The sequence below is a fragment of the Oncorhynchus mykiss genome, chromosome 13 (assembly GCF_057628025.1).
Source record: "Oncorhynchus mykiss isolate SJ-2025 chromosome 13, ASM5762802v1, whole genome shotgun sequence".
Lineage (NCBI taxonomy): Eukaryota > Metazoa > Chordata > Actinopteri > Salmoniformes > Salmonidae > Oncorhynchus > Oncorhynchus mykiss.
The window spans coordinates 79785978-79858066 of NC_143034.1; the positions used below are offsets into that span (position 1 = coordinate 79785978).

General features: G+C 41.6%; 1 protein-coding gene and 1 long non-coding RNA gene across 2 annotated transcripts; one reads left to right on the forward strand and one right to left on the reverse strand.

Moving 5' to 3' along the window:
- Nucleotides 1-14674: 14674 nt before the first annotated feature.
- Nucleotides 14675-14974, forward strand: LOC149979031 (uncharacterized). The gene is made up of 2 exons (XR_016486145.1): nt 14675-14807; nt 14843-14974. It is a non-coding gene; the product is annotated as an uncharacterized LOC149979031 (long non-coding RNA).
- Nucleotides 14975-19741: 4767 nt separating this feature from the next.
- LOC110511505 (uncharacterized) lies at nt 19742-48731 on the reverse strand. Its single transcript, XM_090194378.1, is given in 11 exon segments — nt 19742-20314; nt 21636-21820; nt 29329-29502; nt 30435-30608; nt 32840-32904; nt 38209-38404; nt 38692-40486; nt 40865-41093; nt 41223-41307; nt 41637-41753; nt 47906-48731. Coding segments are annotated over 11 exon segments (4338 nt in total). The 5' UTR covers nt 48691-48731; the 3' UTR covers nt 19742-19781.
- Between the last annotated feature and the right edge of the window lie 23358 nt (nt 48732-72089).

Below are 72089 nucleotides of genomic sequence, written 5' to 3' on the forward strand. Positions count from 1 at the left end.
CAAGGTTTATAACCAACATTGTTAAACTAAATGTTGTAATTGAGAAAGAATTGTAATGTTTTATTGTCACATGCAGTGAAAAGTGTTGTTTTACAGGGTCAACCATAGTAGTACGGTTCCCCTAGAGCAAAATAGGGTTAAGTGCCTTGCTTAACGGCACATAGACAGATTTTCACCTTGACGGCTTGGGTATTCGAACCAGTGACCTTTCGGTTACTGGCCCAACACTCTAATCGCAAGCAATCTGACCACACTATACCGGTTCATATTTGTCTCCACCAGTTTGATTATTAGAATGTGATAATAAACGAAGCAATGGTGTGCTTTAGGACCATGTGGACACCTCCTAGTGGTGGGGTTGTTAGGAGTGTTTATCAGACCATGTGGACACCCCCTAGTGGTCTGGTTGTTAGGAGTGTTTATCAGACCATGTGGACACCCCCTAGTGGTCTGGTTGTTAGGAGTGTTAATCAGACCATGTGGACACCCCCTAGTGGTCTGGTTGTTAGGAGTGTTTATCAGACCAAGTGGACACCCCCTAGTGGTCTGGTTGTTAGGAGTGTTTATCAGACCATGTGGACACCCCCTAGTGGTCTGGTTGTTAGGAGTTTTTCTCAGACCATGTGGACACCCTTCTAGTGGTCTGGTTGTTAGGAGTGTTTATCAGAACATGTGGACACCTCCTAGTGGTCTGGTTGTTAGGAGTGCTTATCAGACCATGTGGACACCTCCTAGTGGTCTGGTTGTTAGGAGTGTTTATCAGACCATATGGACACCTCCTAGTGGTCTGGTTGTTAGGAGTGTTTATCAGACCATATGGACACCTCCTAGTGGTCTGGTTGTTAGGAGTGTTTATCAGACCATATGGACACCTCCTAGTGGTCTGGTTGTTAGGAGTGTTTATCAGACCATATGGACACCTCCTAGTGGTGTGGTTGTTAGGAGTGTTAATCAGACCATGTGGACACCTCCTAGTGGTGGGTTGTTAGGAGTGTTTATCAGAACATGTGGACACCTCCTAGTGGTCTGGTTGTTAGGAGTGTTTATCAGACCATGTAGACACCTCCTAGTGGTGGGGTTGTTAGGAGTGTTTATCAGACCATGTGGACACCTCCTAGTGGTGGGTTGTTAGGAGTGTTTATCAGACCATGTGGACACCTCCTAGTGGTCTGGTTGTTAGGAGTGTTTATCAGACCATGTGGACACCTCCTAGTGGTCTGGTTGTTAGGAGTGTTTATCAGACCATGTGGACACCTCCTAGTGGTGGGTTGTTAGGAGTGTTTATCAGAACATGTGGACACCTCCTAGTGGTCTGGTTGTTAGGAGTGTTTATCAGACCATGTGGACACCTCCTAGTGGTCTGGTTGTTAGGAGTGTTTATCAGACCATGTGGACACCTCCTAGTGGTGGGGTTGTTAGGAGTGTTTATCAGAACATGTGGACACCTCCTAGTGGTCTGGTTGTTAGGAGTGTTTATCAGACCATGTGGACACCTCCTAGTGGTGGGGTTGTTAGGAGTGTTCATCAGACCATGTGGACACCTCCTAGTGGTCTGGTTGTTAGGAGTGTTTATCAGAACATGTGGACACCTCCTAGTGGTCTGGTTGTTAGGAGTGTTAATCAGACCATGTGGACACCTCCTAGTGGTCTGGTTGTTAGGAGTGTTTATCAGACCATGTGGACACCTCCTAGTGGTGGGGTTGTTAGGAGTGTTTATCAGAACATGTGGACACCTCCTAGTGGTCTGGTTGTTAGGAGTGTTTATCAGACCATGTGGACACCTCCTAGTGGTGTGGTTGTTAGGAGTGTTTATTAGACCATGTGGACACCTCCTAGTGGTCTGGTTGTTAGGAGTGTTTATTAGACCATGTGGACACCTCCTAGTTGTGGGGTTGTTAGGAGTGTTAATCAGACCATGTGGACACCTCCTAGTGGTGGGGTTGTTAGGAGTGTTTATCAGACCATGTGGACACCTCCTAGTGGTGGGGTTGTTAGGAGTGTTTATCAGACCATATGGACACCTCCTAGTGGTGGGGTTGTTAGGAGTGTTTATCAGACCATGTTGACACCTCCTAGTGGTGGGTTGTTAGGAGTGTTTATCAGACCATGTGGACACCTCCTAGTGGTGGGGTTGTTAGGAGTGTTCATCAGACCATGTGGACACCTCCTAGTGGTGGGGTTGTTAGGAGTGTTTATCAGACCATGTGGACATCTCCTAGTGGTGGGGTTGTTAATAGAACTACCCATCCCGGATCCGGGACAATTGTCATGAACTTACACTAATTAGCATAACGCAATGGACAAAAAATCTTTGAAAATATTCATATTCATGAAATCACAAGTGAAATATTTTGAAACACAGCTTAGCCTTTTGTTAATCACCCTGTCATCTCAGATTTTGAAATGCTTTACAGCCAAAGCAAGACAAGCATTTGTGTAAGTTTATCGATAGCCTAGCATAGCATTATGCAAAGCTCATGTTGGTCACGAAAATCAGAAAAGCAATCAAATTAACAAGAAGGTATTTAAATGGTAATAACCAGACTTTTTTCCAACAGATATTATTGGCAAATGTATTCCAGTAAGTTGTGACATAAGGAATGGATACAATCTCCCTTTGAAATAAAGCAGGTCTGTTGTTCTGAGGGAGCAAGGAGAGAAACAGTTTCCCCATTGGAGAGTCAACTGGATTAAGCGAAGGTAGGTCAACAAGGTGAGGTCTGGTTACACATCTAAATAACATGAGAGTTCCAGATGGAACAGCATCAGAGACTATGGAGAACTCTCTAGGTGTTACAGGGATATTGTAACAAGATAAAAAAAATCCTCATAATTGAGTAACAATCCTTCTGCATTAAAAAGTTGACTTACCAGCAGGATATGATTATTAAACCAGTTCTTCAAAAATGAAGACTTGTTTCTATACAAAATATCCTTATTGTTCCAAATGAAATACCAATGCGGGATTTTTTATATATATATATATATATATATATTAATGAGCACGCTAAGAATACTGTTGTAGGAATCTTATCGGTGTTATAGTTACAAAGTAACACAAAATTGAAGTCACCAAAACGAGAGAAGATATAATGAGGGATGAAATTCCTCAATGAAGTTGGATTCTTTAAGAAATGTTTTTCCCAATTTATCTTTAAAGTATTATTAATAGCAAAATCAACAAAATGTTCAGGACGACAGATGTCCTTATATAATGTGTGTGATTTTCCCAGATGAAGTTGAAAAGCATCTGGTCAACCTCTTTCCCTATTTTGTGGTCAAGATGTAGGGACTGGGCTGCAAACAACTTCTGTATGACTGACGCCTTTAGTGATTTAGTCTAATGCTTTAATATATAACATTCTGCCCTCCGAATTCATATCTAAGGGGCATTTGTCATTAGTGCAAATCTGTTCTGTGAGAATATCTAATAATAATAACTGTGTAAATCAGGATGCATTATGAAAGGACAATAAGAGACGGTGGTAATATGTTTCCTTTTAGAGACTATAATACATGACAACCAGGTCATTTTAGTTTCTCTTAGAATCACAACCTCAGTGGAACAACAGTTTGTCATTTCCCACAGGTACAGTTCTCCTGAACAAACAAGTGCAGGACAGAGGAATAGCAATCCTTACCTTGTTCTAAATTCAATCACCTTCTTCATCCTCATCATTCAGTTCATTGAAATACAGTTTTGAAGTTGCGCACAATTATCAGTTTCTGTTTGGTTTATGCAGCCCATTCATTCACTGTCAGCTACATCAGCCCATTCATTCACTGTCAGCTACATCAGCCCATTCATTCACTGTCAGCTACATCAGCCCATTCATTCATTCACTGTCAGCTACATCAGCCCATTCATTCATTCACTGTCAGCTACATCAGCCCATTCATTCATTCACTGTCAGCTACATCAGCCCATTCATTCATTCACTGTCAGCTACATCAGCCCATTCATTCATTCACTGTCAGCTACATCAGCCCATTCATTCATTCACTGTCAGCTACATCAGCCCATTCATTCACTGTCAGCTACATCAGCCCATTCATTCACTGTCAGCTACATCAGCCCATTCATTCATTCACTGTCAGCTACATCAGCCCATTCATTCACTGTCAGCTACATCAGCCCATTCATTCACTGTCAGCTACATCAGCATTCATTCACTGTCAGCTATATTAGACAAATTAGCGCCTTGGAACCCAGGAGCATAGTCAGTGCTCTAACTCCCCCTTGTGGTGGTGTGGAGCAATGCAATAAGCAGTCAAGCAGAGTAATGTACTAAACTACAAATTACCTCTAAATCCTGCAGCATAATCTCAAAACTAAGTAGATCTATAAGTAGATCTGGAAATAGATCTGGAAATAGATCTGGAAGTAGATCTGGAAGTAGATCTGGAAGTAGATCTGGAAATAACTTCATCTTTAGAAAGCAACACTCAACCTTTCAAGGATAAATTCCTCTGTAACCATTGGTTTCAACTTCTTTTCGTTTATTTTCTTCAATAATAAGTACACACATTGAATGAGCCTATTTTCAGTTGATCCTTAGATATGGTAATCCCAAGGTATGTTACATTTTCCTTAAGTGGAATATTGCAGATAGAGGGATTCACACAGTCTGTAACATATGTCTATCACACACATACAATGTAATCAGACCTGGAGTCAGACTGGGAGGGAGAGCATTATTTACAATGTCATCAGACCTGTTGTCAAACTGGGAGGGAGAGCATTATTTACAATGTAATCAGACCTGGAGTCAACCTGGGAGGGAGAGCATTATTTACAATGTAATCAGACCTGGAGTCAGATTGGGAGGGAGAACATTATTTACAATGTAATCAGACCTGGAGTCAAACTGGGAGGGAGAGCATTATTTACAATGTAATCAGACCTGGAGTCAACCTGGGAGGGAGAGCATTATTTACAATGTAATCAGACCTGGAGTCAGACTGGGAGGGAGAGCATTATTTACAATGTAATCAGACCTGGAGTCAGACTGGGAGGGAGAGCATTATTTACAATGTAATCAGACCTGGAGTCAAACTGAGAGGGAGAGCATTATTTACAATGTAATCAGACCTGGAGTCAGACTGAGAGGGAGAGCATTATTTACAATGTAATCAGACCTGGAGTCAGACTGAGAGGGAGAGCATTATTTACAATGTAATCAGACCTGGAGTCAAACTGGGAGGGAGAGCATTATTTACAATGTAATCAGACCTGGAGTCAGACTGGGAGGGAGAGCATTATTTACAATGTAATCAGACCTGGAGTCAAACTGGGAGGGAGAGCATTATTTACAATGTAATCAGACCTGGAGTCAGACTGGGAGGGAGAGCATTATTTACAATGTAATCAGACCTGGAGTCAAACTGGGAGGGAGAGCAGTATTTACAATGTAATCAGACCTGGAGTCAGACTGGGAGGGAGAGCATTATTTACAATGTAATCAGACCTGGAGTCAGACTGGGAGGGAGAGCATTATTTACAATGTAATCAGACCTGGAATCAGACTGGGAGGGAGAGCATTATTTACAATGTAATCAGACCTGGAGTCAACCTGGGAGGGAGAGCATTATTTACAATGTAATCAGACCTGGAGTCAACCTGGGAGGGAGAGCATTATTTACAATGTAATCAGACCTGGAGTCAAACTGGGAGGGAGAGCATTATTTACAATGTAATCAGACCTGGAATCAGACTGGGAGGGAGAGCATTATTTACAATGTAATCAGACCTGGAGTCAGACTGGGAGGGAGAACATTATTTACAATGCATTCAGAAAAGACCAACAGAAAAGGGACTAACTGTTCTGGAAACAGTTGTGTAAAACTCAGCAGATATACCATCAGTCCCAGGAGACTTATTATTTTTAAGTTGTTCAATAGAATAAATGATGTGTTCAACTATAACAGGGTCATGACACTGTTCCCTGTCAGCCTCACCAACTGATTTCACATCCCCCAGACAATCAAAACAAAGAGTTGAGGACACCTCACGATACTGTAGAAGATGAGGACACCTCACGATACTGTAGAAGATGAGGACACCTCACAATACTGTAGAAGATGAGGACACCTCACAATAGTGTAGAAGATGCGGACACCTCACGATACTGTAGAAGATGAGGACACCTCACAATACTGTAGAAGATGAGGACACCTCACAATACTGTAGAAGATGAGGACACCTCACGATACTGTAGAAGATGAGGACACCTCACGATACTGTAGAAGATGAGGACACCTCACAATAGTGTAGAAGATGAGGACACCTCACAATACTGTAGAAGATGAGGACACCTCACAATACTGTAGAAGATGAGGACACCTCACAATACTGTAGAAGATGAGGACACCTCACAATACTGTAGAAGATGAGGACACCTCACAATACTGTAGAAGATGAGGACACCTCACAATACTGTAGAAGATGAGGACACCTCACAATACTGTAGAAGATGAGGACACCTCACAGTACTGTAGAAGATGAGGACACCTCACAATACTATAGAAGATGAGGACACCTCACAATACTGTAGAAGATGAGGACACCTCACGATACTGTAGAAGATGAGGACACCTCACGATACTGTAGAAGATGAGGACACCTCACAATACTGTAGAAGATGAGGACACCTCACAATAGTGTAGAAGATGCGGACACCTCACGATACTGTAGAAGATGAGGACACCTCACAATACTGTAGAAGATGAGGACACCTCACAATACTGTAGAAGATGAGGACACCTCACGATACTGTAGAAGATGAGGACACCTCACGATACTGTAGAAGATGAGGACACCTCACAATAGTGTAGAAGATGCGGACACCTCACGATACTGTAGAAGATGAGGACACCTCACAATACTGTAGAAGATGAGGACACCTCACAATACTGTAGAAGATGAGGACACCTCACAATACTGTAGAAGATGAGGACACCTCACAATACTGTAGAAGATGAGGACACCTCACAATACTGTAGAAGATGAGGACACCTCACAATACTGTAGAAGATGAGGACACCTCACAGTACTGTAGAAGATGAGGACACCTCACAATACTGTAGAAGATGAGGACACCTCACAATACTGTAGAAGATGAGGACACCTCACGATACTGTAGAAGATGAGGACACCTCACAATACTGTAGAAGATGAGGACACCTCACGATACTGTAGAAGATGAGGACACCTCACAATAGTGTAGAAGATGCGGACACCTCACGATACTGTAGAAGATGAGGACACCTCACAATACTGTAGAAGATGAGGACACCTCACAATACTGTAGAAGATGAGGACACCTCACAATACTGTAGAAGATGAGGACACCTCACAATACTGTAGAAGATGAGGACACCTCACAATACTGTAGAAGATGAGGACACCTCACAATACTGTAGAAGATGCAACTGAAGATGGAGATTAATGTGGGTTCATCTGTGATGAGACCAGTCATATTTTTTGCTGAATTGTATTATTTTTAGAGTGGTATTTTCTAACCTGTTTATCTCCATCTGGACCAACTCATGTTTTAATTTAGAGCTATTAAGCTTCCAATAGGATGCTCTGCCAGGGCCATTATCAGAGATAAACAGTGTAATGTCAGTATAAACAGCTCTATGGTCAGTAAGGGCCATTATCAGAGATAAACAGTGTAATGCCAGTATAAACAGCTCTATGATCAGTAAGGGCCATTATCAGAGATAAACAGTGTAATGTCAGTATAAACAGCTCTATGATCAGTAAGGGCCATTATCAGAGATAAACAGTGTAATGTCAATATAAACATATACAAATTGAAATCCCCACCTACTATAAGTAAAGCATTAAGGAACTTGGTTAGCCTACTATAAGTAAAGCATTAGGGAACTTGGTTAGCCTACTATAAGTAAAGCATTAGGGAACTTGGTTAGCCTACTATAAGTAAAGCATTAGGGAACTTGGTTAGCCTACTATAAGTAAAGCATTAGGGAACTTGGTTAGCCTACTATAAGTAAAGCATTAGGGAACTTGGTTATCCTACTATAAGTAAAGCATTAGGGAACTTGGTTAGCCTACTATAAGTAAAGCATTAGGGAACTTGGTTAGCCTACTATAAGTAAAGCATTAGGGAACTTGGTTAGCCTACTATAAGTAAAGCATTAGGGAACTTGGTTAGCCTACTATAAGTAAAGCATTAGGGAACTTGGTTAGCCTACTATAAGTAAAGCATTAGGGAACTTGGTTAGCCTACTATAAGTAAAGCATTAGGGAACTTGGTTAGCCTACTATAAGTAAAGCATTAGGGAACTTGGTTAGCCTACTATAAGTAAAGCATTAGGGAACTTGGTTAGCCTACTATAAGTAAAGCATTAGGGAACTTGGTTAGCCTACTATAAGTAAAGCATTAGGGAACTTGGTTAGCCTACTATAAGTAAAGCATTAGGGAACTTGGTTAGCCTACTATAAGTAAAGCATTAGGGAACTTGGTTAGCCTACTATAAGTAAAGCATTAGGGAACTTGGTTAGCCTACTATAAGTAAAGCATTAGGGAACTTGGTTAGCCTACCATAAGTAAAGCATTAGGGAACTTGGTTAGCCTACTATAAGTAAAGCATTAGGGAACTTGGTTAGCCTACTATAAGTAAAGCATTAGGGAACTTGGTTAGCCTACTATAAGTAAAGCATTAGGGAACTTGGTTAGCCTACCATAAGTAAAGCATTAGGGAACTTGGTTAGCCTACTATAAGTAAAGCATTAGGGAACTTGGTTAGCCTACTATAAGTAAAGCATTAGGGAACTTGGTTAGCCTACCATAAGTAAAGCATTAGGGAACTTGGTTAGCCTACTATAAGTAAAGCATTAGGGAACTTGGTTAGCCTACTATAAGTAAAGCATTAGGGAACTTGGTTAGCCTACTATAAGTAAAGCATTAGGGAACTTGGTTAGCCTACTATAAGTAAAGCATTAGGGAACTTGGTTAGCCTACTATAAGTAAAGCATTAGGGAACTTGGTTAGCCTACTATAAGTAAAGCATTAGGGAACTTGGTTAGCCTACCATAAGTAAAGCATTAGGGAACTTGGTTAGCCTACTATAAGTAAAGCATTAGGGAACTTGGTTAGCCTACTATAAGTAAAGCATTAGGGAACTTGGTTAGCCTACCATAAGTAAAGCATTAGGGAACTTGGTTAGCCTACTATAAGTAAAGCATTAGGGAACTTGGTTAGCCTACTATAAGTAAAGCATTAGGGAACTTGGTTAGCCTACTATAAGTAAAGCATTAGGGAACTTGGTTAGCCTACTATAAGTAAAGCATTAGGGAACTTGGTTAGCCTACTATAAGTAAAGCATTAGGGAACTTGGTTAGCCTACTATAAGTAAAGCATTAGGGAACTTGGTTAGCCTACTATAAGTAAAGCATTAGGGAACTTGGTTAGCCTACTATAAGTAAAGCATTAGGGAACTTGGTTAGCATACTATAAGTAAAGCATTAGGGAACTTGGTTAGCCTACTATAAGTAAAGCATTAGGGAACTTGGTTAGCCTACTATAAGTAAAGCATTAGGGAACATGGTTAGCCTACTATAAGTAAAGCATTAGGGAACTTGGTTAGCCTACTATAAGTAAAGCATTAGGGAACTTGGTTAGCCTACTATAAGTAAAGCATTAGGGAACTTGGTTAGCCTACTATAAGTAAAGCATTAGGGAACTTGGTTATCCTACTATAAGTAAAGCATTAGGGAACTTGGTTAGCCTACTATAAGTAAAGCATTAGGGAACTTGGTTAGCCTACTATAAGTAAAGCATTAGGGAACTTGGTTAGCCTACTATAAGTAAAGCATTAGGGAACTTGTTTAGCCTACTATAAGTAAAGCATTAGGGAACTTGATTAGCCTACTATAAGTAAAGCATTAGGGAACTTGATTAGCCTACTATAAGTAAAGCATTAGGGAACTTGGTTAGCCTACTATAAGTGAAGCATTAGGGAACTTGGTTAGCCAATGGAGAAGACGCTTTTCCAAAGATTCAAGTCACTGATCATTTTCAAGTTTGGAATTGAACCAATAAATGTTGGTAATAATGATGAGGTCGTTACAGTTGATGACAAGACACAGAAAGTGACCAATAGGGTCCCAGTCTGAGTGTAAAATACTTCCATTGAACTGATTCATTAGAGTGGGGACTCCAGCAGAGAGGTCAGAACCAGGAGACACAAATCATTTCCCCACTGAGATCTGTAGAAGTTGACATCAATCTGTTTTAAGCTGTTTGGCAAATATAAAAATAAGGCCTTGTGCTTTACATGATTTCTTAACCCCCCGGCATTGAGTGAAACTATAGACAACGACAAACTGGAATGCAGAACAGAAAGTACTATGAGATAAACAACATTTACAAACTCCAGTAAAACTGATAAGAAACCAGAGCTGCACAACATATAGATTTAAATGATTGTTATGCTGACACTATTCTCACTCAAAGATAACGGTCAGACCTCCATATAGATTTAAATGATTGTTATAATGACACTATTCTCACTCAAAGATTACTGTCAGACCTAGAATCAAAGATCTCACTGCCTTTACTGCAGGTAAAAAGAGCAAAAAGTCAGAGAAAAAAAACAAAAATATCCATTACTCTAGAAGTCCTGTGCAGTTAGATAGAACAAACCTTCTCCAATCAGATATCACTAAAGTTCCATCACAGAACCCGGGAGTGAGATCTGCTCACATCAGAGGGAGATATCTAGGTAGTCTATGTTGACCATCAGTCAGTCTATGGCAGTAGTCAAGGAGGAAGGCTGATTTCAGATCCATGGATGAAAGCCCTCTGATGAAGTAAGCCCTGTAACGTAGAGACGCTGGGAGTCTGGAAGCAAGTGGTGAGTTTTACAATAAACGGAATATGGACCAATACAGGAAACAAGAGTCAATACTGCCTGGGGAACAAGAGTAACCTACAGACATGAAACATAGTCAATACTGCCTGGGGAACAAGAGTAACCTACAGACATGAAACATAGTCAATACTGCCTGGGGAACAAGAGTAACCTACAGACATGGAACATAGTTAATACTGCCTGGGGAACAAGAGTAACCTTCAGACATGAAACATAGTCAATACTGCCTGGGGAACAAGAGTAACCTACGGACATGAAACATAGTCAATACTGCCTGGGGAACAAGAGTAACCTACAGACATGAAACATAGTCAATACTGCCTGGGTAATGAACCTAAGGGAGTGCCAGATAAAGGGGAGGTAATCAGTGAGGTAATGGGGTCCAGGTGTGCCTCATGATGAAGCGCAGGTGTGTCTAATGATGGATGCCAGGTGCGTCTAATGATTGATGCCAGGTGCGTCTTATGATTGATGCCAGGTGCGTCTAATGATTGATGCCAGGTGCGTCTAATGATTGATGCCAGGTGCATCTAATGATTGATGCCAGGTGTGTGTAATGATGGATGCCAGGTGCATCTAATGATGGATGCCAGGTGTGTCTAATGATGGATGCCAGGTGCGTCTAATGATGGGACCACCCCAACCCACCCTCCATCCCCTCCTGGACCACCCCAACCCCTCCTGGGACCACCCCAACCCACCCTCCAACCCCTCCTGGGACCACCCCAACCCACCCTCCAACCCCTCCTGGGACCACCCCAACCCACCCTCCAACCCCTCCTGGGACCACCCAACCCTCCAACCCCTCCTGGGACCACCCCAACCCACCCTCCAACCCCTCCTGGGACCACCCCAACCCACCCTTAAACCCCTCCTGGGACCAACCCACCCTCCAACCCCTCCTGGGACCACCCAAACCCACCCTCCAACCCCTCCTGGGACCACCCCAACCCACCCTCCAACCCCTCCTGGGACCACCTCACCCCCCAACCCCTCCTGGGACCACCCCAACCCACCCTCCAACCCTTCTGGGACCCCCCCCAACCCACCCAACCTGATCTCCATGAAATTAATACTAAATGAAGTTGTGATAAAATCAGTAAGTCCACATTTGTACAAAAATTATAATGAAGGTCAATCTGTTGAATAAAAACCACACTTTATGGTTTCAGCTGCAGAGAACCAGCTGTCAATTGTTATTTGGCCCCAAAGATCCCAGCAGTGGATGGTTGATAATAAATTATATGTATAAAGGTGCTGATCCAATGAGGTGTGGTGGTAGACCCATGAATCCTAACAGTGTATAAAGTGCTGATCCAATGAGGTGAGGTTGTAGACCTATGGATCCTAACAGTGTATAAAGTGCTGATCCAATGAGGTTGTAGACCCATGGATCCGAACAGTGTATAATGTGCTGATCCAATGAGGTGTGGTTGTAGACCTATGGATCCTAACAGTGTATAAAGTGCTGATCCAATGAGGTGTGGTGGTAGACCCATGGATCCTAACAGTGTATAAAGTGCTGATCCAATGAGGTGTGTTGGTAGACCCATGGATCCTAACAGTGTATAAAGTGCTGATCCAATGAGGTTGTAGACCCATGGATCCGAACAGTGTATAATGTGCTGATCCAATGAGGTGTGGTGGTAGACCCATGGATCCTAACAGTGTATAAAGTGCTGATCCAATGAGGTTGTAGACATCTTAGATCCAACATCTTTTTAGCTGCTGTCAAACCTGACAACATTAAAGGTATTTTCTGTAATGATAGTGGTGAATGATCATTAAGTGATAACAGTTTGGGTGAACAAGGTAAGATGACATCCATTACAGCAGATAAGACAGAGGGAACCTCTTTCCAAAACATGTCATGAAAAGCATGAAAAGATGAATGTCATGAAAAACATGGAAAGCGTGCTCAGAGTAAACTGCCTGCTACTCAGGACCAGATGCTAGGATATGCATATTAGTAGATTTCGATAGAAAACACTATGACGTTTCTAAAACGTTTTGAATGATGTCTGTGAGTATAACAGAACTCATATGGCAGGCAGAAACCTGAGACAAAATCCACCAGGAAGTGGGAAATCTGAGGTTTGTAGTTTTTCAAGTCATTGCCTACGAATATACAGTGTCTGTGGGGTCATATTGCACTTCCTAAGGCTTCCACTAGATGTCAACAGTCTTTAGGACCTTGTTTGATGCTTCTTCTGTGAAGAATGTGGGAAGTAGAGCTCTTTGAGTCAGGTGTATGGCTGATGACGCGCTGATGATGCGCGTTCACGTGAGAGTGACCTGCTTTCCATTGCATTTCTGAAGACAAAGGAATTCTCCGGTTGGAACATTATTGAAGATTTATGATAAAAACATCCTAAAGATTGATTCTATACATCGTTTGACATGTTTCTGCGAACTGTAATATGACTTTTCTTCTGAACTTTCGCCTGGACCTGCCCGCGTGTCGTGAGTTTGGATTTGTGAACTGAACGCGCTAACAAAGGAGGTATTTGTACATAAATGATGGACTACATCGAACAAAACAAATATTTCTTGCGGAACTGGGATTCCTGGGAGTGCATTCTGATGAAGATCATCAAAGGTAAGTGAATATTTATAACGCTATTTCTGACTTCTGTTGACTCCAACATGGCGGATATCTGTATGGCTCTTGATTTGTTGTCTGAGCGCCGTACTCAGATTATTGTATGGTTTGCTTTTTCCGTAAGTTTAAAACAAAAATCTGACACAGCGGTTGCATTAAAGAGAAGTATATCTCTAATTCTGTGCATAACACTTGTATCTTATATTAACGTTTATGATGAATATTTCTGTAAATTGATGTGGCTCTCTGAAAAATCACTGAATGTTTTGGAAGCAAAACATTACTGAGCGTAAAGCGCCAATGTAAACTGAGATTTTTGGATAAAAATATGCACCTTATCGAACAAAACATACATGTATTGTGTAACATGAAGTCCTATGAGTGTCATCTGATGAAGATCATCAAAGGTTAGTGATTCATTTGATCTCTATTTCTGCTTTTTGTGACTCCTCTCTTTGGCTGGAAAAATGGCTGTGTTTTTTTGTGAGTAGGTGCAGACCTAACATAATCGTTTGGTGTGCTTTCGTCGTAAAGCCTTTTTGAAATCGGACACTGTGGTGGGATTAACAGCAAGTTTAGCTTTAAAATGGCGTATAATACTTGTATGTTTGAGGAATTTTAATTATGAGATTTCTGTTGTTTGAATTTGGCGCCCTGCAATTTCACTGGATGTTGGTCAGGTGGGACGTTAGAGAGATAATCAAGTTGTTTTCCAGACCTGGCATCCGTCTCGGGTCCTTTTCATGACGATGTTAAATCTCTCTCTTAGCTAGCTCAACTCTGCACTTGCCTCTGCTAGTAATACACTGTGCTAACATTAGCCTAGACCACAGAAAACCACAGAAAATAACAGTTTTAAACAGTTGTAAAAACCAACTTCTTCCAGACAGAATAGTTCCTGTAGATTCAGACTCATCGCCAATCTTTTGTAATGTTTTGTTGGTTTCATAACCACGTCTGTATAACAATTCAATAATGATGAGACTGGCGACAGGAATCAGTTCAACCATTTATCTGGAACGTGATCATCTCTACACATACAAACCCCCATGATGCTCTGCGGCACAACCCCAATACACAACAAATACATCATACATAAGTAAATGGACAGTAAACAAAACTCAGAGGACTTTAAATGTTCAGTTGTAGAAAGTAGAGCCATGGGACAGGGTCAGAAATGTCAGTATGTTTGATACCTGGTTACAGAGGTGACATAACAAGCATAAGGTCCATTATAACACAGTGAAGTAGGGCCATGGGACAGGGTCAGAAAGGTCAGTATGTTTGATACCTGGTTACAGAGGTGACATAACAAGCATAAGGTCCATTATTACACAGTGAAGTAGAGGTGGGAGCTAAAAGCAGACATGGACAGTGAGACGGTGTGAGGAGGTCAGGGGTCAAACACTAGATCAGGACAGGTAGAAATGGCAGGGCTGGAAATAGACAGAGACACATTCTGATCATGGCTCAGTCCTGACCTGAGACACCCAATCAGAAGATGTCATAACAAAGTCCTGACCTGAGACACCCAATCAGAAGATGTCATAACAAAGTCCTGACCTGAGACACCCAATCAGAAGATGTCATAACAAAGTCCTGACCTGAGACACCCAATCAGAAGATGTCATAACAAAGTCCTGACCTGAGACACCCAATCAGAAGATGTCATAACAAAGTCCTGGCCAGTATGCTATATGGGATTTCCTTTCATCAAAACCCAGAACATTTAAATGAGGTCATCTGTCAATAAAAAGTTACTTTAGAGCTTTAGTTGTTGTGTCCAGTGTGTGTGTCACTGACAGAGGGACACTGAATCATCATCATCCCAAACCCAAAACCCTGGATAGAGGGGCTCAGTGAATGTGGAGGTGAATGTGATCAGGTGGGTCAGTGTGTCAGAGGAGGCTCTATAGAAGGACAGAGTTCACGCTGGCCAGTCCAGATACACTCCTACTCTGTGGGGGCTGGAGGGGCAGATGTCTATGGTAGTGGGTTTATTATTGTGACAGGCAGAGTAACTGTTGTCAGAGCAGAACAGACCTCAAATCTCTCTGGGTGATCAGGATACGGCTGCTTCTCTCTCCTACATGTCACCTTTCTGTTCTCCTCAGACAGAGAGAGGTGGCTGTTTACTGTGTTTAGGTTCAGGGTGAGATCACAGACATCTGATGGATGAGAACAGAGAGAGCAGAGAACAGAAAGAGCGAGCAGAGAGAACTCTGTTGCTATAGTGACCCTGCATTACAACACTCTTGCTATAGTGACCCTGCATCACAACACTATGTTGCTATAGTGACCCTGCATCACAACAATATGTTACTATAGTGACCCTGCATCACAACACTCTGTTGCTATAGTGACCCTGCATTACAACACTCTGTTGCTATAGTGACCCTACAACACAACACTCTGTTGCTATAGTAAACCTGCATCACAACACTCTGTTACTATAGTAACCCTGCATCACAACACTCTGTTGCTATAGTAACCCTGCATTACAACACTCTGTTGCTATAGTGACCCTGCATTACAACACTCTGTTGCTATAGTAACCCTGCATTACAACACTCTGTTGTACTAATTGTACAATTTGTTTAATTCTATTCCACATATTTAATTGTTTTGTATTTCATTTCATATTTGTTTCATGTTTCAACCAGTCGCAGGTTAACATCAACCTGACAGAGGAAACGTTAAATCAATAAACAAACTGTTTTCACAATTAACAGCCTTTTCTTGTTTCAACCAGTCGCAGGTTAACATCAACCTGACAGAGGAAACGTTAAATCAAATCCCTCCGAAGATGGTGCCTCTTCCTGTTCGGGCGGCGCTCGGCGGTCGTCTACTAGCTGATCCCCTTTTCTGTTTCATTTAGTTTAGTTGCACCTGTTTGTTGTTTGGGTTTTGGGCTGTTTAAACCCCGTCGGCCCGCTGGCTTTTCTGTTCATGTGGATTATTGTGGATTCCGTTTTTCCGGACAGTTCCGTCCTGTTTGTTGGGTTGCGCCCTTGTGTTTGGCCGTTACTCTGTTCTTGGAATAAAGATCCACGTTTTGAACTACCCTGCTCTCTGCCCCTGACTCCTCCACCCAGAAGATCCATGTTTTGAACCCTGCTCTCTGCCCCTGACTCCTCCACCCAGAAGATCCATGTTTTGAATCCTGCTCTCTGCCTGACTCCTCCACCCAGAAGATCCACGTTTTGAACCCTGCTCTCTGCGCCTGACTCCTCCACCCAGAAGATCCACGTTTTGAACCCTGCTCTCTGCGCCTGACTCCTCCACCCAGAAGATCCACGTTTTGAACCCTGCTCTCTGCCCCTGACTCCTCCACCCAGAAGATCCACGTTTTGAACCCTGCTCTCTGCGCCTGACTCCTCCACCCAGAAGCCTTTACAATTACAAAATTGTTTTCACAATTAACAGGCTTTTTCTTGTTTCAAGTCTGTTTTATTATGAAAAGTACAATATATCCTTGTATACTTGTACAACTATGGAGCGCATGTCCATATATAACTGTATATAATTGTACAAATGATCACATTGGTATTTTACCGGTGTTATTGTAATAAGTCCTGGGTCAAGGTCCTCACAATTTTAGGAAGACGTGTGTGTGTGTGTGTGTGTGTGTGTGTTTGAGTGTGTGTCCAGTGTGTGTGTGTGAGTATGTGTCCTGTGTGTGTGTCCAGTGTGTGTTTGTCCAGTGTGTCTGTGTCCAGTGTGTGTGTCCAGTGTGTGTGTGTGTGTGTGTGTCCAGTGTGTGTGTCCAGTGTGTGTGTGTGTGTGTGTCCAGTGTGCGTGTGTGTCCAGTGTGCGTGTGTGTGTGTCCAGTGTGTGTGTCCAGTGTGTGTGTGTGTGTGTGTCCAGTGTGTGTGTGTCCTGTATGGAACCATCATATGTCTGTTCTTGACCTCTCCTCTGTGAGTTCAGGGTATTTGAGATGGGAGTATCTAGAAGGGTACCTCTCCTCTGTGAGTTCAGGGTATTTGAGATGGGAGAAAATTGATCTGGATCTTTCAAGTTAAAAGGCACTTTGTAACCTTTCTGTGGTTTGTCATGTCGACTAGGGGACCTTTGCTATAAAATATCTCAGTTGCTATTTTATTGTATTCATTTATACTTGTATATGATATTATTTATACACTGAACTGATCTGAGGATCAAAGAGATGAAGCTCATATTATTAAAAGATGTAGTTTAAGTAATTAACTCTGACTGGTGTAAACTCTCATCATTTGGTTTATCCAGTGTGTCCAGCAGGTGTGTGTGTCTCCAGCAGGTGTGTGTGTGTCCAGTGTGAGTGTGTGTGTGTCCAGTGTGAGTGTGTGTGTGTCCATCAGGTGTGTGTGTCCAGCAGGTATGTGTGTGTGTCCAGTGTGAGTGTGTGTGTCCAGTGTGTGTCTGAGTCCAGTGTGTGTGTGTGTCCAGCAGGTGTGTGTGTGTGACCAGTGTGAGTGTGTGTGTGTCCAGTGTGTGTGTGTGTGTGTGTGTGTCCATCAGGTGTGTGTGTCCAGCAGGTGTGTGTGTGTGTCCAGTGTGAGTGTGTGTGTGTCCATCAGGTGTGTGTGTCCAGCAGGTGTGTGTGTGTGTCCAGTGTGAGTGTGTGTGTGTCCATCAGGTGTATGTGTCCAGCAGGTGTGTGTGTGTGTCCAGCAGGTGTGTGTGTGTGTGTGTCCAGTGTGAGTGTGTGTGTCCAGTATGTGTCTGAGTCCAGTGTGTGTGTGTGTGTGTGTGTGTCCATCAGGTGTTTGTGTCCAGCAGGTGTGTGTGACCAGTGTGAGTGTGTGTGTGTCCAGTGTGTCCAGCAGGTGTGTGTGTCCAGTGTGTGTGTCCAGCAGGTGTGAGTGTGTGTGTGTCCATCAGGTGTGTGTCCAGCAGGTGTGTGTGTGTGTCCAGTGTGAGTGTGTGTGTCCATCAGGTGTGTGTGTCCATCAGGTGTGTGTGTGTGTCCAGTGTGAGTGTGTGTGTCCATCAGGTGTGTGTGTCCAGCAGGTGTGTGTGTGTGTCCATCAGGTGTGTGTGTGTGTCCATCAGGTGTGTGTGTGTGTGTGTGTCCAGTGTGTGTCTGAGTCCAGTGTGTGTGTGTGTGTGTGTCCATCAGGGGTGTGTGTCCAGCAGGTGTGTGTGTGTGTGACCAGTGTGAGTGTGTGTGTGTCCAGTGTGTGTCTGAGTCCAGTGTGTGTGTCCATCAGGTGTGTGTGTCCAGTGTGAGTGTGTGTGTGTGTGTCCAGTGTGTCCAGCAGGTGTGTGTGTGTGTCCAGTGTGAGTGTGTGTGTGTCCATCAGGTGTGTGTGTCCAGCAGGTGTGAGTGTGTGTGTCCAGTGTGAGTGTGTGTGTCCATCAGGTGTGTGTGTCCAGCAGGTGTGTGTGTGTGTCCATCAGGTGTGTGTCCAGCAGGTGTGTGTGTGTGTCCAGTGTGAGTGTGTGTGTCCATCAGGTGTGTGTGTCCAGCAGGTGTGTGTGTGTGTCCATCAGGTGTGCGTGTCCAGCAGGTGTGTGTGTCCAGCAGGTGTGTGTGTCCAGTGTGAGTGTGTGTGTGTCCAGTGTGTGTCTGAGTCCAGTGTGTGTGTGTGTGTGTCCATCAGGGGTGTGTGTCCAGCAGGTGTGTGTGTGTGACCAGTGTGAGTGTGTGTGTGTCCAGTGTGTGTCTGAGTCCAGTGTGTGTGTGTGTGTGTGTGTCTCCATCAGGTGTGTGTGTCCAGCAGGTGTTTGAGTCCAGTGTGAGTGTGTGTGTGTGTCCAGCAGGTGTGTGTGTGTTTGTCTAGTGTGTGTGTGTTTGTCCAGTGTGTGTGTGTGTTTGTCCAGTGTGTGTGTGTGTGTGTCCAGTGTGTGTGTATGTATGTATGTATGTATGTATGTATGTATGTATGTGTGTGTGTCCAGCAGGTGTGTGTGTTTGTCCAGTGTCTGTGTGTGTGTTTGTCCAGTGTGTGTGTGTGTGTTTGACCAGTGTCTGTGTGTTTGTCCAGTGTGTGTGTGTGTGTGTGTGTGTGATTGTCCAGTGTGTGTGATTGTCCAGTGTGTGTGTGTGTGTGTGTCCAGTGTGTGTGTGTGTGTGTCCAGTGTGTGTGTGTGTGTGTGTGTGTGTGTGTGTGTGTGTGTGTGTGTGTCCAGTGTGTGTGTGTGTGTGAGTCCTGTGTGTGTGTGTGTGAGTCCTGTGTGTGTGTGTGTGAGTCCTGTGTGTGTGTGTCCAGTGTGTAATGTTGTGTGTGTATGTGTGTCCAGTGTGTGTGTGTGTGTCCAGTGTGTGTGTGTGTGTCCAGTGTGTGTGTGTGTATCACTGACAGAGGGACACTGAGTCGCCATCACCCCAAACCCCAAACCCTGGATAGAGGGGCTCAGTGAATGTGGAGGTGAATGTGATCAGGTGGGTCAGTGTGTCAGAGGAGGCTCTATAGAAGGACAGAGTGCCGGCTGGCCAGTCCAGATACACTCCTACTCTGTGGGATCTGGAGGGAGGGATGTCTATAGTAGTGGGATTATTATTGTGCCTGGCAGAGTAACTGTCGTCAGAGCAGATCAGACTCCAGGACTTGTCATTCCATCCAAGCCAACAGTCCTTAACCCCTCCTCTCCTGTTGATTCCTTTATATGTCACTCCTATAACAGCCCCTCTCCCACTCCACTCTACCTCCCAGTAACAGCGCCCAGTCAGACCCTCTCTACACAGCACCTGTCCACAGTCCTCAAATCTCTCTGGGTGATCAGGATACGGCTGCTTCTCTCTCCTACATGTCACCTTTCTGTTCCCCTCAGACAGAGAGAGGTTTCTGTTTACTGTGTTTGGGTCCAGTGTGAGATCACAGACATCTGATGGATGAAACCAGACACAATATTAGAAATCATCATCATTCACATTAGAATGTTAACTCACTTTTCACTAATTCATTTAATGTAGATGTTTCTAGGTATCAAAAGGAGAAGTTAAGGTAACTTGAGACTTGTTGAATGATCATATGTTATACTGTATGGTAATATAAAAACACACTTATTCCCATTAATCACACACACACACACACATTGTCAAAGCAACTAAACTTTGGTGTCCCTGATTTCTGCTTCTGTAGAACTACAGCTGATATTTAATATGACCAAGTCAGTAATGATGGTGGTCTTTGACTTTGACTTAACTTGAATTAAGACTTATTCTTAGTCATATTCTTCACAGCAGTCAACACTCACGTTTTCTAAGCCCAGGTTTCATTCTGTTCTCTCCACCATGTTCCACACTGTAGCAGTAAGCAGAAGAACAGACAGTCATTGAGGGATACACCTGAACTCACACACACACACACACACGTATATAGCATTTATCAAGCGAATGTTTGTCTGTGTGTGTGTGTGTGTGTGTGTGTGTGTTTGAGAGAGTCCAGTGTGTGTGTGTGTGTGTCCTGTGTGTGTGTCCAGTTTGTCTGTGTGTGTGTATGTGTGTGTCCAGTGTGTGTGTCCAGTGTGTGTGTGTGTGTATGTGTGTGTCAGTGTGTGTGTGTCCAGTGTGTGTGTTTGTCCATTGTGTTTCTGTGTGTGTGTCCAGTGTGTGTGTGTGTGTGTGTGTGTGTGTCAGTGTGTGTGTGTCAGTGTGTGTGTGTGTCAGTGTGTGTGTGTCAGTGTGTGTGTGTCAGTGTGTGTCCAGTGTGTGTGTGTGTGTGTGAGTGTTTGTGTGTGTGTGTGAGTGTTTGTGTGTGTCCTGTGTCCTGTGTTTGTCCAGTGTGTGTCCAGTGTGTGTGTGTGTGTGTGTGTGTGTGAGTCCAGCGTGTGTGTGTCCTGTGTGTGTTTGTACAGTGTGTGTGTGTGAGTGTCCTGTGTGTGTGTGTGTGTGTGTCCTGTGTGTGTGTGTTTCCAATTTGTCTGTGTGTGTCCAGTGTGTGTTTGTCCAGTGTGTGTGTGAGTGTTTGTGTGTGTGTGAGTGTTTGTGTGTGTCCTGTGTTTGTCCAGTGTGTGTCCTGTGTGTGTGTGTCATTGAGAGATTTACACTGGACACACACACTGCACATACATTGGATCCACACACTGAACTCACACACACACACACACACTGAACTCACACACACAACTTTGTCCAAGTCGTGGTAAGAATGTTTTTAACTAGCCTGATAAGTCAAACATGTCTGATATGACCATTGACATAAACCCTCTACATACTTGAGTTTCTCCAGTCTGCAGTGCGGATCCTCCAGTCCAGCAGAGAGCAGTCTGACTCCTGAGTCTCCTGGGTGATTGCAGCTCAGGTCCAGCTCTCTCAGGTGTGAGGGGTTTGACTTCAGAGCTGAGACCAGAGAAGCACAGCCTTCCTCTGTGACTAGACAGCCTGACAGCCTGCAAAGAGTCAAATCAATTTAAAACCACACTGATATTCTTTGGTGGTGAAAATAGTGGCAGTATATTTTTTCAACATATTCAGATAAATCAGTGTCCTGAAACCTGCCATATCTATTCATAAAATAGTGTATCATCATAAAAAAATGACAAATGATCAAAGTATTGACTGTAGATGTCCTGACCTTAGTTAACTTTGTTTTCTTAATTATTTTAGTTAGGTCAGGGTGTAACGAGGGCTTGTTTAGTTTATATACATCAGGGTGTGACGAGGGCTTGTTAGTTTATATACATCAAGGTGTGACGAGGGCTTGTTTAGTTTATATACATCAGGGTGTGATGAGGGCTTGTTTAGTTTATATACATCAGGGTGTGATGAGGGCTTGTTAGTTTATATACATCAGGGTGTAACGAGGGCTTGTTTAGTTTATATACATCAGGGTGTGACGAGGGCTTGTTAGTTTATATACATCAGGGTGTGACGAGGGCTTGTTTAGTTTATATACATCAGGGTGTGACGAGGGCTTGTTTAGTTTATATACATCAGGGTGTGATGAGGGCTTGTTTAGTTTATATACATCAGGGTGTGACGAGGGCTTGTTAGTTTATATACATCAGGGTGTGACGAGGGCTTGTTTAGTTTATATACATCAGGGTGTGATGAGGGCTTGTTAGTTTATATACATCAGGGTGTGACGAGGGCTTGTTTAGTTTATATACATCAGGGTGTGACGAGGGCTTGTTAGTTTATATACATCAGGGTGTGATGAGGGCTTGTTAGTTTATATACATCAGGGTGTGATGAGGGCTTGTTAGTTTATATACATCAGGGTGTGACGAGGGCTTGTTAGTTTATATACATCAGGGTGTGATGAGGGCTTGTTAGTTTATATACATCAGGGTGTGATGAGGGCTTGTTAGTTTATATACATCAGGGTGTGATGAGGGCTTGTTAGTTTATATACATCAGGGTGTGACGAGGGCTTGTTAGTTTATATACATCAGGGTGTGACGAGGGCTTGTTAGTTTATATACATCAGGGTGTGATGAGGGCTTGTTAGTTTATATACATCTATGGGGTGTGATGAGGGCTTGTTTAGTTTATATACATCAGGGTGTGACGAGGGCTTGTTAGTTTATATACATCAGGGTGTGATGAGGGCTTGTTAGTTTATATACATCTATGGGGTGTGATGAGGGCTTGTTTAGTTTATATACATCAGGGTGTGACGAGAGCTTGTTAGTTTATATACATCAAGGTGTGACGAGGGCTTGTTTAGTTTATATACATCAAGGTGTGATGAGGGCTTGTTTAGTTTATATACATCTATGGGGTGTGATGAGGGCTTGTTTAGTTTATATACATCAGGGTGTGATGAGGGCTTGTTTAGTTTATATACATCAGGGTGTGACGAGGGCTTGTTTAGTTTATATACATCAGGGTGTGACGAGGGCTTGTTTAGTTTATATACATCAGGGTGTGACGAGGGCTTGTTTAGTTTATATACATCAGGGTGTGATGAGGGCTTGTTTAGTTTATATACATCAGGGTGTGATGAGGGCTTGTTTAGTATTTATACATCAGGGTGTGACGAGGGCTTGTTTAGTTTATATACATCAGGGTGTGACGAGGGCTTGTTTAGTTTATATACATCAGGGTGTGATGAGGGCTTGTTTAGTTTATATACATCAGGGTGTGATGAGGGCTTGTTTAGTATTTATACATCAGGGTGTGACGAGGGCTTGTTTAGTTTATATACATCAGGGTGTGACGAGGGCTTGTTTAGTTTATATACATCAGGGTGTGATGAGGGCTTGTTTAGTTTATATACATCAGGGTGTGATGAGGGCTTGTTTAGTATTTATACATCAGGGTGTGATGAGGGCTTGTTTAGTTTATATACATCAGGGTGTGACGAGGGCTTGTTTAGTTTATATACATCAGGGTGTGATGAGGGCTTGTTTAGTTTATATACATCAGGGTGTGACGAGGGCTTGTTTAGTTTATATACATCAGGGTGTGATGAGGGCTTGTTTAGTTTATATACATCAGGGTGTGATGAGGGCTTGTTAGTTTATATACATCAGGGTGTGATGAGGGCTTGTTAGTTTATATACATCAGGGTGTGACGAGGGCTTGTTTAGTATTTATACATCAGGGTGTGACGAGGGCTTGTTTAGTTTATATACATCAGGGTGTGATGAGGGCTTGTTAGTTTATATACATCAGGGTGTGACGAGAGCTTGTTAGTTTATATACATCAAGGTGTGACGAGGGCTTGTTTAGTTTATATACATCAGGGTGTGACGAGAGCTTGTTAGTTTATATACATCAAGGTGTGACGAGGGCTTGTTTAGTTTATATACATCAGGGTGTGACGAGGGCTTGTTAGTTTATATACATCAGGGTGTGACGAGGGCTTGTTTAGTATTTATACATCAGGGTGTGATGAGGGCTTGTTTAGTTTATATACATTGGGGTGTGACGAGGGCTTGTTTAGTTTATATACATTGGGGTGTGACGAGGGCTTGTTTAGTTTATATACATCAGGGTGTGATGAGGGCTTGTTTAGTTTATATACATCAAGGTGTGACGAGGGCTTGTTTAGTTTATATACATCAGGGTGTGACGAGGGCTTGTTTAGTTTATATACATCAGGGTGTGATGAGGGCTTGTTTAGTTTTAATAAATCAGGGTGTGACGAGAGCTTGTTTAGTTTATATACATCAGGGTGTGACGAGGGCTTGTTTAGTTTATATACATCAGGGTGTGATGAGGGCTTGTTTAGTTTTAATAAATCAGGGTGTGACGAGAGCTTGTTTAGTTTATATACATTGGGGTGTGACGAGGGCTTGTTTAGTTTATATACATCAGGGTGTGACGAGGGCTTGTTTAGTTTATATACATTGGGGTGTGACGAGGGCTTGTTTAGTTTATATACATCAGGGTGTGATGAGGGCTTGTTAGTTTATATACATCAAGGTGTGACGAGGGCTTGTTTAGTTTATATACATCAGGGTGTGATGAGGGCTTGTTTAGTTTATATACATCAGGGTGTGACGAAGGCTTGTTTAGTTTATATACATTGGGGTGTGACGAGGGCTTGTTTAGTTTATATACATCAGGGTGTGACGAGGGCTTGTTAGTTTATATACATCAGGGTGTGACGAGGGCTTGTTTAGTTTATATACATCAGGGTGTGACGAGGGCTTGTTTAGTTTATATACATTGGGGTGTGACGAGGGCTTGTTAGTTTATATACATCAGGGTGTGACGAGGGCTTGTTTAGTTTATATACATCAGGGTGTGACGAGGGCTTGTTTAGTTTATATACATCAGGGTGTGATGAGGGCTTGTTTAGTTTATATACATCAGGGTGTGACGAGGGCTTGTTAGTTTATATACATCAGGGTGTGATGAGGGCTTGTTTAGTTTATATACATCAGGGTGTGATGAGGGCTTGTTAGTTTATATACATCAGGGTGTGATGAGGGCTTGTTTAGTTTATATACATCAAGGTGTGACGAGGGCTTGTTAGTTTATATACATCAAGGTGTGACGAGGGCTTGTTTAGTTTATATACATTGGGGTGTGACGAGGGCTTGTTTAGTTTATATACATCAAGGTGTGACGAGGGCTTGTTAGTTTATATACATCAGGGTGTGACGAGGGCTTGTTAGTTTATATACATCAGGGTGTGATGAGGGCTTGTTTAGTTTATATACATCAGGGTGTGATGAGGGCTTGTTTAGTTTATATACATCAGGGTGTGACGAGGGCTTGTTTAGTATTTATACATCAGGGTGTGATGAGGGCTTGTTTAGTTTATATACATCAGGGTGTGATGAGGGCTTGTTTAGTTTATATACATCTATGGGGTTTGTCTAGTCTAGGTGTTTATATGTCTATGGTTGCCTGGATTGGTTCTCAATCAGAGGCAGATGTTTATCGTTGTCCCTGATTGGGAACCATATTTCTTGGTTTATTTGTGGGTTGTTATTCTATGTTTAGTATTGTGGGTTGTGGGTTGTTATTCTATGTTTAGTTGTTTAGTATTGTTTGTTGTTATTCTATGTTTAGTATTGTGGGTTGTTATTCTATGTTTAGTATTGTGGGTTGTGGGTTGTTATTCTATGTTTAGTTGTTTAGTATTGTTTGTTGTTATTCTATGTTTAGTATTGTGGGTTGTGGGTTGTTATTCTATGTTTAGTATTGTGGGTTGTGGGTTGTTATTCTATGTTTAGTTGTTTAGTATTGTTTGTTGTTATTCTATGTTTAGTATTGTGGGTTGTGGGTTGTTATTCTATGTTTAGTTGTTTAGTATTGTTTGTTGTTATTCTATGTTTAGTATTGTGGGTTGTGGGTTGTTATTCTATGTTTAGTTGTTTAGTATTGTGGGTTCGTTTGTGATAGAAACATTCTTTGGTGGTGAAAATCGTGGCAGTATATATTTTTTAAATATTCAGATATAAAAAATATTCACATGAGGCCTCCCGGGTGGCGCAGTGGTTAAGGGCGCTGTACTGCAGCGCCAGCTGTGCCATCAGAGTCCCTGGGTTCGCGCCCAGGCTCTGTCGTAACCGGCCGCGACCGGGAGGTCCGTGGGGCGACGCACAATTGGCTTAGCGTCGCCCGGGTTAGGGAGGGCTTGGTCGGTAGGGGTGTCCTTGTCTCATTGCGCACCAGCGACTCCTGTGGCGGGCTGGGCGCAGTGTGCGCTAACCAAGGTGGCCAGGTGCACGGTGTTTCCTCCGGCGCATTGGTGCGGCTGGCTTCCATTGGTGCTGTGTTAAGAAGCAGTGCGGCTTGGTTGGGTTGTGTATCGGAGGACGCATGACTTTCAACCTTCGTCTCGCCCAAGCCAGTACGGGAGTTGTAGCGATGAGACAAGATAGTAGCTACTACAACAATTGGATACCACGAAATTGGGGAGAAAAAGGGGTAAAATTCAAAAAAAAATAAATAAATAAATAAATAAATATTCAGATATATCAGTGTCCTGAAACCTGCCATATCTATTTATAAATGAATGTATCATATTTAGAAATAACAAATGATCAAAGATAGAAACATGTATAGTACAAATATTATAGTAGACTGACCAGACCAGTTTAAAAAGCAGAATCAGTCAGAAGACAGACAGTGAGGTATCAGATTTAGATTGTATTGAGTATACAGTCCACACCATATCTATTTAGACAGTGAAGTATCAGATTTAGATTGTATTGAGTATACAGTCCACACCATATCTATTTAGACAGTGAGGTATCAGATTTAGATTGTATTGAGTATACAGTCCACACCATATCTATTTAGACAGTGAGGTATCAGATTTAGATTGTATTGAGTATACAGTCCACACCATATCTATTTAGACAGTGAGGTATCAGATTTAGATTGTATTGAGTATACAGTCCACACCATATCTATTTAGACAGTGAGGTATCAGATTTAGATTGTATTGAGTATACAGTCCACACCATATCTATTTAGACAGTGAGGTATCAGATTTAGATTGTATTGAGTATACAGTCCACACCATATCTATTTAGACAGTGAGGTATCAGATTTAGATTGTATTGAGTATACAGTCCACACCATATCTATTTAGACAGTGAGGTATCAGATTTAGATTGTATTGAGTATACAGTCCACACCATATCTATTTAGACAGTGAGGTATCAGATTTAGATTGTATTGAGTATACAGTCCACACCATATCTATTTAGACAGTGAGGTATCAGATTTAGATTGTATTGAGTATACAGTCCACACCATATCTATTTAGACAGTGAAGTATCAGATTTAGATTGTATTGAGTATACAGTCCACACCATATCTATTTAGACAGTGAGGTATCAGATTTAGATTGTATTGAGTATACAGTCCACACCATATCTATTTAGACAGTGAGGAATCAGATTTAGATTGTATTGAGTATACAGTCCACACCATATCTATTTAGACAGTGAGGTATCAGATTTAGATTGTATTGAGTATACAGTCCACACCATATCTATTTAGACAGTGAGGTATCAGATTTAGATTGTATTGAGTATACAGTCCACACCATATCTATTTAGACATCGAGGTATCAGATTTAGATTGTATTGAGTATACAGTCCACACCATATCTATTTAGACAGTGAAACTGACATTTTAAATGTGTCTCTATACTCCAGCATCTTGGATTTCAGATCAAATGTTTCATATGAGGTGACAGTTTATAATGTCACCTTTTATTTGAGGATATTTTAATACATATCTGTTTCAATGTTTAGAAAAATTAAAGCATTTTATGTATCTAGTCCCTCATTTGAAGAAGTCATAAGTATTCTGACACTTAAAGTGTACTAAATTAGTCAAAAGTATATCTGGTCCCATATTCCTCGAACACCATGAGACATCAAGCCCTAAACAATAATAAATTAATCCTGATGATGCCTTGACTGAGAAAGATCATGAATGAATCATGAATAATAATGAGTGAGAAAGTTACAGAGGCTACAACAAAACATGCTAACCTCTCACCATTACCAATAACAGAGGCTACAACAAAACATGCTAACCTCTCACCATTACCAATAACAGAGGCTACAACAAAACATGCTAACCTCTCACCATTACCAATAACAGAGGATACAACAAAACATGCTAACCTCTCACCATTACCAATATCAGAGGCTACAACAACACATGCTAACCTCTCACCATTACCAATAACAGAGGCTACAACAAAACATGCTAACCTCTCACCATTACCAATAACAGAGGCTACAACAAAACATGCTAACCTCTCACCATTACCAATAACAGAGGATACAACAAAACATGCTAACCTCTCACCATTACCAATAACAGACACAACAAAACATGCTAACCTCTCACCATTACCAATAACAGAGGCTACAACAAAACATGCTAACCTCTCACCATCACCAATACCAGAGAAAATAAAACATGCTAACCTCTCACCATTACCAATAACAGAGACTACAACAAAACATGCTAACCTCTCACCATTACCAATAACAGAGACTACAACAAAACATGCTAACCTCTCACCATCACCAATAACAGAGAAAATAAAACATGCTAACCTCTCACCATTACCAATAACAGACACAACAAAACATGCTAACCTCTCACCATTACCAATAACAGAGGCTACAACAAAACATGCTAACCTCTCACCATTACCAGTAACAGAGGCTACAACAAAACATGCTAACCTCTCACCATCACCAATAACAGAGAAAATAAAACATGCTAACCTCTCACCATCACCAATAACAGAGAAAATAAAACATGCTAACCTCTCACCATTACCATGTAGTCATTTAAGATGAAACATTGTATCTCAAATCCTAAATGCTGGAGAAGAGCACCACATTTTAAACTGTAAGCTTCACTGTCCAAACACATATGGTGTGGACTATGTGTCTGGTAAACACATGTGGATCTGGTGAACAGTTATCACTTGTTGACCAACTACAGGAATACTGACCTCAGAGTCTCCAGTTTACAGTGGGGATTCCCCAGTCCAGCAGAGAGCAGCTTCACTCCTGAATCCTTCAGGTCATTGTTACTCAGGTCCAGCTCTCTCAGGTGTGAGGGGTTTGACTCCAGAGCTGAGACCAGAGAAGCACAGCCTTCTTCTGTGACTAGACAGCCTGACAGCCTGCGAAGAGTCAAATCATATTAAAATCACACTGATATTCTTTGGTGGTGAAAATAGTGGCAGTATATTTTTTCAACATATTCAGATAAATCAGTGTCCTGAAACCTGCCATATCTATTCATAAAATAGTGTATCATCATAAAAAATGACAAATGATCAAAGTATTGCCTGCAGATGTATAGTACAAATATTATAGTAGACTGACCAGACCAGTTTAAAAGCAGTATCAGTCAAAAGACAGACAGTGAGGTATCAGATTTAGATTGTATTGAGTATACAGTCCACACCATATCTATTTAGACAGTGAGGAATCAGATTTAGATTGTATTGAGTATACAGTCCACACCATATCTATTTAGACAGTGAGGTATCAGATTTAGATTGTATTGAGTATACAGTCCACACCATATCTATTTAGACAGTGAGGTATCAGATTTAGATTGTATTGAGTATACAGTCCACACCATATCTATTTTGACAGTGAAGCTAACTTTTTAAATGTGGCTCTATACTCCAACATTTTGGAATTGAGATCAAATTTTATAGTATATAATGTCACCTTTTATTTGAGGATATTTTATACATATCTGTTTTACCATTTAGAAAAGCACTTTATGTATCTAGTCCCCTTATTTGAAGAAGTCATAAGTATTCTGACCAATTCACTTATAGTGTATTAAAGTAGTCAAATGAGTCAAAAGTTGAGTATTTGGTAGCATATTCTTGGAGGCGACAAAAAAACATGCTAACCTCTCACCATTACCAATAACAGAGGCTACAACAAAACATGCTAACCTCTCACCATTACCAATAACAGAGGCTACAACAAAACATGCTAACCTCTCACCATTACCAATAACAGAGGCTACAACAAAACATGCTAAAATCTGGTGAACAGTTATCACTTGTTGACCAACTACAGGAATACTGACCTCAGAGTCTCCAGTTTACAGTGGGGATTCCCCAGTACAGCAGAGAGCAGCTTCACTCCTGAATCCTTCAGGTCATTGTTACTCAGGTCCAGCTCTCTCAGGTGTGAGGGGTTTGAACTGAGAACTGAGGCCAACACTTCACAGGATGTGTCTGTGAGTTTACAGCCAGTGAATCTGCCAACACAGAAGAAATACAATTACAGAGAGGTTGTATTAAAATGTTACGCTTAGCTTTCCCTGCTTACACTGTTACCCGTTCATAAATAATGTGAGGGGTTTGACCTCAGAGCTGAGACCAGAGAAGCACAGCCTTCCTCTGTGACTAGACAGCCTGACAGCCTGCAAAGAGTCAAATCATATTAAAATCACACTGATATTGTTTGATGGTGAAAATAGTGGCAGGATATTTTTTTCAACATATTCAGATATATCAGTGTCTGAAACCTTACATATCTATTCATAAATGAAATATTATTGTAGACTGACCAGACCAGTTTAAAAGCAGTATCAGTCAGACAGAGAGAGTGAGGTATCAGATTTAGATTGTATTGAGTATACAGTCCACACCATATCTACTTAGACAGTGAGGTATCAGATTTAGATTGTATTGAGTATACAGACCACACCATATCTATTTAGACAGTGAGGTATCAGATTTAGATTGTATTGAGTATACAGTCCACACCATATCTATTTAGACAGTGAGGTATCAGATTTAGATTGTATTGAGTATACAGTCCACACCATATCTATTTAGACAGTGAAGTATCAGATGTAGATTGTATTGAGTATACAGTCCACACCATATCTATTTAGACAGTGAGGTATCAGATTTAGATTGTATTGAGTAAACAGTCCACACCATATCTACTTAGACAGTGAGGTATCAGATTTAGATTGTATTGAGTATACAGACCACACCATATCTATTTAGACAGTGAGGTATCAGATTTAGATTGTATTGAGTATACAGTCCACACCATATCTATTTAGACAGTGAGGTATCAGATTTAGATTGTAATAAGTATACAGTCCACATCATATCTATTTAGACAGTGAGGAATCAGATTTAGATTGTATTGAGTATACAGTCCACACCATATCTATTTTGACAGTGAAGCTAGCATTTTAAATGTGTCTCTATACTCCAACATTTTGGATTTCAGATCAAATGTTTCATATGAGGTGACAGTTTATAATGTCACCTTTAATTTGAGGATATTTTAATACATATCTGTTTCAACGTTTAGAAAAATTAAAGCATTTTATGTATCTAGTCCCCCCATTTGAAGAAGTCATAAGTATTCTGACACTTAAAGTGTACTAAATATGCCAAAAGTATATCTGGTCCCATATTCCTCGAACACAATGAGACATCAAGACTGTGACGCCTTGACTGAGAAAGATCATGAATGAATCATCAATAATAATGAGTGAGAAAGTTACAGAGGCTACAACAAAACATGCTAACCTCTCACCATTACCAATAACAGAGGCTACAACAAAACATGCTAACCTCTCACCATTACCAATAACAGAGGCTACAACAAAACATGAAAACCTCTCACCATTACCAATAACAGAGGATACAACAAAACATGAAAACCTCTCATCATTACCTATAACAGAGGCTACAACAGTCCACACAATAATAATAATACATTAATCCTGATGATGCCATGATTAAGAAAAATCATGAAAGAATCATGAATAATAATGAGTGAGAAAGTTACAGAGGCTACAACAAAACATGCTAACCTCTCACCATTACCAATAACTACGGGGGTCTGATCTTTGTGCCTCTGTAACTTTCTCATTCATCATTATCCTCGATTCATCCATCATTATTCATCATCATAGTAGCATCCACATGAATGTAGAAGTGTTCAGAAACATCTTCTATTCTTACTGACAATACAAGTGAAGTGACTCCAAAATGACAGGACATTATTCACCATTCAGTTTCTATTAGGAAAACATCTAAAACACAACCAAGACAAACTATAAATGCATTTAACAAGTTAGTAGAATCACAATCTTGATGTAATCACTGCAGGCTTGGAATATGGGACCAAATACTAAACTTATGACTACGTTAATACACTATAAGTGAATTTGTCCGAATATTTACAACTTTTTCAAATGGGAGACCTACATACAGAAAGTGCTTTCCTTTCTTAACAGTAACACAGCTCTGTACGAAAATACCCTCAAATAAAAGGTGACATTCTGTACTGTCACCTAATATGCAACATTCTATCTCAAATCTAAAATGCTGGAGCACCACATTTAAAACTGTAAGCTTCACTGTCCAAACACATATGGTGTGGACTATGTGTGTCTGGTAAACACATGTGGATCTGGTGAACAGTTATCACTTGTTGACCAACTACAGGAATACTGACCTCAGAGTCTCCAGTTTACAGTGGGGATTCCCCAGTACAGCAGAGAGCAGCTTCACTCCTGAATCCTTCAGGTAATTGTTACTCAGATCCAGCTCTCTCAGGTGTGAGGGGTTTGACCTCAGAGCTGAGACCAGAGAAGCACAGCCTTTCTCTGTGACTCCACAGCCTGACAGCCTGCAAAGAGTCAAATCATATCTAGGTGAAAATACTGGCAGAATTGTTTTCAACATATTCAGATACATCAGTGTCCTGAAACCTTCCATATCTATTCATAAAATAGTGTATCATCATTAAAAATGACACATGAACAAAGTATTGCCTGCAGATAGAAACATGTATAGTACAAATATTATAGTAGACTGACCAGACCAGTTTAAAAAGCAGTATCAGTCAAAAGACAGACATTGAGGTGTCAGATTTAGAACGTATTGAGTATACAGTCCACACCATATCTATTTAGACAGTGAGGTATCAGATTTAGATTGTATTGAGTATACGTCCACACCATATCTATTTAGACAGTGAGGTATCAGATTTAGATTGTATTGAGTATACAGTCCACACCATATCTATTTAGACAGTGAGGTATCAGATTTAGATTGTATTGAGTATACAGTCCACACCATATCTATTTAGACAGTGAGGTATCAGATTTAGATTGTATTGAGTATACAGTCCACACCATATCTATTTAGACAGTGAGGTATCAGATTTAGATTGTAATAAGTATACAGTCCACACCATATCTATTTAGACAGTGAAGCTAACATTTTAAATGTGTCTCTATTCTCCAACATTTTGGATTTCAAATCACATTTTTCACGTGAGGTGATAGTTTATTATGTCACATTTTATTTCATTTTTTAATACGTTTACATACACCTTAGCCAAATACATTTAAACTACATTTTTTACAATTCCTGACATTTAATCCTTGTTAAAATTCCCTGTCTTAGGTCAGTTAGGATCACCACTTTACTTTGAAAATGTGAAATGTCAGAAAAATAGTAGAGAGAATTGTTTTTTTTCAGCTTTTATTTCTTTCATCACATTCAGAAGTTTACATACACTCAATTAGTATTTGGTAGCATTGCCTTTAAATTGTTTAACTTGGGTTAAATGTTTCAAGTAACCTTCCACAAGCTTCCCACAATAAGTTGGGTGAATTTTTGCCCATTCCTCCTGACAGAGCTGGTGTAACTGAGTCAGGTTTGTAGGTCTCCTTGCTCACACACGCTTTTTCAGTTCTGCCCTCAAATTTTCTGTAGGATTAAGGTCAGGGCTTTGTGATGGCCACTCCAATACATTGACTTTGTTGTCCTTAATCCGTTTTGCCACAACTTTGGAAGTATGCTTGGGGTCATTGTCCAATTGGAAGAACCATTTGCGACCAATCTTTAACTTCCTGACTTATGTCTTGAGATGTTGCTTCAATATATCCACATAATTTTCCTCCTCATGATGCCATTTATTTTGTGAAGTGCACCAGTCCCTCCTGCAGCAAAGCACCCCCACAACATGATGCTGCCAACTCCGGGTTTCACGGTTGGGATGGTGTTCTTCGGCTTGCAAGCCTCCCCCTTTTTCCTCCAAACATAACGATGGTCATTATGGCCAAACAATTATTTTTTTCTTTCATCTGACCAGAGGACATTTCTCCAAAAAGTAAGATCTTTGTCCCCATGTGCAGTTGCAAACCGTAGTTTGGCTTTTTTTATGGCGGTTTGGGAGCAGTGGCTTATTGCTTGATGAACAACCTTTCAGGTTATGTCGATATAGGACTCGTTTTACTGTGGATATAGATACTTGTGTACGTTTTTCCTCAAGCATCTTCACAAGGTCCTTTGCTGTTGTTCTGGGATTTATTTGCCACAAAGTAAGATAATCTCTAGGAGACAGAACATGTCTCCTTCCTGAGCGGTATGACGGCTGCGTGGTCCCATGGTGTTTATACTTGCGTACTATTGTTTGAACAGATGAACGTGGTACCTTCATTCATTTGGAAATTGCTCGCAAGGATGAACCAGACTTGTGGAGGTCTACAATATTTTTTTCCGAGGTCTAGGCTGATTTCTTTTCAATTTCCCATGATGTCAGGCAAAGAGGCACTGAGTTTGAAGGTAGGCCTTGAAATACATCCAAATTATGTCAATTAGCCTATCAGAAGCTTCTAAAGCCATGACATGATTTTCTGGAATTTTCCAAGCTGTTTAAAGGCACAGTCAACTTACTGTATGTAAACCTCTGACCCACTGGAATTGTGATACAGTGAATTATAAATTAAATCATCTGTCTGTAAAAAAGTGTTTGAAAAATTACTTTTGTCATGCACAAAGTAGATGTCCTAACCGACTTGCCAAAACCATAGTTTATTAACAAGAAATTTGTCGAGGTTCAAAAACTAGTTTTAATGACTCCAACCTAAGTATATATACACTTCCGAATTCAACTGTATGTGTTTCACTATTAAATATGAAATTCTGATGATGCCATGATTAAGAAAAAGCATGAATGAATCATGAATAATAATGAGTGAGAAAGTTCCAGAAGCCAAAACAAAACATGCTAACCTCTCACCATTACCAATAACAGAGGATACAACAAAACATGCTAACCTCTCACCATTACCAATAACAGAGGCTACAACAAAACATGCTAACCTCTCACCATTACCAATAACAGAGGCTACAACAAAACATGCTAACCTCTCAACCATTACAAAAAACAGAGGCTACAACAAAACATGCTAACCTCTCCCCATTACCAATAATAGAGGCCACAACAAAACATGCTAACCTCTCACCATTACCAATAACAGAGGCTACAACAAACATGTTAACATCTCACCATTACCAATAACAGAGACTACAACAAAACATGCTAACCTCTCACCATTACCAGTAACAGAGACTACAACAAAACATGTTAACCTCTCACCATTACCAATAACTACGGGGGTCTGATCTTTGTGCCTCTGTAACTTTCTCATTCATCATTATTCTCGATTCATTCCTGATTATTCATCATCATAGTAGCATCCACATGAATGTAGAAGTGTTCAGAAACATCTTCTATTCTTACTGACAATACAAGTGAAGTGACTCCAAAATGACAGGACAGTATTCACCATTCAGTTTCTATTAGGAAAACATCCAAAACACAACCAAGACAAACTGCAAATTAATTCAACAAGTTAGTAGAATCACCAGCTTGATGTAATCACTGCAGGCATGGAATATGGGAACAAATACTAAACTTATGACTACTTTAATACACTATAATTGAATATAACCAAATAATTACGACTTTTCAAATGGGTGAACTACATACATAAAGGGTTTTCATATCTGATAATACTGACCTCAGAGTCTCCAGTTTGCAGTGTGGATCCTCCAGTCTTGCAGAGAGCAGTCTGACTCCTGAGTCTCCTGGGTGATTGCAGCTCAGGTCCAGCTCTCTCAGGTGTGAGGGGTTTGACTTCAGAGCTGAGACCAGAGAAGCACAGCCTTCCTCTGTGACTAGACAGCCTGACAGCCTGCAAAGAGTCAAATCATTTTAAAATCAAACTGCTATTCTTTGGTGGTGAAAAGAGTGGCAGTATATTTTTCAACATATTCAGATATATCAGTGTCCTGAAACCTGCCATATCTATTCATAAAATAGTGTATCATCATAAAAATGACAAATGATCAAAGTATTGCCTGCAGAAAGAAACATGTATAGTACAAATATTATAGTAGACTGACCAGACCAGTTTAAAAAGCAGAATCAGTCAGAAGACAGACAGTGAGGAATCAGATTTAGATTGTATTGAGTATACAGTCCACACCATATCTATTTAGACAGTGAGGTATCATATTTAGATTGTATTGAGTATACAGTCCACACCATATCTATTTAGACAGTGAAGCTAACATTTTAAATGTGTCTCTATACTCCAACATTTTGGATTTGAGATCAAATGTTTCATTTGAGGTGACAGTTTTAATGTCACCTTTAATTTGAGGGTATTTTAAGACATATGTGTTTCACTATTAAAAATGAAAACAATTTATGTTTCCAGTCTCCCCATTTGAAGAAGTCTTAAGTATTCTCAACAATTCTCTCATAGTGTATTAAAATAGTCAAAAAATTTGTTTTTTGTCGTAAACTCGTTGGTAAATAAATAATAATAAATTATAGTTTATAGTAATAAATGTAGTTTATTGTCGTTGGTTGCATTTGCAGTTTGTTTTGGTTGTGTTTTTGGTTGTGTTTTGCCCAATAATAAAATGGTGGATGATGAGTGGAGTACTTTTCTGTCTAAGAGAGTAGATAACATGTTTCTAAACAATAATAAATTAATCCTGATGATGCCATGATTAAGAAAAATCATGAAAGAATCATGAATAATAATGAGTGAGAAAGTTACAGAGGCTACAACAAAGCATGCTAACCTCTCACCATAACCAATAACAGAGGCTACAACACAACATGCTAACCTCTCATCATTACCAATAACAGAGACTACAACAAAACATGCTAACCTCTCACCATTACCAATAACAGAGGCTACAACAAAACATGCTGACCTCTCACCATTACCAATAACAGAGACTACAACAAAACATGCTAACCTCTCACTATTACCAATAACAGAGACTACAACAAAAAATGCTAACCTCTCACCATTACCAATAACAGAGGCTACACCAACACATGCTAACCTCTCACCATTACCAATAACAGACTACAACAAAACATGCTAACCTCTCACCATTACCAATAACAGACTACAACAAAACATGCTGACCTCTCACCATTACCAATAACAGAGACCACAACAAAACATGCTAACCTCTCACCATTACCAATAACAGAGACTACAACAAAACATGCTAACATCTCACCATTACCAATAACAGAGGCTACAACAAAACATACTAACCTCTCACCATTACCAATAACAGAGACTACAACAAAACATACTAACCTCTCACCATTACCAATAACAGAGTGGTTCTTCTGTTGCTTTCTCATTCATCATTATTCTCGATTCATTCCTGATTATTCATCATCATAGTAGCATCCACATGAATGTAGAAGTGTTCAGAAACATCTTCTATTCTTACTGACAATACAAGTGAAGTGACTCCAAAATGACAGGACATTATTCACCATTCAGTTTCTATCAGGAAAACATCTAAAACACAACCAAGACAAACTGCAAATTAATTCAACAAGTTAGTAGAATCACAAGCTTGATGTAATCACTGCAGGCATGGAATATGGGACCAAATACTAAAAATATGACTACTTTAATACAATATAAGTGAATATAACCGAATAATTACGACTTTTCAAATGGGAGAACTACGTACATAAAGTACTTTCATATCTGATAATACTGACCTCAGAGTCTCCAGTTTACAGTGGGGATTATCCATTACAGCAGAGAGCAGCTTCACTCCTGAATCCTTCAGTTCATTGTTACTCAGATCCAGCTCTCTCAGGTGTGAGGGGTTTGACTCCAGAGCTGAGACCAGAGAAGCACAGCCTTCCTCTGTGACTCCACAGCCTGACAGCCTGACAAAGAGATCATCATGACTTCACAAACACACTGTTAATTTAACACAAGTAGTGTAGAAGGACAATGGTAGATGCATTTGGTTTATTCTCCCAATCAACATATAGATTCATCTTCCATCTCCCAGAATTGTATGGTCACATTGTTATACTAATGTGAACATCAATGCATTCATTCAATATGTTTTATAAATATAATATTATACACATATTATAATGCATAATTTTCTCTGAACTGAATATTGCTTCCTGATGATTAGTTCTTATATGTCATTTTATTTACTCACAGAACAGCTCTGGAGGCTTTGACCACTGGCAGCAGCCTCAGAAGACCTTCCTCTGATCTGCAGTATTTATTCAGGTCAAACACATCCAGCTCCTTTTCTGAAGTCAGCAACACAAAGACCAGAGCTGACCACTGTGCAGGTGACAGGTTGTCTTCAGAGAGACTTCCTGATCTCAGGTAGCTTTGGATCTCCTCTACTAGAGAATGGTCATTCAGTTCATTCAGACAGTGGAACAGATTGATGCTCCTCTCTGGAGAGGGATTCTCCCTGATCTTCTCCTTGATGTACTTCACTGTTTCTTCATGGCTCTGTGAGCAGCTTGTCTTTGTCAGTAGACCTCGTAAGTGCTTCTGATTGGACTCCAGTGAGAGGCCCAGAAGGAAGCGGAGGAAAAGGTCCAGGTTTCCCGTCTCACTTTGTAAGGCTTTATCCACAGCACTCCTGTAGAAAGTAACTTTACGCCTTTGTTTGATCCTCACAGAAAAGTTCCTGGACGTTGTTTTCAGTTTGTCCATTAGATTCTCATTGTTGTTGATGAATGAGAGGAACACATATACAGCAGCCAGAAACTCCTGAATGCTCAGATGAACAAAGCAGTACACCTTGTCCTGGTACAGCCCACATTCCTCTTTAAAGAGCTGTGTGCACAATCCTGAATACACTGAGGCTTCATTGACATCAATGCCAGCCTCCTTCAGGTCTTCTTCATAGAAAATCAGATTGCCATTCACAAGCTGTTGAAAAGCCAGTTTTCCCAGTGACAGAATGCTCTCTTTATTCCAGTGTGGACCTGTCTCTTCTTTCCCAAGATACTTTTCATTCTTCTGTGTGGTATGAAACACCACAAGGTGTGTGTACATCTCAGTCAGAGTCTTGGGCATCTCTTCTCTCTTATGTTTCAGCATGTGTTCAAGGACTATTGCAGAAATCCAACAGAAGACTGGAATGTGGCACATGATGTGGAGGCTCCTTGATGTCTTTATGTGTGAGATGATTCTGCTGGCCAGGTCCTCATCACTGAATCTCTTCCTGAAGTACTCCTCCTTCTGCGGGTCATTGAACCCTCGTACCTCTGTCACCTGGTCAACACACCATGATGGGATCTTATTGGCTGCTGCAGGTCGGGTAGTTATCCAGAGGAGAGCAGAGGGAAGCAGATTTCCCTTGATGAGATTTGTCAGCAGAACATCCACTGAGGTTGACTCTGTGACGTCCCAACAGATCTTGTTCTTCTGGAAGTCTAGGGGCAGTCGGCACTCATCCAGACCATCAAAGATGAACAGAACTTTCTACTTGTTGTAGTTGGAGATTCTTGATTGTTTGGTTTCAATTGAGAAGTGATTAAGAAGTTCAATGAAAGTGTGTTTGTCCTCTTTCATCAAATTCAGCTCCCGAAAAGGGAATGAAAATACAAATTGGACATCCTGATTTGCTTTTCCTTCAGCCCAGTCCAGAATGAACTTCTGCACAGAGACTGTTTTTCCAATGCCAGCTACTCCCTTTGTCAGCACAGTTCTGATAAGTTTGTCTTGTCCAGTTAAGGATTGGAAGATGTCGTTACATTTGATTGGAGTCTCTGGTCTTGCTTGTTTCCTGGTTGTTGTCTCAATCTGTCTCAGCTCATGTTCATTATTGACCTCTCCTGTTCCACCCTCTGTGATGTAGAGCTCTGTGTAGATCTTATTGAGAAGTGTTGGTTTTCCTTGTTTAGCGATCCCCTCAAAAACACATTGAAACTTCTTCTTTAGATTAGACTTGAGTTCACGTTGGCAAATCACAGCAAGATCATCTGAATCTAGAAATAACACAGATGATATTAATATTCCGTCTGTTTTAATACCTACAGTATTGAAGGACTGTTATAAAGTTGTAAATTACAACTGACTGTCTAAATCTGTAAATGTTTTCATAATGCATTACAGACTGGTGTGACTGATTATATTATTATAAGTATTATTGATGGTATTATTAATGTTCTCTCTTTCTCATCTCTCTTCTCTCTCTCTCTAAATTAACCAACACAACACATCCCTGCTGCTACTTGACGTAGTCACTAGGTGTTGTGTTAAGGCTGCTACAATATCACTGAGTTACACAGCTACTTTAGCTGTACTTTAGCTACATCTTTTAAATGTTATAAAACATCATTCATCATGAGGCAGACAGATCTTACATTTCTCCAGTGTGTCAGCAAGCTCCTTCTGGTGCATTTTCCTCAGGATGTGCAGTGTGATCTTCAGAGTCCCCTCTCTGGCACTGCTCTCCTGCTTCTCATCTTCAGCATCCACCACTTCCTTATCCTGCCTCTGACTCTCAAAGCCTTCTGGGAGTTCTGGACTAAGAATCCTCTTGAACATCTTCAGCTCGTTCTTCACAAATGTCATAATTTTCTCTTCAAGCAACTGAAATAAATAAAGTAAATAAGTTAAGCAAGAGAATAAATGCTTTCTCATTAACACATTAATGAATGATTGACAGATCAACTTTACTTGAGGTAAACAAAAACAAATGTACATAACAGGACCACATACACTGAATATGGAGGCCAGGTCTGGTTGATGACTCTGGGAAGACTGACCACTGAGAATCTCTGACTCTGATCTCTCCTGTTGGTTTCTGTGGACAAAACATGAGATTACATCTCCTCATCCAGGGAGTGCACACAAACACACACACACACACACACACACACACACACACACACACACACACACACACACACACACACACACACACACACACACACACACACACACACACACACACACACACACAGGGAGGGAATGTTGTGTTTGTTTAATATTGTTTTAGGACTATGAAAATGGACAAAAGGATGAGCCTATGGATTATGAAAACAACAACAATAAATGGGAAAATGGGAGAGGAGAAATGACTAGAGGCAGTGTTGTTTAACTCACTGACCAGGACCCATGAGTTCTTCTTACCTTTGTTCAGTAGAAAAGTCTCTCTCTCTAAATAATATAGGAGGTTCCATAGACTTGTCACTCTTCATGGACACACAGCTGGGAACAGGGGAGGCTGGTCTCTCCTGCTTGATTGGTCTTCAACACAACAGAGACAAACATTACATCTCTCATCTACTCTGAGCTCAGATGGGGAAACAATAATTGAATTGCAAAACGCTATATATCCATTTTCAGAAATGTTGGTTAATTTTCTTTTGTTTTTTGAATAAATTATTAAACCACTATAAATCTTTATAAAGGCTCTTTAATTTACTTTACTGACTTTTAATGTGTACATGAAACTGGATTGTTTTTGCAGTGTCATGTATACATTTAAAGTGGTGTTATAAAAAGCAAACAAATGGAAAACTTTCATAACATTTACATACAAATAAAAGAGGCTACCTGCTGGCCTTACTGGGTGGATAGGATCATTAACCAGAGATATATAGGAGGGATATCACACCTGGCCTTACTGGGTAGATAGGATCATTAACCAGAGATATATAGGAGGGATATCACACCTGGCCTTACTGGGTGGATAAGATCATTAACCAGAAATATATAGGAGGGATATCACACCTGGCCTTACTGGGTAGATAGGATAATTAACCAGAGATATATAGGAGGGATATCACACCTGTCCTTACTGGGTGGATAGGATCATTAAACAGAGATATATAGGAGGGATATCACACCTGGCCTTACTGGGTGGATAGGATCATTAACCAGAGATATATAGGAGGGATATCACACCTGGCCTTACTGGGTAGATAGGATAATTAACCAGAGATATATAGGAGGGATATCACACCTGGCCTTACTGGGTAGATAGGATCATTAACCAGAGATATATAGGAGGGATATCACACCTGGCCTTACTGGGTGGATAGGATCATTAACCAGAGATAAATAGGAGGGATATCACACCTGGCCTTACTGGGTAGATAGGATCATTAACCAGAGATATATAGGAGGGATATCACACCTGGCCTTACTGGGTGGATAAGATCATTAACCAGAAATATATAGGAGGGATATCACACCTGGCCTTACTGGGTAGACAGGATCATTAACCAGAGCTATATAGGAGGGATATCACACCTGGCCTTACTGGGTGGATAAGATCATTAACCAGAAATATATAGGAGGGATATCACACCTGGCCTTACTGGGTGGATAGGATCATTAACCAGAGATATATAGGAGGGATATCACACCTGGCCTTACTGGGTAGATAGGATCATTAACCAGAGATATATAGGAGGGATATCACACCTGGCCTTACTGGGTGGATAAGATCATTAACCAGAAATATATAGGAGGGATATCACACCTGGCCTTACTGGGTAGATATGATCATTAACCAGAGCTATATAGGAGGGATATCACACCTGGCCTTACTGGGTGGATAAGATCATTAACCAGAAATATATAGGAGGGATATCACACCTGGCCTTACTGGGTGGATAGGATCATTAACCAGAGATATATAGGAGGGATATCACACCTGGCCTTACTGGGTAGATAGGATCATTAACCAGAGCTATATAGGAGGGATATCACACCTGGCCTTACTGGGTGGATAGGATCATTAACCAGAGATATATAGGAGGGATATCACACCTGGCCTTACTGGGTAGATAGGATCATTAACCAGAGATATATAGGAGGGATATCACACCTGGCCTTACTGGGTGGATAGGATCATTAACCAGAGATAGATAGGAGGGATATCACAACAGCCTTACTGGGTGGATAGGATCATTAACCAGAGATATATAGGAGGGATATCACAGCTGTCCTTACTGGATAGATAGGATCATTAACCAGAGCTATATAGGAGGGATATCACACCTGGCCTTACTGGGTCGATAGGATCATTAACCAGAGCTATATAGGAGGGATATCACACCTGTCCTTACTGGGTGGATAGGATCATTAACCAGAGATATATAGGAGGGATATCACAACAGCCTTACTGGGTGGATATGATCATTAACCAGAGATATATAGGAGTGATATCACACCTGTCCTTACTGGGTAGATAGGATCATTAACCAGAGCTATATAGGAGGGATATCACACCTGGCCTTACTGGGTGGATAGGATCATTAACCAGAGCTACAGTATATAGGAGGGATATCACAACAGCCTTACTGGGTGGATAGGATGATTAACCAGAGATATATAGGGATATCACACCTGACCTTACTGGGTGGATAGGATCATTAACCAGAGATAAATAGGGCTATCACACCTGACCTTACTGGGTGGATAGGATCATTAACCAGAGCTACAGTATATAGGAGGGATATCACACCTGACCTTACTGGGTAGATAGGATCATTAACCAGAGATATATAGGAGGGATATCACATCATTAACCAGAGATATATAGGAGGTATATCACACCTGGCCTTACTGGGTAGATAGGATCATTAACCAGAGATATATAGGAGGGATATCACACCTGGCCTTACTGGGTGGATAGAATCATTAACCAGAGCTACAGTATATAGGAGGGATATCACACCTGACCTTACTGGGTGGATAGGATCATTAACCAGAGATATATAGGAGGGATATCACACCTGGCCTTACTGGGTAGATAGGATCATTAACCAGAGATATATAGGAGGGATATCACACCTGGCCTTACTGGGTGGATAAGATCATTAACCAGAGATATATAGGAGGGATATCACACCTGACCTTACTGGGTGGATAGGATCATTAACCAGAGATATATAGGGATATCACACCTGTCCTTGCTGGGTGAATAAGATCATTAACCATAGATATATAGGGATATCACACGTGGCCTTACTGGATGGATAGGATCATTAACCAGAGATATATAGGAGGGATATCACACCTTACCTTACTGGGTGGATAGGATCATTAACCAGAGATAAATAGGGATATCACACCTGACCTTACTGGGTGGATAGGATCATTAACCAGAACTACAGTATATAGGAGGGATATCACACCTGACCTTACTGGGTGGATAGGATCATTGACCAGAGATATATAGGAGGGATATCACACCTGGCCTTACTGGGTAGATAGGATCATTAACCAGAGATATATAGGAGGGATATCACACCTGACCTTACTGGGTGGATAGGATCATTAACCAGAGATATATAGGAGGGATATCACACCTGGCCTTACTGGGTAGATAGGATCATTAACCAGAGATATATAGGAGGGATATCACACCTGGCCTTACTGGGTAGATAGGATCATTAACCAGAGATATATAGGAGGGATATCACACCTGGCCTTACTGGGTAGATAGGATCATTAACCAGAGATATATAGGAGGGATTTCACACCTGGCCTCACTGGGTGGATAGGATCATTAACCAGAGATATATAGGAGGGATATCACAACAGCCTTACTGGGTGGATAGGATCATTAACCAGAGATATATAGGAGGGATATCACACCTGTCCTTACTGGGTAGATAGGATCATTAACCAGAGCTATATAGGAGGGATATCACACCTGGCCTTACTGGGTGGATAGGATCATTAACCAGAGCTACAGTATATAGGAGGGATATCACAACAGCCTTCCTGGGTGGATAGGATCATTAACCAGAGATATATAGGGATATCACACCTGACCTTACTGGGTGGATAGGATCCTTAACCAGAGATATATAGGAGGGATATCACACCTGGCCTTACTGGGTGGATAAGATCATTAACCAGAGATATATAGGAGGGATATCACACCTGGCCTTACTGGGTGGATAGGATCATTAACCAGAGCTACAGTTTATAGGAGGGATATCACACCTGGCCTTACTGGGTGGATAGGATCATTAACCAGAGATATATAGGGATAGCACACCTGTCCTTACTGGGTGAATAGGATCATTAACCATAGATATATAGGGAAATCACACCTGTCCTTACTGGGTGGATAGGATCATTAACCAGAGATATATAGGAGGGATATCACACCTTACCTTACTGGGTGGATAGGATCATTAACCAGAGATAAATAGGGATATCACACCTGACCTTACTGGGTGGATAGGATCATTAACCAGAGCTACAGTATATAGGAGGGATATCACACCTGACCTTACTGGGTGGATAGGATCATTGACCAGAGATATATAGGAGGGATATCACACCTGGCCTTACTGGGTAGATAGGATCATTAACCAGAGATATATAGGAGGGATATCACACCTGACCTTACTGGGTGGATAGGATCATTAACCAGAGATATATAGGAGGGATATCACACCTGGCCTTACTGGGTAGATAGGATCATTAACCAGAGATATATAGGAGGGATATCACACCTGGCCTTACTGGGTAGATAGGATCATTAACCAGAGATATATAGGAGGGATATCACACCTGGCCTTACTGGGTAGATATGATCATTAACCAGAGATATATAGGAGGGATTTCACACCTGGCCTCACTGGGTGGATAGGATCATTAACCAGAGATATATAGGAGGGATATCACAACAGCCTTACTGGGTGGATAGGATCATTAACCAGAGATATATAGGAGGGATATCACACCTGTCCTTACTGGGTAGATAGGATCATTAACCAGAGCTATATAGGAGGGATATCACACCTGGCCTTACTGGGTGGATAGGATCATTAACCAGAGCTACAGTATATAGGAGGGATATCACAACAGCCTTCCTGGGTGGATAGGATCATTAACCAGAGATATATAGGGATATCACACCTGACCTTACTGGGTGGATAGGATTCTTAACCAGAGATATATAGGAGGGATATCACACCTGGCCTTACTGGGTGGATAAGATCATTAACCAGAGATATATAGGAGGGATATCACACCTGGCCTTACTGGGTGGATAGGATCATTAACCAGAGCTACAGTTTATAGGAGGGATATCACACCTGGCCTTACTGGGTGGATAGGATCATTAACCAGAGATATATAGGGATAGCACACCTGTCCTTACTGGGTGAATAGGATCATTAACCATAGATATATAGGGATATCACACCTGTCCTTACTGGGTGGATAGGATCATTAACCAGAGATATATAGGAGGGATATCACACCTGTCCTTACTGGGTGGATAGGATCATTAACCAGAGATATATAGGGATATCACACGTGTCTCTACTGGGTGAATAGGATCATTAATCAGAGCTATATAGGGATATCACACCTGGCACAAATTATTGCCTAGTTCTGCTTTTCCTACCGAAGGGTGCCCTACACCTGCACCCAGAGGGGAGTAGTTCCATGTCCAGGTACAGGGGGTGGCTTGGGTATAAAATAATAATTTGTGAACCTTGCTGAGGGCCCTGACCTTGCTGAGGGCCCTGACCTTGCTGAGGGCCCTGACCTTGCTGAGGGCCCTGACCTTGCTGAGGGCACTGACCTTGCTGAGGGCCCTGACCTTGCTGAGGGCCCTGACCTTGCTGAGGGCCCTGACCTTGCTGAGGGCCCTGACCTTGCTGAGGGCCCTGACCTTGCTGAGGGCCCTGACCTTGGTGAGGGCCCTGACCTTGCTGAGGGCCCTGACCTTGCTGAGGGCCCTGACCTTGCTGAGGGCCCTGACCTTGCTGAGGGCCCTGACCTTGCTGAGGGCCCTGACCTTGCTGAGGGCCCTGACCTTGGTGAGGGCCCTGACCTTGCTGAGGGCCCTGACCTTGCTGAGGGCCCTGACCTTGCTGAGGGCCCTGACCTTGAAGGCCATTTTCCTTTTTTTATTTGTTCAGATTGTTGCTGAGGTGATAATCCATCTAAAGTAATTTCCATTTCAAAATGTCAGACTTGATTTGCCCTGATGAAGAATGTATCAACCCCTACAAGAAATATACCTTAATTATTATTATCCACATAAAAACGCACATTTGCCGTTGCTGCAGGATTATTTTCCTGCTGTGAGAAACTGGGTCAAATTAAGATGTGGCATGTGTAAATGCATTCATCTTAAGTTAGCTAGGTGATAGATAGATATCTAGGTGAGACAACCACATATCACAGTCAAATATACAGGATACCAACATTCCTGTTAAACAATGGATATATAGATATCTAGGTGAGACAACCACATATCACAGTCTAATATACAGGATACCAACATTCCATTCCAGCTAAATAATGGTTTTAAAATCTAAAATCTACAATAGTTATATTGAAGCTACCAATAAGCAATCATTGTTTTCTGTATTGCGTTTTTGAAAATACATTCTTAAACAATATTGTCAGCTCACCTCTTAGTTTTGATGACATGTTCCCCAGAGAGACTCGTTTTAGAGTCAGGGTCCCCATCCTCTCTCTCCCCAGAGAGACTCATTTTAGAGTCAGGGTCCCCATCTTCTCTCTCCCCAGAGAGACTCATTTTAGAGTCAGGGTCCCCATCCTCTCTCTCCCCAGAGTGACTCATTTTTGAGTCAGGGTCCCCATCCTCTCTCTCCCCAGAGAGACTCATGTTAGAGGCAGGGCCCCCTTCCTCTCTCTCCCTAGAGAGACTCATTTTAGGGGCAGGGTCCCCATCCTCTCTCTCCCCAGAGAGACTCATTTTAGAGTCAGGGTCCCCATCCTCTCTCTCCCCAGAGAGACTCATTTTAGAGTCAGGGTCCCCATCCTCTCTCTCCCCAGAGAGACTCAAGTTAGAGGCAGGGCCCCCTTCCTCTCTCTCCCTAGAGAGACTCATTTTGGAGAACTGACCCCTAAACAGAGATCCAACAAGTTGGTTGTGGTTAACACAGTGACAACTAAACAGAGATCCAACATGTTGGTTGTGGTTAACACAGTGACAACTAAACAGAGATCCAACATGTTGGTTGTGGTTTACACAGTGACAACTAAACAGAGATCCAACATGTTGGTTGTGGTTAACACAGTGACAACTAAACAGAGATCCAACATGTTGGTTGTGGTTAACACAGTGACAACTAAACAGAGATCCAACATGTTGGTTGTGGTTAACACAGTGACAACTAAACAGAGATCCAACATGTTGGTTGTAGTTAACACAGTAATTCTTGAATGTCATTTGCTCTCAATTATGAATTTTCTCTTATAAAACATTTACTAACAGACATAGAAACAGTCAGGTGGTTAAATGCAATCACATGAATATGTAGATGTGACATCTCTTCTCCATGGTAACGGTCAATAACAATAATAAGTCCCTGTTTACAATAATAACAATAATAATAATAATAATAATAATAACAAGTCACTGTTTGTTAAGGTAGTTATAGACAGTACAGCAACAACAATAATAATAATAATATTAAGTCACTGTTTGTTAAGGTAGTTATAGAACAGTACAGCAACAATAATAATAATGATAATAATAATAAGTCACTGTTTGTTAAGGTAGTTATAGACAGTATGTCACGCTCATTGAAATGAAGGGACCAAGGCGCAGCGTGTTCCACATATTTGAATTAATCGAAACTCACCAAACAAAACAATAAAGCACAAACGAAACCTGAAGCTACTGGCAAGTAACCAAAAAACAAGATCCCACAAACTAAGGTGGAAAAAAAGGCTACCTAAGTATGATCCCCAATCAGAGACAATGATAGACAGCTGCCTCTGATTGGGAACCATACCCGGCCAACAAAGAAATATAAAAACTAGAATGCCCACCCAAATCACACCCTGACCTAACCAAATAGAGAAATAAAACGGCTCTAAGGTCAGTTCGTGACAGTATCCCCCCCCCCCCCCCTCCCCCCCTCCGGCCGCTAAACCTGACTCTATAGGGGAGGGACCAGGTGGGCATCTAGCCTCGGTGGTGGCTCAGGTTCAGGATGTAGACCCCGCTCCACTCGCTGATCCCCGCGTCCGTGGAACCGACCGTGTATCGTCACCAGAGGCTCTGGACCATGGATCGTTGCCGGAGGAACTGGACCGTAGATCGTTGCCAGGGACTCCGGACCACGGATCGTCGCCAGAGACTCCGGGCTGCAGACCGTCGCAAGAGACTCCAGACCGTGGACAGTCTCAGGAGGTTCCGGGCCGTGTACCGTCTCAGGAGGTTCCGGGCCATGGATCCTCACAGCAGGCTCCGGTCCATGGATCATCACTGGAGGCTTCGGGCCATGGTTCATCACTGGAGGCTTCGGGCCATGGATCATCACTGGAGGCTGCGTGCCATGCATCATCACAGGAGGCTTCGGGCCATGGATCATCACTGCAGGCTCCGGGCCATGGATCATCACTGCAGGCTTCGTGCCATGGATCTTCACTGGAGGCTTGGGGCCATGGATCATCACTGGAGGCTTGGGGCCATGAAATCATTGATTTCAGCACAGTTGACATCAGCACAGCTGACGTCATTTCCGTTCACAACTTGCAGACTTGTTTAAGTGCTGCTGTGCGTTTTGTTGCTAACCTTACCCTACCTGACAACTTTACGTTTTTAACTTTTTAATTACGTTTACATTTTTTGTTTTTCTCTCACTCAACTTTTTTTTCCATTCAACTTTTTCACTCTGGACGCTTTATCTGGACGTGGTTTGTCAGGACCTCCACCAGCCGAAGCTAAGTAGGTACATTAACATGATGCCTTCTAATTGCAGTCGCTGTACTCATAATATACAGGAGAACGACCGCCTTACGGCGAGGATAGCTGTGCTGCAAGCCCAGCTTCAGATGCAATCATTAGGCAAGAGTAATTTCAGTGTCGGAAAGGATGAAACAGTGTCTGTGCCACCAGTGAGTACAGATAGTAGTATAAATCCCCTCGCACGGTCCCCGCAGCCGGAAAACGCTAGCGTCCCACCTCGACAACAGCCAGTGAAATTGCAGGGCGCCAAATTCAAAACAACAGAAATCCCATAATTAAAATTCCTCAAATATACAAGTACTATACACAATTTTAAAGATAAACTTGTAAATTGTAAACACCAAACAACATATGTTAGGTCAGCGCCTAGTCACAGAAAACCATACAGCCATTTTCCAGCCAATGAGATGGCTCACAAGTCAGAAATAGCGATTAAATCAATCACTAACCTTTGATGACCTAATGATGATCTTCATCAGATGGCACTCTCAGGACTTCATGTTACACAATAAATGTGTGTTTTGTTCGATAAAGTTAATATTTTCTGTCCAAAAACCTCATTTGAAATTGGTGTGTTATGTTCAGAAATGCATTGTCTCAAACAAACATCCGGTGAAAGTGTAGAGAGCCACATCAAATTACATAAATAATCATCATAAACATTATATGCATATCCTAGCTTATGGGCCTGAGTAGCAGGCAGTTTAATTTGAGCACGTTTTTCTTCCAAATCTCTGAATGCTGCCCCCTACCCCAGTGAAGTTAAGCAGGGAGTGTGAGTCAGAGGCCGAGCCTTCTCTGGTCTCGACTCCACCCGTTACGGGGTCTGAGACGTCGAAGCCTCCCACCATTAGCTCTGACAAATTGAAAACCCTAGTCATTGGCGACTCCATTACACGTAGTATTAGACTTAAAACGAATCATCCAGCGATCATACACTGTTTACCAGGGAGCAGGGCTATCGACGTTAACCTCACCAGGGTAGGGAGCACTATTTTCACCTCCAGATGAAAATATTTGGATAGAAAACACTCTAAAGTTTCCAAAACTGTTAAAATAATGTCTGTGAGTATAAGATAACTTATATGGCAGGCGAAAACGTGAAGAAAATCCATCCAGGAAGTGAGATTTTTTACGTTGTTTTCCTTTGACTGCCTAAACAGTATCCAAAGACTTAGGACTCAGATTGCACTTCCACTAGAAGTCAATGGCCTTTAGTAATTGTTACAGGCTTGTATTGTGAAAAATGAGGGCGTAAGACCACTCTGAGTCAGTGGATAGTGGGAAGTCCCAAGAGCTTTATGCTACGCACGACCAAAAACGCACCTTTCTTGTTTTTCTTTTATATTGACGAAGCTATTGTCCGGTTGAAATATTATTGATTATTATCACTAAAAAACAACCTGAGGATTGATTATAAACATTGTTTGACGAACTTTATTGATACTTTTGGGATTTTTCTGTTGTGACTACCTATGAGGGATTTGTTTACTGAACAAAACGTGCCAACAAAACTGAGGATTTTGGATAAAATGAGGGACTTTATTGAACAAAACAAACATTTATTGGGTAACTGGGAGTCTTGTGAGTGCAACCATACGAAGATCAACAATGGTAAGTGATTAAGTTTATCGCTATTTCTTACTTTTCTTTCTCCTCTACTTGGCTGGTTACTGTTTGTAATGTTTTGTATGCTGAGCGCTGTCCTCAGATAACTCCCCTAGCTGCACAATGAAACAAGGTGCAGGCCAGGCAGCAGGCTGTTAGCCAGCCTGACAGTTTAGTGGAGTCAGCTCAGCTATCCCCATTGAGACCGTGTCTCTGCCTCAACCTAGGTTTGGCAAAACTAAACATGACAATGTTCGCCTTAGCAATCTCACTGAAATAAAGACCTCCTCCATTTCTGTCATTATTGAAAGAGATTTTGATACCTCACATCTCAAAATAGGGCTACTTAATGTTAGATCCCTCACCTCAAAGGCAGTTATAGTCAATGAACTAATCACTTAACATAATCTTGATGTGATTGGCCTGACTGAAACATGGCTTAACCCTGATGAATGTACTGTGTTAAATGAGGCCTCACCTCCTGGCTACACTAGTGACCATATCCCCTGCGCATCCCGCAAAGGCGGAGGTGTTGCTAACATTTACGATAGCAAATTTAAATTTACAAAAAAAATACGACGTTTTCGTCTTTTGAGTCATGAAATCTATGCAGCCTACTCAATCACTTTTTATAGCTACTGTTTACAGGCCTCCTGGGCCATATACAGCGTTCCTCACTGAGTTCCCTGAATTCCTATCGGACCTATCGGACCTTGTAGTCATAGCAGATAATATTCTAATCTTTGGTGACTTTAATATTCACATGGAAAAGTCCAAAAGGCTTTCGGAGCCAAAAAAACACAAAATAAACTTCAGTTAGTGCTAAATACGGCTACTAGAATCCTGACTAGAACCAACAAAAATGTATCATATTACTCCAGTGCTAGCCTCTCTACACTGGCAAGGGCTGATTTCAAGGTTTTACTGTTAACCTACAAAGCATTACATGGGCTTGCTCCTACCTATCTCTCTGATTTGGTCCTGCCGTACATACCTACACGTACGCTACGGTCACAAGACGCAGGCCTCCTAATTGTCCCTAGAATTTCTAAGCAAACAGCTGGAGGCAGGGCTTTCTCCTATAGAGCTCCATTTTTATGGAATGGTCTGCCTACCCATGTGAGAGACGCAGACTCAGTCTCAACCTTTAAGTATTTATTGAAGATTCATCTCTTCAGTAGGTCCTATGATTGAGTGTAGTCTGGCCCAGGAGTGTGAAGGTGAAAGGAAAGGCACTGGAGCAACGACCCGCCCTTGCTGTCTCTGCTGGTACCCCTCTCTCCACTGGGATTCTCTGCCTCTAACACTATTAGAAGAGCTAAGTCACTGGCTTACTGATGCTCTTCCTTGCCGTCCCTAGGAGGGGTGCGTCATTTGAGTGGGTTGAGTCACTGAATAAAGGATGAACTGTTGCTACTTTCCAAGCAATGGGGACCTCCCCAGAAAGGAGAGACAGGTTGAAAAGTTTGGGGAAAGGCTTGGTGATGATAGGGGCAGCAACCTTAAAGAAGAAAGGGTCTAAACCATCTGACCCAGAAGTTTTTTGGGGTCAAATTTAAGGAGCTTCTTTAGCACCTTGGACTCAGTGACTGCCTGCAGGGAGAAACTTTGTAGCGGGCCAGGGGAAAAAGAGGGAGAAGCATTGGGGATAGTCGCATTAGAAGGGGTGGGAGATGAGGAAATGTTGGACAGGCAAGGAGGCGTGGCTGAGTCAAATAGGGATCCAGACTTGATGAAGTGGTGGTTAAAGTTTTCAGCCATGTGCTTCTTGTCAGTAACAACCGTATCATCAACATTAAGGGACTTGTGCAACTGTGAGGAGGAGGAGGGTTTATTCTCCAGGTCTTTAACCATTTTCCAGAACTTCTTGGGGTTAGACCCATAGAAAGAGAACTGCTGCTTAAAGTAACTAACTTTGGCATTCCGGATAGCCTGAGTGCACTTATTTCTCATTTGCCTGAACGATAGCCAGTCAACCTACAAGTAACAGGACAGAGAATGTAGCCTAGGCCTGATATTTTTCACACCATTTCCAACAGAGGCCATCAGGTTGGTCAGCATGATAAGTGATCATAGCTCAAACCTACTCTGACTATTGAATGTCTGACGTCGACCTAACCTTATAATAGTTTGTAGGTAACCTAGACCTAACCTTATAATAGTTTGTAGGTAGCCTAGAGCTAACCTTATAATAGTTTGTAGGTAGTCTAGACCTAACCTTATAATAGTTTGTAGGTAACCTAGACCTAACCTTATAATAGTTTGTAGGTAGCCTAGAACTAACCTTATAATAGTTTGTAGGTAACCTAGCCTAGACCTACGAGAGTCTGCCCGTCTATCCACTGTATATCCCCTCTACTGTATATCAACTGTATAGCCACTGTACTGTATATCAACTGTATATCCACTGTACTGTATATCAACTGTATATCCACTGTACTGTATATCAACTGCATATCCAGTGTACTGTATATCAACTGTATAGCCACTGTACTGTATATCAACTGTATATCCACTGTACTGTATATCAACTGTATATCCACTGTACTGTATATCAACTGTATATCCACTGTACTGTATATCAACTGTATATCCACTGTACTGTATATCAACTGCATATCCAGTGTACTGTATATCAACTGTATAGCCACTGAACTGTATATCAACTGTATATCCACTGTACTATATATCAACTGTATATCCACTGTACTGTATATCAACTGTATAGCCACTGAACTGTATATCAACTGTATATCCACTGTACTGTATATCAACTGTATATCCACTGTACTGTATATCAACTGTATATCCACTGTACTGTATATCAACTGCATATCCAGTGTACTGTATATCAACTGTATAGCCACTGAACTGTATATCAACTGTATATCCACTGTACTATATATCAACTGTATATCCACTGTACTATATATCAACTGTATATCCACTGTACTGTATATCAACTGCATAGCCACTGTATATCAACGGTATATCCACTGTACTGTATATCAACTGCATATCCACTGTACTGTCTATCAACTGCATAGCCACTGTACTGTATATCAACTGTATATACACTGTACTATATATCAACTGTATATCCACTGTACTGTATATCAACTGCATAGCCACTGTATATCCACTGTACTGTATATCAACTGTATAGCCACTGAACTGTATTTCAACTGTTTAGCCACTGCATATCAACTGTATATCCACAGTATAGTCACTGTACTGTATATCAACTGTACAGCCAACATACTGGAAATCAACTGTATAGCCACTATATTGTATATCAACTGTACAGCCACTGTATATCCACTATTTTATTTATTTTATTTTTATTTTACCTTTATTTAACCAGGTAGGCAAGTTGAGAACAAGTTCTCATTTACAATTGCGACCTGGCCAAGATAAAGCAAAGCAGTTCGACAGATACAACAACACAGAGTTACACATGGAGTAAAACAAACATACAGTCAATAATAAAGTATAAACAAGTCTATATACAATGTGAGCAAATGAGGTGAGAAGGGAGGTAAAGGCAAAAAAAGGCCTTGGTGGCAAGGTAAATACAATATAGCAAGTAAAACACTGGAATGGTAGTTTTGCAATGGAAGAATGTGCAAAGTAGAAATAAAAATAATGGGGTGCAAAGGAGCAAAATAAATAAATAAATTAAATACAGTTGGGAAAGAGGTAGTTGATAGGGCTAAATTATATGTGGGCTATGTACAGGTGCAGTAATCTGTGAGCTGCTCTGACAGTTGGTGCTTAAAGCTAGTGAGGGAGATAAGTGTTTCCAGTTTCAGAGATTTTTGTAGTTCGTTCCAGTCATTGGCAGCAGAGAACTGGAAAGAGAGGCGGCCAAAGAAAGAATTGGTTTTGGGGGTGACTAGAGAGATATACCTGCTGGAGCGTGTGCTACAGGTGGGAGATGCTATGGTGACCAGCGAGCTGAGATAAGGGGGGACTTTACCTAGCAGGGTCTTGTAGATGACATGGAGCCAGTGGGTTTGGCGACGAGTATGAAGCGAGGGCCAGCCAACGAGAGCGTACAGGTCGCAATGGTGGGTAGTGTATGGGGCTTTGGTGACAAAACAGATTGCACTGTGATAGACTGCATCCAGTTTGTTGAGTAGGGTATTGGAGGCTATTTTGTAAATTACATCGCCAAAGTCGAGGATTGGTAGGATGGTCAGTTTTACAAGGGTATGTTTGGCAGCATGAGTGAAGGATGCTTTGTTGCGAAATAGGAAGCCAATTCTAGATTTAACTTTGGATTGGAGATGTTTGATATGGGTCTGGAAGGAGAGTTTACAGTCTAACCAGACACCTAAGTATTTGTAGTTGTCCACGTATTCTAAGTCAGAGCCGTCCAGAGTAGTGATGTTGGACAGGCGGGTAGGTGCAGGTAGTGATCGGTTGAAGAGCATGCATTTAGTTTTACTTGTATTTAAGAGCAGTTGGAGGCCACGGAAGGAGAGTTGTATGGCATTGAAGCTTGCCTGGAGGGTTGTTAACACAGTGTCCAAAGAAGGGCCGGAAGTATACAGAATGGTGTCGTCTGCGTAGAGGTGGATCAGAGACTCACCAGCAGCAAGAGCGACCTCATTGATGTATACAGAGAAGAGAGTCGGTCCAAGAATTGAACCCTGTGGCACCCCCATAGAGACTGCCAGAGGTCCGGACAACAGACCCTCAGATTTGACACACTGAACTCTATCAGAGAAGTAGTTGGTGAACCAGGCGAGGCAATCATTTGAGAAACCAAGGCTGTTGAGTCTGCCGATGAGGATGTGGTGATTGACAGAGTCGAAAGCCTTGGCCAGATCAATGAATACGGCTGCACAGTAATGTTTCTTATTGATGGCGGTTAAGATATCGTTTAGGACCTTGAGCGTGGCTGAGGTGCACCCATGACCAGCTCTGAAACCAGATTGCATAGCAGAGACTTACACTACACTACACTGTATATCAACTGTATATCCACTGTACTATATATCAACTGTATATCAACTGTACTGTATATCAACTGTATATCCACTGTACTGTATATCAACTGGATAGCCACTGTATATCCACTACACTGTATATCAACTGTATATCCACTGTACTATATATCAACTGTATATCCACTGTACTGTATATCAACTGCATAGCCACTGTATATCCACTACACTGTATATCAACTGTATATCCACTGTACTGTATATCAACTGCATAGCCACTGTATATCCACTACACTGTATATCAACTGTATATCCACTACACTGTATATCAACTGTATATCCACTGTACTGTATATCAACTGCATAGCCACTGTACTGTATATCAACTGTATATCCACTGTACTGTATATCAACTGCATAGCCACTGTACTGTATATCAACTGTATATCCACTGTACTATATATCAACTGTATATCGACTGTACTGTATATCAACTGCATAGCCACTGTATATCCACTACACTGTATATCAACTGTATATCCACTGTACTGTATATCAACTGTATATCCACTGTACTGTATATCAACTGCATAGCCACTGTATATCAACTGTATATCGACTGTACTGTATATCAACTGCATAGCCACTGTATATCCACTACACTGTATATCAACTGTATATCCACTGTACTGTATATCAACTGTATATCCACTGTACTGTATATCAACTGCATAGCCACTGTACTGTATATCAACTGTATATCCACTGTACTGTATATCAACTGCATAGCCAATGTACTGTATATCAACTGTATATCCACTGTACTGTATATCAACTGTATATCCACTGTACTGTATATCAACTGTATAGCCACTGTTCATTCTCTCATTCCTCTTTGCTCACTCTGCCTAGTTGTGTATAATGTTGTACGGAAACTTTGTAAACTCTTTTGTCTGTATTCTGTATTCTTGTATCAACCACTCCAAAAACGTCTATTAATTATAATCCACATAATAATTCACATTTCCCTGCTGTAGTGAACTGGCTCAAATTAAGATGATACATGAACTCAGCAAATAAAGAAACGTCCTCTCACTGTAAATTGCTTTTATTTTCAGCAAACTTAACATGTGTAATTATTTGTATGAAAATAACATTCAACAACTGACACATAAACTGAACAAGTTCCACAGACATGTGACTAACATAAATTAATAATGTGTCCCTGAACAAAGGGGGGCTCAAAATCAAAAGTAACAGTCAGTATCTGGTGTGGCCACCAGCTGCATTAAGTAATGCAGTGCATCACCTCCTCATGGACTGCATCAGATTTTCCAGTTCTTGCTGGGAGATGTTACACCATTCTTCCACCAAGACACCTGCAAGTTCATGGACATTTCTGTGGGAAATGACCCTAGCCCTTACCCTCTGATCCAACAGGTCCCAGGCGTGCTCAATGGGATTGAGATCCGGGCTCTTCGCTGGCCATGGCAGAACACTAACATTCCTGTTTTGCAGGATATCATGCACAGAACGAGCAGTATGGCTGGTGGCATTGTCATGCTGGAGGGTCATGTCAGGATGAGCCTGCAGGAAGGGAACCACATGAGGGAGGAGGAGGTCTTCCCTTTAACGCACAGCGTTGAGATTGCCTGCAATGACAACAAGCTCAGTCCAATGATCCAGTGACACGCCGCCCCAGACCATGACGGACCCTCCACCTCCAAATCGATCCAGCTCCAGAATACAGGCCTCGGTGTAACGCTCATTCCTTCGACAATAAACACAAATCCGCCAATCACCCTTGGTGAGACAAAACCGCGACTCGTCAGTGAAGAGCACTTTTGCCAGTTCTGTCTGGTCCAGTGACAGTGGTTTGTGCCCATAGGCAACGTTGTTGCGGGTGATGTCTGTGAGGACCTGCCTTTCAACAGGCCTACAAGCCCCCAGTCCAGCCTCTCTCAGCCTATTGCAGATAGTCTGAGCATTGATGGAGTGATTGTGCATTCCTGGTGTAACTCGGGCAGTTATTGTTGCCATCCTGTACCTGTCCCACAGGTGTGATGTTCGGATCCTGTGCTGGGGTTGTTACACGTGGTCTGCCACTGTAAGGATGATCAGCTGTCCATCCCGTCTCCCTATAGAGCTGTCTTAGGTGTCTGTACGGACATTGGAATTTATTGCCACATCTGCAGTCCTCATGCCTCCTTGCAGCAGTTTTTACATTTGATTTATTTCACCTTTATTTAACCAGGTAGGCTAGTTGAGAACACCTTTATTTAACCAGGTAGGCTAGTTGAGAACACCTTTATTTAACCAGGTAGGCTAGTTGAGAACACCTTTATTTAACCAGGTAGGTTAGTTGAGAACACCTTTATTTAACCAGGTAGGCTAGTTGAGAACACCTTTATTTAACCAGGTAGGCTAGTTGAGAACAAGTCTCATTTGCAACTGCGACCTGTTCAAGATAAAGCAAAGCAGTTCCACACATACAATATAGGGTTACATATGGAATAAACAAACATACAATCAATAATACAGTAGAAAAATCTATATACAGCATGTGCAAATGAGGCAGGATAAGAGAGGTAAGGCAATAAATTGGCCATGGTGGCAAAGTAATTACATTATAGCAATTAAACACTGGAATGGTAGGATGTGCAGAAGATGAATGTGCAAGTTGAAATACTGGGGTGCAAAATAAATAAATACAGTATGGGGATGAGGTAGATTGGATGGGCTATTTACAGATGAGCTATGTACAGGTGCAGTGATCTGTGAGATGCTCTGAAAGCAGGTGCCTAATAAAACCAGTGAGGGAGGTAAGAGTATCCAGCTTCAGAGATTTTTGCAGTTCATTCTGGTCATTGGCAGCAGAGAACTGGAAGGAAAGGCGGCTAAAGGAGGAATTGGCTTTGGGGGTGACCAGTGGAGCATGTGCTACGGGTGGGTGCTGCTATGGGGACCAGTGAGATGAGATAAGGCGGGGCTTTGACTAGCAGAGACTTGTAGATGACATGGAGCCAGTGGGTTTGGCGACGAGTATGAAGTGAGGGCCAGCCAACAAGAGCATACAGGTCGCAGTGGTGGGTAGTATATGGGGCTTTAGTGACAAAACAGATGGCACTGTGATTGACTCCATCCAATTTGTTGAGTAGAGTGTCGGAGGCTATTTTGTAAATGACATCGCCAAAGTCGAGGATCGGTAGGATGGTCAGTTTTACGAGGGTATGTTTGGCAGCATGAGCAAAGGATGCTTTGATGCGAAATAGGAAGCCGATTATATATTTAATTTTGAATTGGAGATGTTTAAAAATCTGACACTGGTTGCATTAAGGAGAAGTGGATCTAAAGTTCCATGCATAACACTTGTATTTTCATCAACATTTATAATGAGTATTTCTGTAAATTGATGTGGCTCTCTGTAAAAATTACCACATGTTTTTGGAACTACTGAACATAACATGCCAATGTGAAATGAGATTTTTGGATATAAATATGCACTTTATAGAACAAAACATACATGAATTGTGTAACAATTGTAGCCTGAATTCACAACCAGAACATGACAAGTCATTGAGATATTTTCCGATCTGCTGAGAGAGCACCCTCCTGATGACTAGCGCTCTGTATATTCTGATGGGTGAGGTCTGAGCTGGAATGTGAAGCTAACTGAAGCTGGCTAACTTCAAAAAACCAGTATATCTAGCTAGTATCATAGTATACGTCTCAGGCTACGTTCAGGTTTCAGCATCAGGCAGGTATCAACATGCCGAGTCGTAGGCTACAACCTGGGTTGTATTCATTTGTTTTCTCCACAGCCAACAGTATTAAAATGTTGCATAAAACATAAACAGTTCTCTAAATGCTGTACAATGTGACCTAAACGGTTTCTGTCGCCAAACGTTTTGCTACGGGGGCACTAATGAATACACTTAAACTGTTTTGAGGAAGTGTCATTTGTTGTTAGGCTTTCCACCATATATATTTGTATCTCTTTCACACAACAATCCTTCCTGAGTGAAAAGCATTAACAGTAGATTAGAAAGAGAACATGTTTGTTTGTTGATTGTTGTGTTTTAAGCCTGTTTTGAGAAGACAAGTCTATAGACCTATAGACCAGTGAATACACACTGTATCAGTAGGAGATCACCCTGGTCCATAGACCTATGATACAGTAGGAGATCACCCTGGTCTATAGACCTATGATACAGTAGGAGATCACCCTGGTCTATAGACCTATGATACAGTAGAAGATCACCCTGGTCTATAGACCTATGATACAGTAGAAGATCACCCTGGTCTATAGACCTATGATACAGTACACTCTTAGAATAAAGGGTTCCAATTGGGTCCTCCGGCTGTCCCCATAGGAGATTATTTTGGGTTCCAGGTAGAACCCTCTGTGGTTCTACAAATGGTTCTCCTATGGGGACAGCCAAATAACCCTTTTAGATTCTAGATAGTGTAGCAGCGATCACCATGGGGCACACAGATGGGCACAGAACGAATTCATCTAATTTATATTGAAAACATTTTAAGGAGAGTAGGACTATTATAATACTGTCCACCAACAATATCATAAACTATATGAAAACACATAACAATATCATCAACTATATGAATACACATAACAATATCAACAACTATATGAATACACATAACAATATCAATATCATCAACTATATGAATACTGTGGCTTGTGCTGTCCTTCACAATGTGGCCTGCCTGAGGAAGGAGAGGGCCCCCAGAGTGCCACCAGCCATGGACTGGGACAATCCGGCAATCTTCCCTGATGACGACAGTGGTCGGCTGCTGAGGGACCAATATGTGTTGAATTATTTTAGTTAGTATGTGTGCTTTCAATTTTGGTTAAATATGTCCTGCAGTGGCAGAGGAATTTGGGTTTTTTTGGGTTCGTTTTTTGACGAATTTGGCCTCTTATGATGTTTGTGCGGTATACTGTGTGTAATACAAGGCTGCAGGGAGGCTACTGCATCCAGCTGATGGTTTACCTGCTTTGTTTTGTCCTTATTCAATAAAGGAACATAATGTTACACATTGTGTTTTTATATTCATATGGAATGTGTATTTGTTTATATGACAGAGTACTAGGGCCACACTGAAGAAAAAGGATAAAGTCATAAATTTATGAGGCTGGTTCTTTCTGCAGAAAAGCTACATATTGTTTTTACAGTTTTGATACTTATGACAATGTGATACTTAATATTCTGGCACATCAGCATGTCTTTGTTTATGAAACCATACTGAAGTACAATTTCACGAAATGCCCCACATCTGTCATTTTAACAACTGTCCTCCTTTAAAACAACTGGTTACAATATTATGACTTGTGTTTTTTTCCCCTCTGTGGCCCTAATATTCTAGCATTTTATATATAGCCTTATAGTCTATGGGAAACTGTAAATTATCTAATGATAGCAACATCATCTAAAAATCATTTTTTATCCAAAATCATTGAAATTAATGATCACAAACGTTTAAATAACAGTGGGTCTAGTTATATGTGATAACAATGTATAGTGAGCAGTGAAATAACTATTGGTTTCCATTTGTGGTGACTGCTGACTGACATTAGGGATGAGATTAAATAGATCCTGGAATTTAGCCTGGTCTGGAGCAGGCTAGCTCCACAGAATAAATCTCCATGGTAATTTATACCATAACATATCCTCCTGCCCCCTATCCATCTTTAGTGCAACCGGATTACGGATCAATTGAGCCAGGATCACCAAGATATCCTGGCTTAATCCCTTATCCTAGTTTTGTGCAACAGGCCCCTGGTGACTGAGACAGCCATGGCATATTGATAAACATCAGCAAGTACAGCAGTCTTCATCACTGAAGCGCCTGCCAAACATGCCCCAACACTCACCAATCGTTAAGCTCTTCCCGAGCAGGGTCGCAGTCTCTCCTGGTAGCACCTCCTTTCTCCCCAGGGGTAGCAGCTCCTCTCTCCCCAGGGGTAGCAGCTCCTCTCTCACCCCAGGGGTAGCAGCTCCTCTCTCCCCAGCGGTAGCTGCTCCTCTCTCTCCCCAGGGGTAACAGCTCCTCTCTCCCCAGGGGTAGCAGCTCCTCTCTCACCCCAGGGGTAGCAACTCCTCTCTCCCCAGGGGTAGCAACTCCTCTCTCCCCAGGGGTAGAAACTCCTCTCTCCCCAGGGGTAACAACTCCTCTCTCCCCAGGGGTAGCATCTCCTCTCTCCCCAGGGGTAGCAACTCCTCTCTCCCCAGGGGTAGCATCTCCTCTCCCCAGGGGTAGCATCTCCTCTCCCCTAGGATTTGCAGATATTGGTGGCTACTTGTGAACACATACATCTACAGTGTATTGCCAAAACCCTCCACATCTTCAAACATAGACTCTGACCTGTCTAATGAGCCAAAATGATTAAATAATCCCAGAGTACCTCTCTCTCTCTCACTCACTCACTCACTCACTCACTCACTCACTCACTCACTCACTCACTCACTCACTCACACACACACACACACACACACACACACACACACACACACACACACACACACACACACACACACACACACACACACACACACACACACACACACACACACACACACACACACACACACACACACACACACACACACACTTATCCTATTCTTCTGTTGCTGTCTCTGAGTCTTGTCTGGTGTGTCTCTTTAGGTTTGCAATCCAAAAAGGTCAAGGGGATACTGTGGTAGCTTAACTAGTTTTGGGCTGTTGTGGTGTTGTGGTGACTGTATTCCTGCCACACCGACAGCCGTGTTGTGGTGTTGTGGTGTTGTGGTGACTGTATCCACACCGACAGTCATGAGTAATGACCGCAGTCAAAATGTGAAATGTAATTTTGAGAATTAAGTCACAATTTTTTGATAGTACAATCGTGAGAGTCATCCTCACTATGCCCCCTAGAGGAGAGGACGAGACATTACATTACTCATTATTAATACAGTATATACAGTCGTGAGAGTCATCCTCACTATGCCCCCTAGAGGAGAGGAGGAGACATTACATGACTTATTATTAATACAGTATATACAGTCGTGAGAGTCATCCTCACTATGCCCCCTAGAGGAGAGGAGGAGACATTACATTACCTATTATCAATACAGTATATACAGTCGTGAGAGTCATCCGTACTATGTCCCCTAGAGGAGAGGACGAGACATTACATTACTCATTATTAATACAGTATATACAGTCGTGAGAGTCATCCTCACTATGCCCCCTAGAGGAGAGGAGGAGACATTACATTACCTATTATCAATACAGTATATACAGTCGTGAGAGTCATCCGTACTATGTCCCCTAGAGGAGAGGACGAGACATTACATGACTAATTATTAATACAGTATATACAGTCGTGAGAGTCATCCGTACTATGCCCCCTAGAGGAGAGGAGGAGACATTACATTACTTATTATTAATACAGTATAAACAGTCGTGGCCAAAAGTTTTGAGAATGACACAAATATTACTTTTCACAGTCTGCTGCCTCAGTTTGTATGATGGCTATTTGCATATACTCCAGAATGTTATGAAGAGTGATCAGATGAATTGCAAAGTCCCTCTTTACCATGTAAATTAACTGAATCCCCCAAAAAACATTTCCACTGCATTTCAGCCCTGCCACAAAAGGACCAGATGACATCATGTCAGTGATTCTCTCGTTAACACAGGTGTGAGTGTTGACGAGGACAAGGCTGGAGATCACTCTGTCATGCTGAGTGAGTTCGAATAACAGACTGGAAGCTTCAAAAGGAGGGTGGTGCTTGGAATCATTGTTCTTCCTCTGTCAACCATGGTTACCTGCAAGGCAACATGTGCCTTCATCATTGCTTTGCACAAAAATGGCTTTACAGGCAAGGATATTGCTGCCAGTAGGCTGCCAGTTTTTTAAAGTAGATGTTCCAATGGTGCTCATCAGTGTTGTATGAGGCTTGTATACAATGGAGGCCTGGAGTTGCTAAACTTGTTTATGTTAATTAACAGTCATTTACCTTCAGGTCAGGTCTTTTGCATGACAATAACCGACAGACAAATAAATCAAGCTCTAGGCCTGTGTCTTGGTCACCTAAATCATCCTCCCTACTGTCGGGTTCACCTAGGGGTCAGGAAAAGTGTTGTACCAAAATGTTTGATGTATTAGAATAATTGATTAGTCTTATGTTGTATTAATAGAAGGGGAGGGGTTGCAAGACTCCTCCCTCCTTACATTAATAGAGTCCTAGACTACAGATTAACTATATATACATTATGAGGTTTTAATATTGTTCCACAGTTGTTTTCTAATTCTCTCTCTCTCTGCCTCATTATAAAGAGGCCCCTCTGAGTAATGTGTGACTGTGGAGAAGGAGCTCTGCAGGAGAGTGGAGGAGATATGACTAGTCAAACATTCCACAATAAAGCAACTTTGGGGAGTGGACTTTTACTGCTACGTTTTAGATAACACTAAAAGCCATTGTTTATATAGCTTGGGAGGCAGGGTTTTGGTCTCAGGAGTAAAAAGGTACTGACGTAGGTAGTGACATCACCAGGCAACACTGAGGGTGTAACAAAACAACTGGAGACCTTTTGTTTGATGCAGAACTTACTCAGAAACATGTGTTATGTTCCTGTTCCTGTTCCTGTTTGTCAACTTCTGTCTGCAATTGCATTAATAAAGGTTTTTGAATGATTTAATTAAAGATATTGTCATAATGTTAATTTCACCAATGAACCAATGATTGACAAAGAAGGACGTAAGGAACGAACCCTAACATTTGGCGAGCTTGCCGGGAGTGAGTGTCTCCCCCCGGTTGGAGGAGATTCTACACCGTGGTGCCAGAGATCCAAATTAAACAAGGTAAACAGTTTAATCTAAGTCTGTAATTAAATGGCATTTACTGCTGTGGTTTCCCTCTAATAAGGAAGTGGCACCTCACTCACTCTAAATGATAGACATACACGTTGAATATGATATAGTCGGATCTTAGTTTGGAGAAAGTACGTAACGTGACTATTGGTGAAATGCATGTTGTCAATATAGGATGAATGAAATTAATGATTGATGATTTTTATTTTGGGTAATAATGCAGGTGACCATTATTGAAATTCTAGTTTTTATTTGGAGAGGTGATTCAGTAATGATCATCTATTTAATTTTGGGTGTGTAATACAGTTGACTATTACCAATACTAGTTATTTTGGTTTTGAAGAGCTTGTTCAGCATTGATCTTCCATTATATTGGGAGTAATGCAGCGATCATTACTCATCTCTTCTATTTTATTTTGAGTTGTAATGCGGAGAGACCATTACTTTAATACTAGTTGATTTATTTAGGAGAAGTGGTTCAGAGATAATAATCAGCTATACTAGTTGTTTTGGTTTTGAAGAGGTGGTTCAGTGTTAATCATCCATTATGTATTGGGAGGTAATGCATTAACACTGAACCACCTCTTCTAAACCAAAATAACATTATGTAATGATCACTGCATTACCTCCCAATACATAATGGATGATTACCACTGAACCACCTCTTCAAAACCAAAATAACATTATGTAATGATCACTGCATTACAACTTAAAATAAAATAGCAGCGATGAGTATAATAAGCACCTCTTCAAAACCAAAATAACATTATGTAATGATCACTGCATTACCTCCCAATACATAATGGATGATTAACACTGAACCACCTCTTCTAAACCAAAATAACATTATGTAATGATCACTGCATTACCTCCCAATACATAATGGATGATTAACACTGAACCACCTCTTCTAAACCAAAATAACATTATGTAATGATCACTGCATTACCTCCCAATACATAATGGATGATTAACACTGAACGACCTCTTCAAAACCAAAATAACATTATGTAATGATCACTGCATTACCTCCCAGTACATAATGGATGATTAACACTGAACCACCTCTTCAAAACCAAAATAACATGATGTAATGATCACTGCATTACCTCCCAATACATAATGGATGATGAAGAGACCATTACTGTCATACTAGCTAGTTTCTTTATGAGAGGTGATTCAGTGATAATAATCATCTATTTTATTTTGTTAAGGTAATTCAGTTACAATGACCAAATACTTGGTTTAGATGTTTACTATATGACTAAGTTATTTTGATATTTGTAGTGTTTATTTTGAAGAGGTACCCAATGACTTGAGTTGAGTTGGTTATGAATGGTGCGTTGTTTGTTTGTCTGTGGATCATGGAGGGAGTTATTGGGTAATGGCCCAATAGTGGAATCCAGAGGTAGGAGTAGAACAGGAGTTATTGGGTAATGGACCAATAGTGGAATCCAGAGGTAGGAGTAGAACAGGAGTTATTGGGTAATGGCCCAATAGTGGAATCCAGAGGTAGGAGTAGAACAGGAGTTATTGGGTAATGGCCCAATAGTGGAATCCAGAGGTAGGAGTAGAACAGGAGTTATTGGGTAATGGCCCAATAGTGGAATCCAGAGGTAGGAGTAGAACAGGAGTTATTGGGTAATGGCCCAATAGTGGAATCCAGAGGTAGGAGTAGAACAGGAGTTATTCTCATAAAGGTTGGACGTATTTGTAAGTGACACTTTCCTACCAATGGACAGTATTGGAAATGTACAACCCCTTAGTATATCAGTAAGAGAATTATACAGACGTTCTGTAGAATGTAAAAACAGAATGTTATTTTGTGATCCTGTCACCACCAGGGGGCACTGGTGTATAACAGATAACTATTACTCTACACCAGGGGTGTCAAAGTCAAATGGACGGAGGGCCAAATAAAAAAATCAGCTACAAGACGAGGGCCGGACTGTTCGAATGTTCATTGAAACATTTTTAAATGACGCATATAGTCTAGTGAACCTAATTGAACCTACTGAAAACCTAACAAATATATTACAATATGATCAGATAAATAAAGCAATATTTTCTTATGGCTCTGTCAGTAATCTTTAATTTTCAACAGACACAAAAGACAAATTTCCTTTATATAAATATCCCCATAACATGAACATTAAATGAAAGAAACCGGTATTCAAGGCACCATCAGTAGACTATATTTTCTATTTTAGCAAAAGTGGGCTAAATTTACTTCAAAGAAAAAACAATAATAGCAATTTTCTATCATCCACTCAACTGAAATATTTTTAAAATATAATTGGATTGAAATACAAAAAAATAAAGTGCAAAAATCTATTAATCAAAAACAACACTTTGTTTAAGGAGAAGTAACATGCAGTGAAAACAAATATTAAATTTTAACTTTTAAACTTGAACTGAGTAAAAACTCTAAATATGTGATTGCACAGTAATGTTCACTTGTTTGAGGTTGAGGGTGATACTTGGTGGTGTCCCATCTTTTCCACAAGTTCATCAATGTTCGGGGTAAGGCTCTGAGCTGAAGAAATCCTCAGAATTGAGTGGAGGTGTTCAGCAGTAAGTCGACTTCTGTGTGATGTTTTGTTCAGGTTCATCAAAGAAAACAGTTGTTCACACAGGTATGTGCTGCCAAACATAGACAACGTTTGAGCAGCCTGGATGCGCAGCTGGGGCATTGTGCCGGGGAGGAAACGGGCAAACTCCGCAGCACCCACTGCCGCATATTTTTCCCTCAGTGCATCATTGCATTGGAGGTCAATCAACTCCATTTGGAGGTTTGGTGGTGAGCTTTCCACGTCAACAGCAAATGGGTTACCGAGCAGTTCCAACCTGCTTTTTTGTGCTTCAAAGTCAGCAAATCGGCGTCGAAAGTCAGTGGTAAGCATACCTATTTTATCAGCCAACTGTGTGCTCGGGAACGCACTGGTAGAGAGCTTCTCTTTCATGGTCTGGCAGCTGGGAAAGTGGCTCAAATTTTCTTTCCGCATCTGCGTCTCCCACAGAGTCAGTTTGGTTTTAAATGCCTTCACTGTACTGTACATATCAGAGATGACACGATCCCGACCCTGCAGCTGCAAGTTTATTGCATTCAGATGACTCGTAATGTCACACAGAAAAGCCATTTCACACAGAAACATTTCGTCTCGGAGTTGTGTTGTGTCTTTCCCTTTGCTGTCCAAGAATAGACAAATCTCCTCACGAAGCTCGAAACATCTTTGAAGCACCTTTCCCTGGCTTAGCCATCGCACCTCTGTGTGATAAGGCAAATCACCATGCTCCGTTTCTAACTCCGTCAGAAATGCCTTGAACTGGCGGTGATTCAAACCTTTGGCTCTGATAAAGTTAACTGTGCGCGTGATGATGCTCATTACATGCTCCATTTTCAAGGCTTTACCGCACAACGCTTCCTGGTGTATGATACAATGATAAGCTGTCAGCTCACCTGTCGCGTTTTCCTCTTGCATCTTTTCCCGTATCTTCGCCACCAGTCCGCTCCTGTGTCCACACATCGCAGGTGCTCCGTCGGTTGTCAAACCCACGAGTTTTTCCCAAGGCAGCTCCATCTCATTTACACATCTTGACACCTCTTCATACAAATCATGCCCCGTAGTTGTGCCATGCATAGGACGTAAAGCCAAAAACTCCTCTGTCACGCTTAGGCTGGAGTCCACTCCGCGGATGAAAATTGACAACTGGGCAATGTCAGAAATGTCGGTGCTCTCATCCACAGCCAAGGAATATGCAATAAAATCTTTTCCCTTTTTCACAAGCTGCTCTTTTAGATTGATGGACAACTGGTCTACTCTCTCGGCAATGGTGTTTCTGCTCAGACTCACATTTAAAAAGAGTTGCCTTTTTTCTGGGCAAACTTCGTCACAAACTTTAATCATGCAGTTTTTGATGAAATCCCCCTCCGTAAATGGCCGGGCTGATTTAGCGATCTCTTCTGCCAAAATAAAACTGGCCTTGACAGCAGCCTGGCCTTGTGATTTGGCTTTTTTGAACAGAGCCTGTCGAGATTTGAGGCCTCGTTTTAATTCCTCTGCCTTTTGTAGCCTTTGTTCCATGTCCATATTCTTGTTTTTGTCCGCGTGTTTCGTTTCATAATGTCGTCTCAGATTATACTCTTTCAGTACCGCCACACTTTCTCCACACAGAAGACACACAGGTTTTCCAGCTACCTTCGTGAACATATACTCCGACTCCCACCTTGTTTGAAACCCCCGGTTCTCAGTATCCACCTTCCGTTTTGCCATTTTTGATGGGTATCTGAAAGTTAATTTTACTGTGATGCTGACGACTGCTGTGCCAATAAATATTGAAATGAAGCAGCCTACTGCTCGGTGCGTCACCTTTGCATTGTGGGAAATGTAGTATTGGTGCGTGTAAAAGATCTGCGGGCTGCCGGCTTGCTGCGGGCCGGTTCTAATAATAAATCAAGATCATCCCAGGGGCCGTAAAAAACCTTCTTGCGGGCCGGATGTGGCCCGCGGGCCTTGACTCTGACATATGTGCTCTACACCTTTAAGATGAAACATTAGGAATTGAAGTTTACCATGCGGTTGTCTCTGTGAGGCCCATGTGTGAAATATGTTTGAGTATAAGTAGAACCATTTACTATAGCCTGGATCAAGTGAGAATAGAAATACGATTACAGCATCACCCACTGTTATTGAACACACACTGAGAGAAGATAGAGGATAATTTATATAGGCATATTCCTACATATTACACCCACTTTAGGATAACCCTATAGAGGATAGAAAAACAAATTACACACAGACTATCTAAAGATAAATCCGGAGCACCATGGCACAGTCAAACCAGGATGAGGAGATAGGTGCAATGAAGCCTGTCACGCCTGTTGAATATATGCAAAATAAGTTTCCTGCTGTGGAATTTACAGTCACTTTTAACTTCTTTGATAGAGGGGGCAACATTTTCACCTTTGGATGAATTGCGTGCCCATAATGAACTGCCTGCTACTCTGTCCCAGATGCTAATATATGCATATTATTATTACTATTGGATATAAAACACTCTGACGTTTCTAAAACTGTTCGAATGATGTCTGTGAGTATAACAGAACTCATATCTGCTGTAGACAGTCAGATCCCCTGATGGGTGTGTTGGACCACAGTGTTGTAGACAGTCAGATCCCCTGATGGGTGTGTTGGACCACAGTGTTGTAGACAGTCAGATCCCCTGATGGACCACAGTGTTGTAGACAGTCAGATCCCCTGATGGACCACAGTGTTGTAGACAGTCAGATTCCCTGATGGACCACAGTGTTGTAGACAGTCAGATCCCCTGATGGGTGTGTTGGACCACAGTGTTGTAGACAGTCAGATCCCCTGATGGACCACAGTGTTGTAGACAGTCAGATCCCCTGATGGACCACAGTGTTGTAGACAGTCAGATCCCCTGATGGACCACAGTGTTGTAGACAGTCAGATCCCCTGATGGATGTGATGGACCACAGTGTTGTAGACAGTCAGATCCCCTGATGGACCACAGTGTTGTAGACAGTCAGATCCCCTGATGGGTGTGTTGGACCACAGTGTTGTAGACAGTCAGATCCCCTGATGGGTGTGTTGGACCACAGTGTTGTAGACAGTCAGATCCCCTGATGGGTGTGTTGGACCACAGTGTTGTAGACAGTCAGATCCCCTGATGGATGTGATGGACCACAGTGTTAATATTATTATTACTATTGGATATAAAACACTCTGACGTTTCTAAAACTGTTCGAATGATGTCTGTGAGTATAACAGAACTCATATGTGCTGTAGACAGTCAGATCCCCTGATGGGTGTGTTGGACCACAGTGTTGTAGACAGTCAGATCCCCTGATGGGTGTGTTGGACCACAGTGTTGTAGACAGTCAGATCCCCTGATGGACCACAGTGTTGTAGACAGTCAGATCCCCTGATGGACCACAGTGTTGTAGACAGTCAGATTCCCTGATGGACCACAGTGTTGTAGACAGTCAGATCCCCTGATGGGTGTGTTGGACCACAGTGTTGTAGACAGTCAGATCCCCTGATGGACCACAGTGTTGTAGACAGTCAGATCCCCTGATGGGTGTGTTGGACCACAGTGTTGTAGACAGTCATATCCCCTGATGGGTGTGATGAACCACAGTGTTGTAGACAGTCAGATCCCCTGTTGGACCACAGTGTTGTAGACAGTCAGATCCCCTGTTGGACCACAGTGCTGTAGACAGTCAGATCTCCTGATGGGTGTGTTGGACCACAGTGTTGTAGACAGTCTGATCCCCTGATGGGTGTGATGGACCACAGTGTTGTAGACAGTCAGATCCCCTGATGGACCACAGTGTTGTAGACAGTCAGATCCCCTGATGGACCACAGTGTTGTAGACAGTCAGATCCCCTGATGGATGTGATGGACCACAG